This window comes from Pleurodeles waltl, chromosome 1_1, assembly GCF_031143425.1.
Source record: "Pleurodeles waltl isolate 20211129_DDA chromosome 1_1, aPleWal1.hap1.20221129, whole genome shotgun sequence".
In the NCBI taxonomy this organism is placed as follows: Eukaryota; Metazoa; Chordata; class Amphibia; order Caudata; family Salamandridae; genus Pleurodeles; species Pleurodeles waltl.
Genome location: NC_090436.1, coordinates 932,787,129 through 932,859,217, shown reverse-complemented (window position 1 = coordinate 932,859,217; position 72,089 = coordinate 932,787,129).

Below are 72,089 nucleotides of genomic sequence, written 5' to 3'. Positions count from 1 at the left end.
AGGCCAAAATCTACAGGTAGGCACTTTGCAAAAAACACCTCTGCTTTCTGTCAAAAAATGGGATGTGTCCACGTTGTGTTTTGGGGCATTTCCTGCTGCGGGCACTAGGCCTACCCACACAAGTGAGGTATCATTTTTATCGGGAGAATTAGGGGAACATCGAATAGCAAAACAAGTGTTATTGCCCCTTGTCTTTTTCTAAATTTTTTCCTTCCAAGTATAAGAGAGTGTGTAAAAAAGACATCTATTTGAGAAGATTCCCTGTAATTCACATGCTAGTATGGGCACCCCAGAATTCAGAGATGTGCAATAACCACTGCTCCTCAACACCTTATCTTGTGCCCATTTTGGAAAAACAAAGGTTTTCTGGATAGTTATTTTTCACTCTTTATATTTCAGCAAATTAATTGCTGTATACCCGGTATGGAAAGAAAACCCACTGCAGAGTGCAGCTCATTTATTGGCTCTGGGTACCTAGGGTTCTTGATGAACCTACAATCCCTATATATCCCCACAACCAGAAGAGTCCAGCTGACGTAATGGTATTTTGCTTTCAAATATCTGACATTGCAGGAAAAAGTTACAGAGTAAAACGTGGAGGGAAATTGCTGTTTTTTTCACCTCAATTTCAATTTTTTTCTTTTTTCCAGTTGTTATTTTCAGTAGGAATCCCTTAAAGGATCAACACAAATTACCCCTTGTTGAATGCAGAATTTTGTCTACATTCCAGAAATGTTTAGGTTTCTGGGATCCAGCATTGGTTTCACACCCATTTCTGTCACTGACTGGAAGGAGGCTGAAAGCACAAAAAATCATAAAAATGGGGTATGTCCCAGTAAAATGCTAAAATTGTGTTGAAAAATTGGGTTTTCTGATTTAAGTCTGCCTGTTGCTGAAAGCTGGGAAGCTGGTGATTTTAGCACCGCAAACCTTTTGTTGATGCCATTTTCAGGGAAAAAACCACAAGCCTTCTTCTGCAGTCCCTTTTTCCCACTTTTAATAAAAAACACTAAATTTTAACTGTATTTTTTGCTAATTTCTTGGCCTCCTTCAGGGGAACCCACAAAGTCTGGGTACCTCTAGAATCCCTTGGATGTTGGAAAAAAAGGACACAAATTTGGCATGGGTAGCTTATGTGGACATAAAGTTATGAGGGCCTGAGCGAGAACTATTCCAAATAGGCAAAAAAAGGCCTGGCACAGGAGGGGGAAAAGGCCTGGCAGCGAAGGGGTTAAAATTGATAAATGGGTCAAAACATCAACAAAGTCAAAGTGGATTGTCTGTTGCTCAATTAAATTGTAGACAGTAATCTATGGACTGTTGTTTGGTTACAAAACATTTTAAGCATCCCACTCTATATAAGGATCATTGTTAATACTGCATATTGCTGCACTTTTGAGTACTGCACTATCTGCACTTTAATTGATTTTGTTTGATATTCATTATATATATTTTTCATAGCATGGGAAAGGTTTGTACGGATTATATGTGAAAAAGAGTCCTACGGAACTTTTGTTGTTTATTTACATGTTGTACCCCGGTGCTGCTCTTTGCATAAGGGTGGTACCTGCGTATAATTATTTCCTTTATGTGAAGGCAGCGCACACCCTATTCCATTGCAAGTGGGGTTTGCCGAGCTCTCCACCCCCACACTTCCAGTTGATGACCAATCCAGGCACATCTACTCTGTCTATTGAGTGGCTGTCTGGGAGGAATAAACAAAGTCCAACTGCAAACTACACCCAATCATTTGACCTAGGACAGGCTGCAGGCAGCAAAAAGAAAAAGCACAAAAATGCCAACTTTTGAAAAGTGGCATTTTCACAACTGTAATTTAAAATCTGACTTTACCATTAAAGAGGATTTTTAATTACAATTTCATACATGCCAACATGCAATGCTTATCTGTTCCCAATCAAAAGTTAGCACTTTTTTAAATGTAACAACCCAATGTTATCCTATGGGACAGGTCGACCACACAGGAATGAAAAATTAATTTAGGAGCTTTTCACTACCAGGACATAGAAAACTTAAAGGTCTATGTCCAACCTTTTAATTACAATGCACCTTACCCCATGTGCTAACTTAGAGGTGATATATTTGCAATAAAAGGGGAGTTTAATTCTTGGCAACGGACTTACATAGACAAGTAAAATTGGCATTTTAAAACTGCCTTCAGGCTGCAAGGGCACATTGTAAGGGACTATTTGAGTGGGTGGCACAATAAGCCCTGCAGGCCAATTAGCGGCATTCAATTAACAGGCCCTGGGTATATGGTATACTACTCCACGGGAACTTATAAGTATATTAAACGTGCCAGTTAGGTCTAAGCCAATAAAACCATGCTTAGGGGAATGAACACATGCATTTTAGCAACGGTTAGCAATGGTAATGTGTGCAGAGTCTTGAGGTCAACAAGAATGAGTTCAGCAAAAATGAGAGTGAGTGAAAGCAAAATGTTTGGGGGGTGACCCTGCAGAGAGGACCAGATCCAACATCTTCCACCAATTCCTGCATCAAACTATCCATTAATCTTTCTGACAGTCCATCCATCACTTCACCCAGCAATCCAATTACTCTTCCACCGATCTATCATTTACTTACTGCATCTATGCATTGTTTCACTCTTACTTTCTTTCTTCTTTTCACATTTCATTCCTTACAATGGTCATTTCAATTTTTTTCCCTTCACTTTTTTTTCATCCTTCTTTCATGTTTCCTTTTTTGCTTTGATTCTTCCTTTCCTCATTCATTCATACCTTTCTGTCCCACTGCCCTTCTATCTTGCCTGTTTTTGTTTCAAAATCTTTTTATTAAAAGTTTAGCAAAAACATACAGAGAAGTACAGAAATACAGCAGCACATCACCTGTGCACACCTAAAAAGGCTGACAGTGACCTCTGGTCATACAAATAAACCAAAATTATTAGAAAACAAATGAAAACGTTGCACACCTTACATAACAAAGGTAAACCATCCCCAAAAACCCAGTACAACTCTTGTGTTAGGGTGACTGGACAGGCTAGGTGCCCTTTCCTCTTGTTATCTACTCATATCTATTTTCTCATATATTTACTTTTTTCAATATTTCTTTTCATTCATCAATTTGTTCTTTTTCACTCTGTTTTCATCCTTTTTCCCTACTGTCTGTTTTCGTTCTCCTTCACTGCATGTGTTCATTTTGCAGCTCCTGGTTCCAACCCTTAGCTCTGCCCTTATTTCCTGTACTCAGCCCCCACTGTAACTGTTAAAGTTGGGGGTTCAGAATGGCATGCCTAAACACACACATGTGCCTGCACACACACACACAGAGACCCACCACAACACATATGTATTGTGCACATGAAGGAAACCCAGTACCCTAGCCTCAGCACTGTAGGATGCCATTTATTAATCATGTGACATTCTGTGGTCAACACTGTGCATTCTTTATTGATTTAAGCATTAAAACAACGAACTGTTGATTTGCAACAGTACAGAGAACTTAATATTCTGATGGTCATGCTGACAGATGTCTGCAGTGCAATGGGCTGCAGCATTCTGGATCAGCTGAAGCAGATTCAGCAGCTTCATAGTTGTTCCCGCAGAGACTGAATTGTCATTATCCAGAGGTGATCAAACACATGAATCACGTCATAGTTTGTCATCCATATAGAGTCCCATTTTTTGAACAACCTTGTCTGGAGCGAGTGGCAGAGTCATAACCATGTTTTGAGGCTAGTGCTACAGTAAGTCAGGTCAGATCGCGCCAGGATTATCTGTGTCTTGTTAGATTTAGTAATAAGAAGTTACTCAACATCCAGAGGGGCATCGAAAAGAGACATGAAGATGTTAAAAAGGTTTGGGTTCTAGATATAAAATCGAGGTCATGTGAGTGCTCCAAAACCAGATGTGTGTAATTTACATACATGCAAAATTAGGGTGCTCCTGTAATGTGGATTTGCTCAGGGAGGGTCCCTGATGGGACTCCACAAATTATATCCTTGTAATAAAAAAGTGAAACATCTTCTTTGATATTGTTTAGGCAGGGGGTGTGGCCAAACCGGTGACCAAGATGGCTGCACGGCACTGAAGCTCCAGGGACCTCATCTGAACGTCACTGTCTACGGGCAACATCCTGCCTCCTCGATGTGTCCCATCTTCCAGATTTCATCTATTTGGGGGCGCGGTGCCTAGAACAATCCTCATTGTGCCGCAAATGAACCTGAATAGGCCACTATATGCTCTGCTGGTCTCCAGGGCCTGACAAGGCCCTTGGAAGCCCCATGGAGACAGGGTCCACGGGCGAGTCTGAGGGTAGGGTCGCAGCAAAACAAAGACCCTGCAGCTGGATTACTCCATGATGCGGAGTAGCCAGATGTGTGCACAGCTGTACCACATCTGCATCTTTGATTGGGGGTGAGCCACATCCCCACCTCTACTTCCCCTCAGCATAACAGACCTTCTAGCAAGGTGACTTGTGCGCAGACCCAGATTATGTGCCTTTGGCTCTCTGTGGTGCCTGCCTCCCTTGCAGGGCCACTCCGATTGCTGCACATGGCGGTTCCTCTGCTGCTTCTGTGGCCTTTGCCTCAGGGGTCAATTGGAGCCTGAGGAGGCACTGTGAATCACCATTTGTTGCACGGGACCCAACAGCATCTGCTAGTTGAATACCTGGGACGTTACCCCACTTCTCTGACTCTCTGCTTCAGGGCAGAACATATCCCACTGACATGCATTGCACAGCCCTTGAAGAGGATGGTTGCCACAACATGCAAATGCTGCAATGAGAATTTAAACTCTATGCTGTAGGATCAGCGTAAAGCTCACCCTGTATCTGATGCAATGGTGCCCACAGCACCCTGATGTGTTTTACTGGTCGGGCAGACATCTCACCTGCATGTGGAGCATTGAACGTTGGCCTGCCTGTATACCTACTGTCTCTGCAACGCCAACGCATTGCTCCTCCATCTACTACCACAGGTCATCTTCCTGCTTTCATGGTCTACTACGGAACTGCCACACAAGCGATCAAATCTGCTAAGACTGCGCAGTGAAATCTAGAAGAACCTGCTGATGGAGATCCCCATACTGATGCCTCTTCTGCCCCACTGCTTTATGGCCGAATGGAGAGCTGGCTTAAGGCCATAGACTCACGCTTTGACACATTGAACACAAGGCTTGACCACATGAACAAACGCATAGACAAACAAAGGCTACCAGATAGGGTGGCGAGGAACACCAGATATCAGAGATGAAGCATGACAATGCTGACACCGGAAAGCAGCTTTACAGTGTGGAGCATCAGCTGAAAATGAGGACTTGGAGGCGCGCGCCTGTTGTAAATATATTCACATTGCATGAGTGTCAGAGACCACCAACACAAGGCGCATGGGCATTTTTGTAGAAAAACACCTGGTGGAATAGTTCGGCAGGGAGCCATTTATTGACACATTAATTGTGGAGAGAGTCCACAGGACAGTTGGCCCACAGCCTGTTCCAGGTGCACCCAATACCCAATAATTGCCCAGCTGCTCAACTTTTGGGATCAGGATACTTCACTACACCTAGCCTGTGAGAAGGGGACATTACAATATCAAGGCATGGCTCTATCCCTCTTCCCACACTTCACACATATGGTCCAGGAGGTGCAACATAAGTAATCTGAATTTAAATCCCCCATTCAGAAATGCAGCCTCTAGTATAGTCTGCTGTACCCGGCACAGCTATGCATTAAGATGAATGGCAAACACCATGCGTTCAACACACCTGGGGATGCTCCCCTTTTCTGTAAGCAACACAACCTTGGACCATTGTCGCCTGGACACCGTTTCTCTGCTGGCTCCCCGTCCCCCTTGCCATGGGGACCACATAATGATCCCTCACACTGAATGTTTCTTTCAACATGTTCACTGTATACTTCACGACACTGACCCTGCAATAGACTTGATGACGTGATGCATGAGGAAACTCCACGTACATCGACAATTTTACTTATATTTCCCATTAGATAGACTTCACACTTCTACAGACCCACTATATAACTTGGTGATGCCCCCCCATGAGCATTATCACACCCACTCAGGTGTAGGCCATCAATGTTTGTTTCTTTGATTTGTTCGGAAGTTAATGAGATTCACCTGTGGTTGACTACCGGGGTGTCGGAGGGAGTGTCTTGTTGTTTTCATTATGTTCATCCTCAGATGCTACACTACTCTTTATCACATGACATTCCAAGTATTTCACACTGCCTACATGCAAAACCCAATACACTGCTTCTATGATGCCACAAGATGACTGGGATCTCTTTTATGCCTTATCGTGCATGACATGGATTATTAGAGGCCTAAATAATGTGAGGAAGAGAAAACAATTCTCTCCTACCTGAATAGACACAGGATTAAGTTAACATTTTTATAAGACACTCACTTTTCACCCAGCTCTGACTGCTCTTACGCTACACTTGTTGGCACCAATCACTTCTTTGCGTACTACAGTTTATACTCCTACTCATAAAGTGTCTGCACTTTAATCTATAAAAGCACCCCCTATGTGAGTAGCGACTCTGTCTCTGATCCAGAGGGGCGATATCTCCTAGTGTCCGTTGTCCTGGCAGGCAAGGCCATCTTACTGATACACATTTATGCACCCAACTTTAAATTACCAGAGCTCTTCTATGGACTTTCGGCCTACATTGGTCGCTTTCAGGTTGATCATATTCTAAGTGAGGATTTCAACACTATACGCTACCCTGACCTTGATTCCACTGGCTCCATCGGAATCACTAAACCACATGTATCACAAGCGCTTACTGACCTCTAGGATATCTTTCATCTCACTGATGCCTAGAGTGATGATCACCCCCACACAAAGAACTACACTTTTTATTCGGCCACACACAATGTGTGGACCCACAAAGGCAATTGGTACCTGTCTACAGTGATGCTTCTGTGGCTCTTTGACATTGTCACAATCCCTGCATTGTCAGACTACTCCCCAGGCATTTTCCTGTAAATGCGCTGCATGACGAAGTACTCCGCACCAAAGTCTGTAATGCAATTAATGAATACTTTGTGATAAACCAAAGGACTGTACAGAAATACCCAGTACTTGGGAAGCTTTCAAGGCATACATAATGGGGGGTATGTAAAGCTAAACATTCTGGAGTCCTTTCTAAATATTAGAAATGACCTAGCTAAAGTGTAAGAAAAACTTTGCAACCTGGACTGCCTGCCAGGGCATGTCACCCACACACCATCAATCACCACACATTCAATCCACACTACTACAAAAATTTAAAGAGCTGGTCACCCGTGAGGTTGCGTTTTTGAGTGAGTACACCAGGGCACACAGATATGGGTTGGGAGAGTGACCTGGATGCATTTTAACTCAGTTATTACACCCACCCTCCCAGGCCTCTTATGTATGAAGCTTACTCCAGGCTGATGACATGATAACTACTTATGATGCCACCATCATGACTGCATTCACAATATATTATAAGGAACTACTTACCTACCATGCTAGTATGTCTGAAGCAGCTTTGCAGAATCCCTAACTGAAATTGCCATGGTTTGGTTTGAGGGAGGCCAACAACAATTCTTACCCTCACCCACCACCTGCAAGGAGACATCCCAATCTATTGATGCCCTCAGTAGCTCTAAGGCCCCTGGAGTAGATGGATTCACTGGTGATTTTTGTAAGGCATTTAAAACCAACTCACCTACACGTACTGGCAATGTATGCAAAATCATAAGAGTTGGGTACCCCCCACCCTTTGAGAAACCATTATTACTTTGCTTCTAAAAAACCCCAAATACCCTCATCTCTGCATATCTTAGAGGCCTTTGTCATTACTTAACCACAACAATAAAATATTGGCGAAGGTTATTACCAACTTTGATGGATCACGTAATTTCCTCCATGCAGTCAGGGTTTGTCCTGCAGCGATCCACCTCAATTAATCTCTGCACGCTGTTTGCGGTTATCAACCAGGTTTCCCCAGATCTCTCTGTGGCAGTTGCTTCATTAGATGCTGAAAAAGCATTTGATTATCTTGAGGGGTCATTTTTACATGCTGCATTGATGGAACGGAAGATCCCAAGGGGATTCAGAGACCTGATAAAACTGCTAAATTAGACCTCGCTAGTGCGTCTGAGGGTCAACTGCACACTACCCGAGATTTCCCCTTAACACAAGGAACCTGACAAGGCTTCCCACTTTCTCCACTTTTATTCATTATTGCCATGGACCCCCTTGTCCGTCAATTTCAGGAAAGTCACTTAGATCATGGCTTCAGATTTTGTCAAAGTCCATTATTGGCCTCACTACATGCTGATGATATATTATTGTTCGTTTGGGATCCTGATCCTGCGTTCAATCTCCCGCCTCACAAGGGAGTTGATTTGCTTCGGGGCCCTTTCTGGCTACTCTGACAAACTTTGGATACAAATTGGAATAAAGTTACATCTGTGAATAGGTGGATGCATCGCCGCAATTAAAATGGTGGTTCTCCCTAGGTCTTTATACTTGTTCCTAAATATCCCTATTGCCCTGCCTAATAGTTTCTTCGACACTCTGCACAGCCTACTTACACAGTTCATATGGGCTGGCTGCCACCCCAGTAAACGTTGGGACACACTAACACTTCCTTATGTTTGAGGCAGCTTTGAGGTCTGTGACCTACACCTCTATTATTTGGTCGCTCAATCACATTTTGCTTACTACTGGTACCATCCAGATGCCAGGATCCGGTATCTCAGTCCAGAAAAACTGCAAGCTCTTACTCTAACCCTCTCTACTATCCTACCACGAGGGTTACCCAGGAACCCGGCGGAGATACAAACACTTCCTACTACCTGCTGGGCATGAGCCAAACTTCTCTGTTATTTATGTTATGATAATCTCTATTCCCTGCACATTCCTCTTCTCAACAATGCATGGCTTCCACTTACTGGAGAAAGATTGACTCAACAATTGCTTACCACACAAGAGCTCCACACTAAGGGCTACCTGTTTGCTAATAACACCATGAAATCTGTTTATGCAGTGACAGACGAACAAACTGCCACACATATGGATAGGTTCATCCTTTACGGCTTACACAGCACATTGCTCAATGTGTGCCTAAATATCCTGAAGAACCAAGGGAATTCCCTCCCCTCATATTAATTCTCTCTGCCCTTGACAAAACCCACTTGATATCCAGCTTATACCATACCTTTTTATAACTGAGACCTATTGCTGCAGAGAGGCTGAAGGCTGCTTTGGAATGAGATTTGGAGTACCTCATAACCGATAAAACCTGGTATTATTGCTGCATGCAAAGTAAACTTATTTCTAATAACCACCACCATAAACTGCTGCATTATTAGCATTTGCATTGTGCCTTTACAACTCCTACAGCACTAGCTTAACTAGACCCCACTAGATCACACCACCGTCCTAAATGCACAGCAGAACATGCTGATTTGGCTCACTTATCGTAGAGCTGCGTTCTGACCCTAACATATTGGGAGGACATTAATTCCACCTCATCTTGCATGACCGAACAAGTACTCACTCCAAACCCACTTATGACCCTACTCAGTTAAGTTAGGCCACTTCTAGTGGGTGTGCAATGTTTTGCTACCATCACACTGCTACTGGCTAGCATCAGGTGGTCCTCCACTGGGGTAGTGGCATGCTCCCCACCATGGCGGCTTGGCTACAAGACATTTTACTGCAATACCACCAGTGAACTTTATGCCTCAGTAGAACCTCCAACTTCTGGGCCGAAAGACATATGGCAACCACTCTGAGACTATCTATTGACCCTAATGTCTGATGCTGATGATGACAGGGAGGACGTTTCTTCGTCTTCATAATGGTGATGGCTTCTATTTTGTTCCAAGTGTTTTATTTTTTAATCCTGCTGCTTTGGCTTGGCAGTCCTATATACTCCCTGCTCCTATTTGTTCTTTCACATATGCTAAAACTCTATGCCACTTCCCCTCCATCCAAGTGATCCATCTCCTACCATTTCGTCCTATAGCTTGCTCACTGTTTTGCCTCTTCCTTTTTCATTCTGGAATGTTGTACATTGTACTTCTGCTTACAACTGTGCAGCCTCTGTGTTTTCCTTTTGTCTTATAAAATGTTCTAAATAAGGTTTTAAAAAGATGCATATTCTTGACTCCTGATGCAGTTGCACACTTTATGTCTCTGTTAAATAAGATATGTTCACCCCAGAGCGATCAACTTGTGTGTGGTGATATGTACCGTTAACTAAAGGGAGAAATGTGAAATATTTTTCATGAAAATATTTTCTTTTGTTTCTCTCTTTCTTTGTGTTTGTACATTTCTGATAACCATGCTTGACCATGCCTCCAAAATGTTATAAAAAAACAATGAAGAACTGAAATACAAAAAAATATATTGTTAAGGAAGGACCAGCCCAACACCTGGCCAGCTTCAGGTTATCTGGTTGGCAAGAACACATGGTCGATGATTTTCAAAGTAATGCCAGTGCTCTGACACCACCACCAACTACAGGCAACCTTAGGTCACCAAAGCTCTGACAAAACCAGAAGTTCAATAGTGCTGCTTGATCAGAAAGCCCACCTGGTATATATGAAGAATTCAGGTATCTTCTGCAAATGCGTGTAATCATTGAATTCTAGCATCGTTTCAAAATAAGGCCAGTGTGAAATTGATGACACATTATTCACGTATAGAGGGCTCATTCTTAAAATATGAAAGTGTTTTAACTTCGATGTAGCTAGCACGGTGCCAAATGTCAAGGAGCTATTAAACAGGAGAAGTAGTTCAGCTGATTTGTGTGGATCGAGCAGCTATATAACTGGATGTAAGTCACTAGGCAACAGAGAGGTGTCTGTAAGTGATAGCACCTAGCAGGCGATTTTCAGAGATACATCGAAACCTGTCTAAAGGGGCTGTTCCGCTGCATAGTTTCTGTGTTCGACCTAAACCATCTGAAGCAGAGACAGCATCGACTTAAGTACAAATATGGGTTGTAATAATCTTTTCTGAAAAATAAATTGAAAATGTGCGTGCATGAAGAAACATGGGAGAATGCAGAGTGAAATATAGCTGAAGTTTCGAGATCTGAGATAGTCTGAACAATTCTTTAGGCTCGTTTGATTAATCAGATTTGTGTGACCAAAAATATGATTTTAACTCTTTTAATTTGCCTTTTATATGTTGAAGTCAATGGAGCTTACGAGTAATTTATTTTGCATCAGTTTTCATGACGAAGATCTTTCAGCTTGAGTCTAGGAAGCTCAGGATAAACCATTTCGATTGTTTCTCGCACCAATCAACAGTTTCTTGCACACAGGAAGACGCTATATGGCAAATCGTTGATTGCCTTATTAAGTGGGTCCAAATTAGACTTAATAGACATTCCGGGTCTTTACAATTTGTTAGCAATCTTACCACTTCAAGATATCATGCAAGACAGTTAATTTTGACTTCCAGATTGAACTAGCTACAGCTTCTGTCCAGCTAGGAGACATTTAAAGTGAATATTTATGGCAGTCAGATTTGAAAATATGGAATATGACCCCAAAATGGTCCATCCATATACATTGAATTGTAATTTCACTGATATCCATTCACATGTGCTATATATAGATAGGGAAGAAGTAATGGCCTGCTAAGTGAGTAGGTTGAAAGGTAATCATTTAGAAAGCACTAAACATGAGGAGACAGAGAAAATTTACGGAGGGCGGAAACTTGACTGCAGCCTCAGGATGAAATCACCTAATGTAATGGGTTTTTCACTCAGTCTGACATGGCCAGTCTATTTTAGCATTCTAGATAGCTTAGACACATCTGTTATTAGTTCAAAGAAGATCCTTTATACACATGACACAGCCAAGATCTCTTCTTCTGCTTCACTTGGGAATATCTAAAATGCTAAAATGTTATAAATAAGAATGGAGAAGCTCTGGCTGTAATACCTCCCTGTTTATATTCACGGTCCACTATGAATATGTTGAAATTCTCGGGGACCAGAATTTTATGCTAGAGTCAGTCAAGGCGTTCTCTTCCCTAGGTATTAAGAAACAATGGACCCTCATCAGAACACATATATAATATAATGGGAAAACAATTATGCCCATATATTTAACCTAATACACACAATAAAATCTTCATTGTTCTACAATAGGGGGTAAAAACACAAACAACAAACAATTGGACACACAAAAAGACTCAGGCACCAGTATGTGACAAAAAAATCAGGAAACGAGTTTAGTCACAAGTGAAAGCAGCACTTGTGCCCTTATTACAATAAACATTGCAATAGGGTCAAGGAACTGCGTCAGGAACGTTTCAATCCTTACAGAATCTCAAGAGCATCACCAGGACTTAAGAAATTATTACCCAATAATTTTATACACAATGGTACACAAGAATAATCTGAAAAAGAAAAAGAAGAAACGATAGAGAAGAAAAAAGAAAGAAAGAAGACAAATTAGTCATTCACATTATGTCTTAGTTCAGAAAAATGTTCGACCATGCAGCCCTCACGTTGCTTCACTTTGCGGCCATTTTTTTCTAGAATAGCTTTGTGATATATAGGATTGGCATTCTGTGGGTAAGAGTAACTGACTGACCTGATTATTGGTTGGTTCCCAGGAATGTTTTTTTAATCACATTGCTTATTGTTTGTGCAGCAAATTACCATTAAACTTGGCCTGATAAACCCGCCTGGTTAACCTGAGCACCCTAGCTGGCCATGATTGTACATTAGCGCCATTCACCTCTCTAAATGCCTGCATCAGTCGCAGGTGTTGTGGCAACCATTTAATTTATTTTGCGATTAGCATGTTGGCTTTTTAATTTTACTGCTGGTTGTTGATTACTTGATGTTAGTCACAAATGGGTTACTCTAACCTCTCCTGAATGTTTTCAGCTGTAGTGAATCAGCTGAGATTTATCATTTGTTTTGCCTTGAAGCAGCGGCGGTTTTTCATTTACCCACCTTCTGAGGGTAGGTTGCTTTTGCAAGGTTTCTGTATTTATCGGATCTTCTATCATATGGTTAGGTTTTCTTATTTAAACCTTTATTCACACCTGCTTGGAACTCTTGCATGCTTGGCTGTGGACACCAGGGGGCATATTTAAGAAAAGTGGCGCTGCCCACAGTGTAGCCCCACTTTTCTTGAGCCCCTTAGCACCCCCCTAACGCCAGCATATGTGCGCCATATTCAAAATACAGTGCACCATGGCAGTAGTTAGGGGACTAGCTTAAAAATGTTGATGCTTGTCCGGACCTTTGCAGAATTTAGCGCCAAAATTGTTTACACTAATCCTGCAAAGCTCATTGAGGCCCATTGTAATCAATGGCGTGCCTCCTTTTATAGACTGTTCTGCGATGGCAGTAAAAGTGCTGAAAAAATCTAACAGATTTCTTTGCAGCATTTTTTCATCCCCCCAATGGGGCAACGCCCCCTCTGCATACATTATTTCTGGCGCAGGCATAATGTAGCGCAAAACGTTACAAAATGGCACAATGCATGCATTGCAGCACTTTGTAAATATGGCGCAGGGATTTTGGTCTCGTTGGGCCACATAAGCTTAAACAAAATGACGCTAATGTGGTGCAAAGAGGTGGTACAGGCTCTTAAAAATCACCCCAGGTATCAATGGCAGAGGGGTGTAACTAGCCACTAAGATAGCTGATTGGTGAGTAAGGTTGCCACACAGGGGCGTTGCGAGTAACATGGCCAGGTAGCTGCATTCTTCACGAGGTCCGGCAGAACAGAAAAGATCCAGCCATTATCCTTTCTCATTCAAGGGCCATCCAACTATGTCTTGACAACAAAGATGGTGCAGAAACTGACCTGACAGGCCAGCTAATGATTTCCAGCCCTGGGAGCACCACATTCGGCTATCCACTACCCTTGCTCCCTTGGGAGGCGGTGGGAGTGCAAAATTGTGGCAATTGTGAAATGCACATCTTACCTGCCAAGACCCTACATCCTTCGATGATTCCAGCACCAAGGCAATGAGTGCACACCAGGAGACCCAGGACTGAGGGAACTTCGACGGTGTTGCTTGACCATGACACAGAGTGCTCGACCCTTGAAAGAGAATACTGCCATCATAGAGCTACGCAGGCAACAGGGGCCACACTACAGATAATTAGAGTGGTCGCTAGGAGCGAGCTCCATGGGGTTAGGATATGGCGCGGCTGGGCCCTGAGACTGTTTACAGGGAGTCTGGGAGGGCTGTTTGCCTTCGAGGTCTATCAGAGATCCCACAGGCATGAGATGTTCTTGAGGCAGCATCTGGGGTCAACCGTGGGCTTGACTGAGCAATGCACCGTGCTTTCCTCCTGCACAGAAGACCACAGCCTACATCAATTTAATGGCAGTGGCAGCGGCGGGCCCCCTTTGGAGTAGTCACACTGATGGGAAGTGCGCAGGGGCTCTCGACCCTGTTTACAGAGGCCGAGGGCTGCAGAGACCCACGCAGATGCCTAGGGTTGGGCTTTGGGCAGGAGTCTCTTGGCTCGTCATCCCCAGCTGGGCACGGATTTAAACTAGAACGAGGACACCAGTGAACCCAACTCTGCCACCCAGGGCATTGGAGACCCATTCTTTGAAGGCAGATAATACAGAGAATACTTTGTTTGGGAGAGTCTGAGCAGTAGGCACCCTCTACTGGCCCAGCTTTGACCTGTAAGTATGGGAGAGCTATACCCTCCCTCCAGGCAGATTGGTGACTTCTATTCCCCCCAGCAAAGACTCACAAATTGACGATGTTAGAGTGGGGTGTGGTGGCGGGTCTGGTGACATGGAGGGGGTGTGGGCTCAAATCAAAGGCCCCTAATTAGGATCCCAGAAAATGGTTTGTTCTAGGACCCTCAGTTAGGCACTCAGAGACATGGGCAATTGGCATAGCATGTGAGAGTCTGTGTAGAACCTGCAGCTAAAATCACACAAATGGACACCCAAGACTCAGTCAAGCCAAGCCCCTATGCATTTAGTTGTCTCTAAGAGTGGCTCGAGAGCGCTTCTAGGGGCAAGCCAGAACGCCTTAGGAAATAAGTGAAACTTTCCTCCACCCCTAGGTGTAGGAGGCTGTCTTGGCTTATAGTGGGTACCTGATGGTACTTACACTTTGTGCCAGGTCCAGTTATACCTTATTAGTAGATCAGTGGTGTTCTAGCAGCTTAGGCTGATAGAGGTAGCTATAGCAGAGAAGCTTAGGCTGAACTAGGAGACATGCAAAGCTCCTACTATACCACTTATAACATATAGCACTATATCATAAGAATCACAATACTCAGAGTTACTAAAAATAAAGGTACTTTATATTAGTGACAATGTGCCAAAAATATCTCAGAGGATATACTCCCTTAGGAGGTAAGTAAAATACACAAAATATAAACACAAACCAAAATCAGGTAAGTAAACAGTTAGAAAAGTAGTGCAAACACTGTAGAATACAATAGGATGCAATAGGCCTGGGGGCAACACAAACCATATACTAAGAAAGTGGAATGCAAACCACTTAGGGACCCCTGGCCTACTGCAGTGTTTAGAGGGTCGCTGGGAGTGTAAGAAAACACTAATGTTGTCCAAGATACCCCACCCCAAGACCCTGAAAAGTAGGAGTAAAGTTCCCCTACCTCCCCAGAAACACACTAAAGTTGTGATAGGAGATTCTGCAAAGACCACAACTGACTGCCAAGCACTGAAGATGGATTCCTGGACCTGAGGACCTGTAAAGGAAGGGGACCAAGTCCAAGAGTCGCGAAAGTGTCCAGGGGGGCAGGAGCCCATTAAACCTCGGATGAAGGTGCAAAATGGCTGCCTCCAGTTAGAAGAAGCTGAAGATTCTGCAACAACGGAAGATGCCAGTAACTTCTCCTTTGCACAGAAGATGTCCCATAGCGTGCTGGAGGAAAAAGAGTTGTTTCCATGCAGAAATAATGGAAACAAGCCTTGCTAGCTGCAAGGGTCACAGATGAAGAAAATGGGTGCTGCCCGGGCCCAGGAAGGACCAGGAGGTCGCCCCTTGGAGGAGGAGACAGAGGGGGCGCTCAGCAACACAGAGAGCTCATGCAGAAGCAGGCAGCACCCACAGGAGTACTTGAACACAGGTTCAAGAAAACTGAGCCCAGCAGTCATCTCAACACTACAAAGGAGGGTCCCATGAAGCCAGTGGTCAACTCAGCGAATGGAGCAATGCAGGAGGGAGTGCTGGGGACCTGGGCTGTGCTGTGCAAAAAGGATTCCTTGCAAAAGTGAACAGAAGCCCTAGCAGCTGCAGTACACAGGATTACTGTCTGGCATGGGGAGACAGGGACTTACCTCCGCCAAATTTGGACAGATGGACCACTGGGCTGTCCGGGTCACTTGAATCCAGCTCCTGTGTTCCAGGGACCATGCTCGTCATGATGAGAGGGGACCCAGAGGACCGGTGAAGCAGAAGTTTGGTGCCTGCATTAGCAGGGGGAAGATTCCGTCGACCTACAGGAGATTTCTTCTTGGCTTCCAGTGCAGGGTGAAGGCAGACAGCCCCCAGAGCATGCACCACCAGGAAACAGTTGAGAAAGCTGGCAGGATTAGGCTCTACTTTGTCGCTGGTAGTCTTCTGGCTACTTTGTTGCAGTTTTGCAGGTGCCTTGGAGCAGTCAACGGTCGATCCTTAGCAAAAGTCGAACAGAGAGAAGCAGAGGAACTCTGGTGAATTCTTGCAAGTCGTTATCTGAAGAGAAGCCCACAAGCGAGACCCTAAATAGCCCTCAGAGGAGGTTTGGCCATCTAGTGAGGTAAGCACCTATCAGGAGGGGTCTCTGACGTCACCTGCTGGCACTGGCCACTCAGAGGCCTCCATTGTGCCCTCACACCTCTGCATTCAAGATGGCAGAGGTCTGGGATACACTGGAGAAGCTCTGGGCACCACCCCTGGGGCGGTGATGGACAGGGGAGTGGTCACTCCCCTTTCCTTTGTCCAGTTTCGTGCCAGAGCAGGGGCTGGGGGATCCCTGAACTGGTGTAGACTGGCTTACGCAAGGAGGGCACCATCTGTGCCCTTCAAAGCATCTCCAGAGGCTGGTGGAGGCTACTCCTCCCCAGCCCGTAACACCTATTTCCAAAGGCAGAGGGTGTAACACCCTCTCTCAGAGGAAATTCTTTGATCTGCCTTCCTGGGACTGAGCTGTACAGACCCCACGAGGGCAGAAGCCTGTCTGTGGGTTGGCAGCAGCGGTAGCTGCAGTGAAAACCCCAGAGAGCTAGTTTGGCAGTACCTGGGGTCCATGCTGGAGCCCTGGAGATGCATGGGATTGGCAGCCCAATACCAAATTTGGCATGGGGGACAATTCCATGATCTTAGACATGTTACATGGCCATATTCGGAGCTACGATTGTGAAGCTACATATAGGTATTAACATATATGTAGTGCACACGTGTAATGGTGTCCCGCACTCACAAAGTCTGGGGAAATTGCCCTGAACTATGTGGGGGTACCTTGGCTAGTGCCAGGGTGCTCTCACACTTAGTTACTTTGCACCTAACCTTCACTAAGTGAGGGTTAGACATATAGGTGACTTATAAGTTACTTAAGTGCAGTGTAAAATAGCTGTGAAATAATGTTGACGTTATTTCACTCAGGCTGCAGTGGCAGTCCTGTGTAAGAATTGTCTGAGCTCCCTATGGGTAGCAAAAGAAATGCTGCAGCCATAGGGATCCCCAATACACTGGGTACCTAAGTACCATATACTAGGGAATTATAAGGGTGTTCCAGTGTGCCAATCAGCATTGGTAAAAAATGGTCACTAGCCTGCAGTGACAATTTTAAAAACAGAGAGAGCATAAGTACTGAGGTTCTGATTAGCAGAGCCTCAATGACATAGTTAGGCACCACACAGGGAACACATTCAGGCCACAAACTATGAGCACTGGGGTCCTGGCTAGCAGGGTCCCAGTGAAACATATAAAACACACTGACAAATAGGCTCTTCACTGCGACCACTGGGGTCCTGGCTAGCAGGATCCCAGTGAGACAGTAAAAACACCCTGACATATACTCACAAACAGGCCAACACTAGGTATTTAGGATGCTGCAACCAGGCAGGGACACTAGGCTGAATTCACAACATGCCTTGTGCCTGGATACAACACAACAAGCAACACTGTGGGGCAAAGGCAAAGTAAGGCCGGGGAGCACCCAGGACCATGGCAAAAGAAAAGGACACCAAACACCCCGTGAGGGTAAGCTGGACCAGTACACCAAAGTCATGGCCCCCCTCGACTGACCCAAAGAAAGAAGCACAACTTATGCCAATGAATGCCACACTACTACAGCTGATCCAGTCTTTACATGATATGTTGTAAGGGTAAGATAGGGAAAGCACGCTCAGAGGTCCCCCTCCTGTGCCAGGATCTTAGGAATGTCTCTGAGAGGGTGATGGTGGCTGAAACCATTTTTTCAGAGGTGGAGAACATGGTGCACAATCTTAAAAAAGGGATGGAGGAACTTCAAAACACCACAGGGATGTCATATGGCATCCTGAAGATTCAGAAAACAGAGCTAAAGAAGCAACATCTGCTTTGTCGGCTTTCCAGAAGGGTTTAAGGCACAAACATGAATGAATTCCTGACTAACTGGCTGAAGGTCACTAAACCCTCCAATCAATTTTACCTGTGCTTTGTGATAGAGTAGGCACACAGAGCCTTGGGTGGCAGACCTCCCCAGGAGCCCCACCCTGGCCCATTATAGTGAAGTTCCTTCATTTCCTTGACTGAGACAAGATTCTCCAAGAGACAGGCTGCAGAGGGAAAATACAGTACAAAAACTCAAAGATTATTGCATTCCCTGACTACAGCAGAGAGGTACAGCACTAATGCTGCACATTCTATTCAGGAAAGACAAAACTAAGAGCCCTTCAGCTCCAATATATGCCGTTGTTCTCTGCAATCCCAAAAGCTCTCTACCAGGGATGGTCAGTTTTCTTTCAAATGCCATAAGAGGCCTCCACTGGCTGGAGGAGTGACCCCAAATCCCTCCATGGAAGAGCATGAGCTCAAGACAGCAGTCATCCAAGGAATTGTGTGCCAGACCAAAAAGCAGCTAGCAGCGATGATGGAGGCGGAATCACAAGTCAACACCAGGTGGCAGGGGGACTCCTTGCCAGACAAAAGGAATAGGCTGCACACTGGGACTGTCATCAGACATGGGGGTCACACACAGACAAACCCCAAGAAAAAACAGAGAATCCAAAGTACCAAAGACCTCCCCATCAGGATCAGGGAAGGAAGAACTATCTACAGATTCTGAAGGCCCACATCCACTCGTCACAGAGATAATGCCCTGGAGCAGGACACGAACAGTCCGAGACATTCGACACAGATACAGGCGCTGCTTCAGGGCAACAAGACCCTTGAGAGGCTTATGTAAGCCGGAGACCAGAGTGGTGGCATACACCGGCCCACCATGATACATATCGGAAGATGCTATTGTAATTTGCATTACTTCCACTCCCTTGCACTTTTCACTCTATCCCCTTTCTTCCTTACCTCTCCCTTCCCTTCCCTTCTTCCTTCCTCTCCCTGAATTTTCCTTCTCTGTCCTTTTTGTATTACAAGTGTTACAATGTTTGGGTCTTCAGTTTTCAATCAATCAATCAATCAGTGATTTGTTAACCGCGCTACTCACCCGGCAGGGTCTCAAGGCGCTGGGGGGGGGGTGCTACTGCTCGAAGAGCCAGGTCTTGAGGTGCTTCCTGAAGGTCAAGAGGTCCTGGGTCAGACGTAGGTGGACAGGGAGGGAGTTCCAGGTTTTGGCGGCAAGGTGGGAGAAGGATCTACTGCCGGATGTGGTGCGGTGAATGCGGGGGACGGTTGCAAGGGCAAGGTTGGCGGAGCGGAGCTGGCATGTAGGGATGTGGAAGTTGAGACGCTCATTGAGATAGGCCGGTCTGGCGTCGTGGAGAGCTTTGTGAGCATGGATCAGGAGCTTGAAGATGATCCTTTTGTTTACGGGTAGCCAGTGGAGGTCTCTGAGGTGGGCTGAGATGTGTTTGTGGTGAGGGAGGCTGAGAATGAGTCCTGCTAAAGCATTCTGGATGCGCTGGAGTTTCTTCTGGAGCTTGGCCGTTGTTCCTGCATAGAGGGCGTTGCCGTAGTCCAGTCTACTGCTGATGAGGGTGTGTGTGACCATTCTTCTGGTTTCCACGGGGATCCATCTGAAGGTTTTGTAGAGCATGAAAAGGGTGTTGTAGCATGAGTATGAGATGGCATTGACTTGCTGGGACATTGGAGAGAGAAGCGTCCAGTATGAAGCCGAGGTTGCGTGCGTGGGTGGTGGGCTTTGGAGCAGAGCTCAAGGTGGCAGGCCACCAGGAGTCGTCCCATACTGATCCATTGGGACCAAAGATGATGATCTCAGTTTTCTCGGAGTTTAGCTTGAGGAGGCTTTCTTTCTTCCAGTTGGCGATGGTGTGGAGTCCGGTTTGGAGGTTGTTCTTAGCGTTTGCGGGGTCCTTCGTGAGAGAGAGGATGAGCTGAGTGTCGTCTGCATAGGAAATGATGTTGAGGCCGTGGGATCGGCCGATGTCGGTGAGCGGAGCCATGTAGACATTCAAGAGGGTGGGGCTGAGTGAGGATCCCTGGGGAACTCCACAGATGGTCTTGGTGGCCTTGGACAGGAACGGGGGAAGGCGGACTCTCTGGGTTCTTCCAGAGAGGAAGGAGGTGAGCCACTCCAGGTCTCTGTGGCGAATTCCGGCATCGGAGAGGCGTGTGCGAAGGGTGTGGTGGCAGATGCTGTTGAAAGCTGCAGAAAGGCCAAGGAAGATGAGGGCAACGGTTTCTCCTTTGTTGAGTCTGCTCCTGATGTCCTTGGTTCTGGCGATAAGGGCGGTTCTGGTGGTTCTTGCGGAATCCTGACTGCGAGACGTCGAGTAGGCTGTTGTCCTCCAGGAAGCGGGATAGCTGGTTGTTGACTATCTTCTCAATGACCTTCGCGGGGAATGGGAGAAGGGAGATGGGTCGGTAGTTTTTGAGGTCTTCTGGGTCGGCTTTGGGCTTTTTGAGCAGGGCGTTGACTTTGGCGTGTTTCCAGCTCTCTGGGAAGACGGCGGTCTCGAAGGAGATGTTGATAATGATCTAGAGCTGGGGAGCGATGATTTGTCTGGCTTTATTGAAGATGTGGTGAGGGCAGGGGTCAGCAGGAGAGCCGGAGTGGATGGTGCTCATGGTCTTGGTGGTTTCCTCATCTTTGGTGGGGGTCCAGGCGTTCAGGACGTTGGTGTGGCAGGGTATGTTGGAGTCGACATTGGCCGTGGTGGTGGTGGGGGGTGGCGGTGCGAAGCTTCCATGGATGTCGGTGATCGTGCTGTGAAAGAAGGAGGCGAGGGAGTCGCAGAGGTCTTGTGAGTGGGGTTGGTCGGCGGAGCAGGACTTGGGGTTGGTGAGTTCCTGGATGATGCTGAAGAGCTCCATGCTATTGTGTGCATTGTTGTCAATTCGCTCTTTGTAGAAAGATCTTTTGGTGGCTTGGATGAGCTGGTGAGGTTTGCGCATGGCTGATTTGAGGGCGGTGTGGTTGTTTTCTGATTGTTCTTGGCACCAGATCTTCTCGGCTTTCCGGCATTCGCGTTTGGATGCCTGAAGGTCTGATGTGAACCAGGGAGCTTTCTTGTTGGCGTGGTTGTTGGTGGTTTTCTTGAATGGGGCGAGAGTGTTGGCACAGTCGTCGAGCCATTGTTTGAGGTTGAGGGCGGCGGTGTTGGGGTCATTGGTTTTGGGTGGTAGGGCGTGAGCGAGGTTGGAGATCAAATGGTCCTTGGAAATCTTGTTCCACTTGTGGTGAGGAATCTGATTTTGTTGGTGGTGGCTGCTGGGCTTCTGGAAGGAAAAATGAATACAATGGTGGTCGGTCCAATGGAGTTCGGTGGTGTGAGTGAAGTTGACGTGGCTGCTGGAGGAGAAGATGGTGTTGAGCGTGTGACCGGCTGAGTGGGTGGGTGAGGTGACCAGTTGCTTGAGGCAGAGGTTGTCCAGGTTGTCCAGTAGGGCTGAGGAGTTGCTGTCACCGTTGTTCTCCAGGTAGAAGTTCAGGTCGCCGAGGAGCATGTGGTCTGTGGAGGCGAGGGTGTGGGTGCTGATAGTGTCAGCGATGGCGTCGCAGAATTGCAGTCAGGGGCCCGGGGATCTGTAGATGAGGGTTCCTCTCAGGGTGGTGTTGGCATTAACGTATATCTGGAAATGCAGTTGTTCTGCTGCATCTAGGACGTCGTGGGTGTCGGTTGCGATCCTGATGGAGCTTCTGTGGGCAATGGCGTTTGCTCCTCCTGGTTTGTTGGTACGGTCTCTTCGGGTGATCTTGTAGCCCTCAGGGATAGGTATGGCGATGTCTGGTTCTGATGAGGGGTTCATCCAGGTTTTGGTGAGGAAGGTGATGTCTGGGGAGGTTGATGTGAGCAGGTCCCAGAGTTCAATGGTGTGCTTGTGGACGGAGTGGGTGTTGAGGAGGATGCAGCTGAGGTGGTTGAGGTGGGCGGCGTTGTTGTGGTGCTTGGTGGCTTGAGCGCAGGTGAAGTGACATGAGCGGCAAGAAAAAGGTCAGTAGGTGTGCCTAGGAGAGGGCTGGATGCAGGCAGTTGTGCGACCGGGGTTGAGCGCGAGGAGTTCCGAAGTGGTGTAGTGGCATCTGGCGGCGTGGGAGGTGCAAGGGGCAGGGGGACAGGCGCTTGGCACGGTCCAGGCGCAGACGGGCGCAGACGGGCTTGCTTCTGGCGTGCCTCTGGCACGCCAGCAGTGCGGCCGCCGTAAGAGGGAGGAACAGCTGGGAGGCGGTGGCGAATGGGGGCACGAGGGGGCAGAGACGCAGGGGACGCAGCGGCGGGAACGGGGATACCAGGACAGATCAGAGCAAAGCAGAAATGGGCGGAAACAGTCAGAGACAATAAAAGTAAACAGGCAAAAAGGCAATAAGCAGAAAGACGTTAAAAAAGCACAGATGCAGATAACAAGACAAACACACAAGATAACAAGACAATCACACAATACTTACGTCAACCACTAGAAACCAGGGATGAGGCGCAGGCGGGTGCCTGCAGGTGGTGGAGGGCCTCGAACTCACGACAGCAGCGAGGGTGGTGTCAGGAACACAAGGGCAGTCTGGTGGAGCTGCTCGGCGTGCAGAGTGGTTCCTGGCCTTAAGTCAGGTCAGGGGTCACTGTTCAGTCAGTGTCAGTGTTAGCATAGGGTCAGTGTTAGCATACGGGGGGGCAACATTCTTCTACTTTTTTTCTTGCACACAGTTGTTTTATGATGATGTGGCTGTGTGTTGCTGAAAGCAGTGGTGGTGGGGTGGTGGGTTGATTGGGTAGGGGAGAACTTTACTGATTTTCATTTTTTTGGATGTTAATGTTTGGTTTTGTAGAAAACACACAAATGCAGCAATATATATGCCCTATGCGATACTTGATCATTGACAAGTCATGTCTCCGGAACCTGTGGTGACAATGACCACTGCTTTAAAGGTTCAGGTTTATCAGTGATAACATGCAATGTTAATGGCCTGGGAACTAAGATTAAGCATGAGTTAGTGACACAGTATATTATGCACACACAACCGGATATTATTATGCTGCAAGAGGCACATCTACAAGGCACCCAAGGCCAATTCCTGGAGCAGGGGGTATATACAACTCTAGCCCATGCAGGTTACATTTCGGGCTCTTGGGGCATGGAACCTCCCCACCTTTCTTGGTGACTCAATGATGAAACAACTCACATGGCAGGAATGTTGGAGTGTGGGGTACATGGAGAACGTGTAAGGCCACCCTTTTATCTGTGTGCGACCTTCCCCAATTACAAGCCCCTCAACTAGACAAGGTGTTTTATATCTTCTTGGAGACACCCACATTCCTTCGTATTATAGGCAGGGACTTTGATGATGTCATGCACACACCACTTGATAGGTCCGAAACCTATGTGTCTGCACCACAACGCACCCCGCTACCCGCATTCCTTCAAATAATGGGGCTATCAGACCTATGACAGCTTAAACATCCACAAGACTGAAAATACTCCTTTTTTGAGTGGCCCACAAAACTTATTCCTGACTGGACTATATATTTATGCCCACAGGTGAGGTAGGACAAGTAGCCTTAAACAGGCCCGGGGATTATTGGACCACTCCCCTCTCCTTGTTAGATTAGGGCTGAAATCTCAACATCCACAGACAGAATGGAAACTTAACGCTTGTGATCTTTGGGATAAAGAGGTGGACATGAGCCTCAGGACAGATACAGAACTCTTCTTTGCTGAAAACAAAGAGACAGTTTCTTCCAATATTATGCTGTGGAAGCTTATAAGACCGTTCTGAGAGATAGGGCTCAGAATCGGATCACCTAGAAAAAGAAATGGGAGACTGCACAAATTGAGCACCTAGAATGATAGACCCTCCACTTAGAGGAACAGTTGATAGCCACAAAGGATTCCCTGATCCTTAGACAGCTCGAGGCACTATGTACGGAATACCATGACTCGGCAAAAAACAATGTGAAAAAACAAAGGTTGACAACACTACCCTGGCTTTTCGAGGTGAGTGACAAGGCCAGAAAACTTCTAGCCTGTATCAGTAAAAAGAAACTGAAGCTAGATTGGTGCAGACTATAAGAGACAGTGAGAGGGTTGCCAACACCATGGATGCACAGATTGTCCAGGCATTCGCTAGCTATTATAGGTCATTCTATGAGGTTTGCCCCCTTAGCAACCTTGCAAAAATGACCAGATATCTGATAGACATTTGCACTCCAGTGCTGGAGGTGGATGCAGTAGAGACTTTGGAAGGAGGCCTCACGCTTACGGAAGTACAGGCTACTGTCTCTCAACTAAGAACAGGTAAAACCCCAGGACCTAATGGTATTCTGACTGAGTTTTAGAAACGCTACTTAGATCTGCTGGGTCCCCACCTGTTGAGCCTATATCAGAAAATAGGAGAAACAGGCACCTTTCACCCGGACCTCCGGAAGGCCATAATTATGGTTCTACATAGGGAAAGCAAGATGCAAATCACACTGCCCAATCACACAAATAAATACTGAGGTTAAAATCCTTGCTACAAAACTGGCAACTCATTTAATACAGGTCATCACTCCTGTAACCACAATAATCAGTCTGGATTAATGCTGGGCTGTGCTACCTGGCTGAACCTACATCAGACGTACAAGTGAATGATGGAGGTTAAAGAACGGGCACCCCCAACATCTTTCTGTCATTGGATGTAGAAAAAGCATTTGATGCTGTACACTGTCCTCTCTTAAACTGTACACTCTTTAAATTTGGATTTGGGCTTACATTTAGAAACCTGATATAAGTTCTATACATTGATTCAATAGTAACTCTAAAGGCCAATGAGAAGTTGTCTTCAGAATTCCAGATTAGAAGGGGGACCCGACAGGGCTTGCGTCTGTCCCCCCTCCCGCTTGATCTGAAAGTGGAATCTCTGGCCTGTAACATCCGTGTACACCCCAACATTAAGGGTTTCCGGACCACACCTAGTGATGCCATAGAGGAGAAGATTTCCCTCTATGGAGACAACATCCTTTTATATATTACAGAAGCACAACAGCTATTACCATATTATTCCAACTGATAGAGGAATATGGGTTACATTTGGTATATAAAAGCAACTGGAATAAATCTACAATCTACATTCCAAGACCCGCTCAGCACTGGTCCCCACTGCTGGGAAGCCTGCAGATGGCACCAGAGGGTTTCCAATACCTTGGAATATTTATGACACAAAAAAAAGAAATTTGTTACCAGTGAAATCTAGAGAAGGTGATATGCAATTCCCAGAAAGAGGCAGAACGATTGAAAGATCTCCCTCTCACACTACTGGGACAGGTAGTCCTCTTTCAAATGATTTGCTTACCCCAGCTGTTATATGCCCTCCAGAATACTTACTACCCACTCCCAAGGGCCATATTCACAGACTTTGCTGAGGAAGTGAGATCTCTAATAAGGAAAGGTGGACATCCTAGAGTGGGGCTTCAGAATTTACAATACAACCCATACAATGGGGCTCTGCCCCCCGACATAGAGGCCTACTATTGGACAATGCACCTAATCCCTATTAATGATTGGGTGCATATGCAACAGGATCACCCCAATTTTAGGCCATGCTCCCATCTACACTACCCTTATGGTGGTAAGGGCATACAAAGACTACTCCCGCCAACCCAGGCTACTCTAGTGGTATTGGGGAGGACAACAAAAATCATTGGTTGGGCCAATAAAGTCACTAAGGAAACACTATTATGGAAAGTGAGATGGCTTGGAGATATAGGTGAACTGAAAGGATTTGGGGCATGGGGCCTGATCAGAGTCTTAACAGTTGAGGCCATCTCAGAAGGCGGGGAGCTTAAACCCTTGGCAACGTTTTGCAAAGAATATAACCTACATAGAAGCCAGTTTCTTAAATACACCCAACTAAGAGACACATGGCTAGCGGAAGGGATATCAGGCACTGACAAACCCGGTTATGCACCCTGGAGGGGGGACTTCTACAATAACAACTCTCTAGAGCAGTTGTGTCACTTACATACAGGATGTTGAACAATAACATGCCAGATGCCCTAGTCAACCTCAGGAAGCGATGGACATGTGACGTGGGATACATGGAAGGCACAGACTGAGAGGCAGCTCTTTTGCACTCCAGTGAGGTGGCCATTATGTTTAGGCTGCACCTGATTCAGTACTAAATTCTGCATAGGGTCTACTATGACAGATATAGACTCCATACATTGGGTAGAGCAACAACCCTGATGTGCCTCAGATGCCAAGATAAAAGAAGCAATTTTATATTTCTAATATGGGGGTTCCCTATCATAAAGAAATACTGGACCGAGATCATAGCTTAATGACAATTTAAAGGTCACACTCATGATGGACCCCAAATACATAGCACAGGGTATTTCAAATGATGTTGATGATACTTGCCCCCAACTCATATTTAGTGCCTTGGGACTAGTTGTAGATAAATATATATAGCCAGACGGTGAGGCACAGGTGAAACTCCAACAATACAATGGAAAAGTGGGAATAGATCTCTATATTGCAGCAGAGAAGGTCACATATGACAGAAAGGTTTGCCCCCCCCAAAAAATTCACAAAGTGTGGGATGGCTGCATAAACTACTATGGGTCAGGCCTGACAGATGAAGCTTGGGTCCCCCAGATTGGTACAGAGCCCAGCCTGCCTTCTGGGTAGAGTGGTCAACCAAACTTTTGTGTACTGTGCAACCCTATTGCATTTGTATTGCCTCTTTCATATTGATTTGCTGCTGCATGAATAATTGTACATTGTGTAATTGTCCTCTAAGTAATTGTTGTTGTTTACATGACATTGTGGTTATTATGGTAAAATATAAAATAAAAAGACACTTATATAAAATGAAAAGGTTGCCACATGCATGGGACCTTCATCCTCACTGGTGTGATATGTGGATATGTCTCTCTATCACTACCCCTGGCAGGGCACCCTTACAACTGCCATTAGTGCATGGTTTAAATACATGTATGCCTGGCCCTATACATCTAATGCACTTATTACCCCTTATTAATGTGGATGGTTGAAGGGTTTACCTACACTCCAATAGTCGACAACTAATTTGTTTCTTTTCTTTCTTTTTTTCTTCTCTGTCATTTCTTCTTTTTCTTTTTCAGCATATTCTTGTGTACCATCGTGTATAAAACTCTCAGCCAAAACGTTCTCAAGTCCTGATGATGACCTTATGATTCTGTAAGGATCAAAACTTTGTCGACTTCATGTCTTGACCCTATTGTAATGTTTGTTGTAATAAGGACATACGTGCTGGTTTCATTTATGACTAACCTTATTTCCTGATTTTTTTGTCACATACTGATGCCTGAGTCTCTTTGTGTGTGTAATTGTTTGCTGTTTGTGGTTTCACCCACTCATTTATTTGTTATTGCACAACAATAAACGCTTTATTGTGTCTGTCTGATGAAATGTATAAGTATAATTATTTTCCCATTTTAGTTTCAATAAGTGTTCTGATGAGGCACTAGTGTCCCTTTATAATAATTTGTATTGCTGGTCCCTCAATATCCATGGGTTTCCCTTGCCCTTTATACAGCTTTCCTAGGCCTGGGCAGACTTTTTGAAGGAGGATTGTTTGCAATTTTGGATAGTTAACATCTCTTCTGAAATTTCTCCTGCTCCATGAATCTGTCAGAATGGGATGTTTTCATGACTCATGAATCTCAAAGGACAGTATGTGAAAATTTGAACAAATGTGGGAAATTTATGGAGGTACTGGCTTGCCCACACATTCAAGTATAATATTAAATTGAACAAAAGATGCACTAAACACAGTGGCGGCTCATGGGGGGAAAAGTAGTGGGACGGGCGGTGCATGGCAGACGGGGGCGAAAAGAAATATAATAATGATTTTAAAAAACTTACCTTTAGTGCCGTGCTTCATCGCTCTGCATTGCTCCTCGACAGCAGGCACAGGCTCCCAGCCTGCCCTGCGTAAAATCCTAGCATTGCTTTCATGCTGCTGGCAGCACGAAAGCAGTGTTAGGATTGAACAGGGTGCCCAGACAGGGTGCTCTGAGGCACAGTGGAAGTCTCCGCCTGTTGTCTGCACACCAGAAAAGCAGTGCATGCATTGCTGGGTTGGAGAGACCCCAGTGCGCATGTGTGTTTGGCAGGCCTGAGATGGCCGGCCAAACATACTAGCGTACTGAGGGGGGAGTGCTGTGCACTCACCCTCGTCCCTGTCACCGCCCCATGGCCCTGCCCCTTTTACTATAAAATGATAGTAAACATAGTTTATTATCGTTTTATAGAACAACGTTTGCAGCTGCTGCTACTGGCGAGGGGATGATGCCCCTCCGCCATGGAGGGGGAGCCGCCCCTGAGTAAATAATAGAAGGGTCAGACATCCATGGTGAGCCTGTCGCTCAGAGCGCAATGGTTGCCAGAAAAGAAAAAAACTAAATACTTAAAGGGAGATTTCTGATAAAAATAATCATATTGTTGAGAGCCCGTCTTTTAAGTGTGGTATTGCTAGCTCTCACCCAATGAGCCCCACCCCACCACCAAAAAAAAACCAAACCATTAACTATGATAACACAAAATGCACATGCTCAAGACTCTCACAGTATTTATACATGTGGTTTGCCCAGATCTTACAGGCATTCGCTTTTAGAAAGTAGAGCCTTGTAGCTCAATCCCACAGCCTCACTGACTCAGACACTCACATCAAAGCTGTCTCTCAAGTAAAAAAGAATGTAAATGACAGAAGAGAAACCTTTCAAGTAACAAATGAATTACAGGTTAAGCCTCAGGCATCCAAGCCACTTCTTATGTGACATGGATTTTCCAAGCTCGGGGCTTAGTGTGTATAATTTTACAGGTTCAAGTCTCAAATGGCTGAGATAGCTTTGGGCTACAAAAATCTTGCAATGTGACGCATTAGACAGTTGAAACATCCCACAGTGTCCAAAGGTCCTATCACATCTGATTTAACATAAAATAGATCTTCCAATCAGTTGTTCAGAATAACAAGCATAAGAAAGCCTACTCGTTTGACCACTTATACCTTTTGGCTTTTATTACTATGCACCAAACCTTTAAGCACAATGTGTAACTCACTCTGGGCCAGATTTAAAAGGCCCTATGGAGCGTCACTTTTTGAGATGTTTCGGTGGCGCAATGCCCTGCTCCATATTTACAAGGTGGCCTTAAGCCACTTTTGGTGGCTCAACGCCACCTTGTAAATATGGACCCTCCACACGTAGCACTTTGCGTGGAAGGGGCGTGCAATGGATGTTGCTGTGGGCATGCCACAACAACACCCATTACATTTTGGTACTGCCTCAGATTTAGGAGTTTTCAGAAAACTGATGCAGCGCCAAAATCTAACGCCACCCCAGGATTGGCGTTAAAGTGGAACAATGAGGAGAAATGCTTTCATTTCTCCTTATTTTATGCTCTTTCTATGTATGCTGCATCTTTCAGCACACATAGCAAGATCAATCACTATTTAAGAATGTTTTTGTACAGGAAGGTGTTCCTTCCTGAACAAATACAATCTCCCCCTTAACGCAGCCATACTTGCTCCATGGCACAAGCGCGTCTGCATTGGTGCTCGGCAGCAAATTTAAAGCTGCCACAGGGGGAAACACAGGGGGGCGCCGTATTCTAGTAAATACGCTCATCCCTGCATTTTGAAAATGACGTTGCGCAACGCTGCCATTTTTCGCGCAGCACCACGCACCATCATTTTCTACTAAATCTGGCCCTCTGTCTCTTATACTTGCATGTTTGGAGTCCCCCACTCTTTTGATCTTTCTCTATCTCGTTTTTCTTTCCATTATTGTGTGATTTGCTCTTGGCCCTTTTCACTCTTTTCCACATGTCATCACTTTGCTATAAAGATGATTCTATTAAAATGCTAACCGCCCTATGGTGACCACTGCCGTTTCTTCTTTGTCATGCCTGATACTGTCAGTCCGAACTTTTTAGCCAATAGCGCCTTCATGCTATCATGGTCAAACCCACACATTTATTAGTAAATACGAAGCTATTGAACCTCTGATACAAAGTCCCCTTGGCTACAAAGTCAGAATTGAGAAGGTGTCACTAATGACAACAGGACGCTTAGCAGCTATAAAAAAATGATGTGCATACAGATTTCAGCAGCACTACTTTATATTAGACTTACTTCATAAGAAAATCCGCGCCTGGATGGGAAAAAATATTTAAAGTTTACTTAAAGTTTATTCACAAGGTATATATTCAAATATGGTTGTTTCCACACTGATATAATCTAATCAAGCACTGCATGTGCATCTTTTATTATAATTAAAATCAAAGCATTATTTAAGGTTACGCGCAATACAACTAAGATTTCAGTTTCAGTGATGAAAGTTTCAGAACAGGGTTTAAAGACTCCTCAATGGAATTTTTGAAAATGAGCTAAGTCCGGTTTTAGGGGACTTTTAAGCATTTTTTTACTTTTGCCACCCTTTCATTAGTCAGGAAGCCAAGGTGCTAAAATACAGCGAGTTTCTGTGAGTCTTCTCTCTCTCATGTAACGTGGGCGGATTCTCACTTCATAATTATACCCTAAGTGTGAAAAATACACAGAACAGACGGAGAAATTCTTACAAGATTTATTTTCGATACCTCCATCTGCCAGGTCATTTTAGCGATGATACTGCACATATTTAATCGCGAGGGAAGGACATAGAGCCAAAATGATTAACACGTACCAGCGCCATATTTACCTGTCGCTTAATATAGATGTCACTTTAATTAATATTGCACAAAATTGTTTGTGAACATACTCTCAATCACATATAACGTAGCTGTCAAAAGTCTTTGAAACAGTCTGAGACTAAATAGCCCTATGTTCTTGGGGTCGCTGGATGCGAAGTAATTAATTTCATCTGTAGAGTAAGCCTTAGTATCTTTTGTTCGGTATGAAGATTTAACCAGAACTTGATAATGGTTTCTGTCCTCCTTTAGAATGTCATTGTTTTCTTCCTGTTCCTCAACCTGTTTCCAAAGCCAGCAGTGATTTCTACCATGAAGTTTAGCTTATAGCCTAATTTCTAAATCAAAATTACCCCACTTCTCTTACATCAGGTCTGCTTTATCAAGTACAGACAGTGCCATTCTCCTTTTACTTCTGAACTAACTTTCTATCTTCTGAACAATCCTTGTCTCCTATTCAGGGCTGAGAAAAATGAGTATTTCCCAATAAACAAACTCAAAACATAGCATTCTGAAAGGTGGAGAAAAAAGGCCACAGGGGACTGAGGGCCCAATTTAGAGTTTGGTTGATAGTGTACTCCATCACAAACATGATGGAGTAGCCTGCCTACAAATGTCTCTGTCCACCTGCTTTATTTTAAATTAGGCAGACTGTCAGCTTTATGTCGGTGGTGATGCAGGCCAGCAGTAAGCTCATTCTGATGGAGTGCTGGCCATCATAGTAGTATTGTCATACTGCCTGCTCTGTTTAGGGCAGATGGTCTGATATACCATTTTTCTGTCAAGCACCACCATCCATCACCAGAAAAATTAAAACCTCGATCCCAGGCAGGAAATTCTATGGGTGTGAGGGTTATTAGTTATTTGCCCTACAAAAACAATCTCCCGCCTTGGGAGTCTGTATTTGAAGGCAAAAAAGGCCACCAAATGTTTGACATCTTCAGACGAATCACCATGACAGAAGATCATCTGAAGATGCAAAGACAACCACTGTGCCAAAGGTAATCTACAAACAAATTGGTCCTCTGTCCATCAGTATGGTGGACTTAATGTTCGCCGCCATCCTAACAAACAGAGTAAAGAGCACCATATTATAAATGAGGCCCTAAGATGGTTTGTCAGTAAAGCAACATGATGTTTGGTGCTGTTGACAAACCTTACTCGTTCCGACTGGCAGGGTGAAGGAACTTGCCAGAAGTAAAATATGGGGTCACTTTCCAAACACTGCTTAGACTTATTTAGTGTCTGATTACAGGACAAATTTGCACTTTCCACGGGTATTTGACCTCAAGATTTTGACTATGTCAAACTAGACCTAAACCAGAAAGATAGGTAGCACACAATGGGGGTCATTCTGACCCTGGTGGTCGGTGATAAAGCGGCGGCCAACCCGCCAACAGGCTGGCGGTTCCAAAAATGGAATTCTGACCCTGGCGGGAACCGCCAACACAGCCCGCCACATTACCACTCCGACCGCCACGGCGGGACAGACAAACAGTGCGGCGGTCACCGCCAACAGGCAGGCGGCAGACAAAGTACCGCCCACCCTATCACAACTCACCAATCTGCCACCTCATCCGGGGCGGGAGCCCCGCCGATAAAAACACGGCGGAAACAGACTACGAACGGGAAAACGCTCACCTCTATACACTCCACGAGGACGGAGGACAGCATGGAGCCCGAATTACACATCCTACCCGCTCTCGTCTACCTGCTCATCTACCACGAGTACGAACTCCGGCGCAGACGACAATGGTGAGTACCGCACCTACGACACAGGGGAGGGGGGGGGAGGAAGGGTTACGGGCACACACATACGCATCACACCCACCCCCCAACTATCTACACACCAATGCAGAGCACCAAGTCAAAGTGACACCACCCAAACCCCCCGGAATAACGAAAAGATTTGATTCAAGTGAGAAACATCATTTATGTACAAAATAGGTTCAATGAAGACATGGCAAAATAGGAAAATGATGGAAAAATTATCTAATGTAAACATTGCGTGACCGAGAAATAGAGGCAGAAAGTCCCGCACAGTCACAGAAATTGCAAATGTCCGTGGGCCGAAGTGTATCAACACATGGGCAAAGCCCACACAGGAGACCTGAGTCCATTGGAGAGAACACTGTAGGGGCATCACATGACAAAACTACAGGCACCTCAGGGGGAAGAGAAGGGGGGGCACCACAGCCACATGAGTCCACGACGCCAGATCCAAGAAGGGGCCACCATGCCCACCGTCCAATCCTGGGTAGTGCAAAGCCACAGTCTCTCAAGTCTCTATAGTGGGTGGCTTGCCCACTGTCATATACTGGGGAGTGCAAAGCCACAGTCTCTCAAGTCTCTACAGTGGGTGGGTTGCCCACTGTTCCATCCTGGGGAGTGCAAAGCCACAGTCTCTCAAGTCTCTACAGTGGGTGGCTTGCCCACTGTCATATCCTGGGGAGTGCAAAGTCACAGTCCATCAAGTGGATAACAGTCTCCACAGGCAATGGAGGAGGCAGGGTGGGCCGAGTGCAGCGTGAACATTAGCACAACACAGAACCGGCACAGTCATTGGCCCAGCGGTGCATGAGACGGCGGGGCCCAGCGGAGCGGTGCTTGACAGGAAGGGCCCAGCAGAGCGGTGCTTGAGACGGCGGGGCCCAGCGGAGCGGTGCTTGACAGGAAGGGCCCAGCGGAGCGGTGCTTGACAGGAAGGGCCCAGCGGAGCGGTGCTTGAGACGGCGGGGCCCAGCGGAGCGGTGCTTGAGACGGCGGGGCCCAGCGGAGCGGTGCCTGAGATGAAGGGCCCAGCGGAGCGGTGCTTGACAGGAAGGGCCCAGCGGAGCGGTGCTTGAGACGGCGGGGCCCAGCGGAGCGGTGCTTGACAGGAAGGGCCCAGCGGAGCAGTGCTTGACAGGAAGGGCCCAGCGGAGCGGTGCCTGAGATGAAGGGCCCAGCGGAGCGGTGCTCGACAGGAAGGGCCCAGCGGAGCGGTGCTCGACAGGAAGGGCCCAGCGGAGCGGTGCTTGACAGGAAGGGCCCAGCAGAGCGGTGCTCGACAGGAAGGGCCCAGCGGAGCAGTGCTCGACAGGAAGGGCCCAGCGGAGCGGTGCTTGACAGGAAGGGCCCAGCGGAGCGGTGCTTGAGACGGCGGGGCCCAGCGGAGCGGTGTTTGACAGGAAGGGCCCAGAGGAGCGGTGCTTGAGACGGCGGGGCCCAGCGGAGCGGTGCTTGAGACGGCGGGGCCCAGCGGAGCGGTGCTTGACAGGAAGGGCCCAGCGGAGCGGTGCTTGACAGGAAGGGCCCAGCGGAGCGGTGCCTGAGATGAAGGGCCCAGCGGAGCGGTGCTCGACAGGAAGGGCCGAGCGGAGCAGTGCTTGAGACGGCGGGGCCCAGCGGAGCGGGGCCTGTCTTGGCGGGGCCCTCTTCAGCGGTGCCTTCCTGCATGGCGGGGCCCTCTTCAGCAGTGCCTTTTAGGACGGCAGGGCCCTCTTCAGCGGTGCCTTCCTTGCACGGCGGGGCCCTCTTCAGCGGTGCCTTTCAGGACGGCGGGGCCCTCTTCAGCGGTGCCTTCCGGCACGGCGGGGCCCGCTTCAGCGGTGCCTTTCAGGACGGCGGGCCCTCTTCAGCGGTGCCTTCCTGCACGGCGGGGCCCTCTTCAGCGGTGCCTTTCAGGACGGCGGGGCCCTCTTCAGCGGTGCCTTTCAGGACGGCGGGGCCCTCTTCAGCGGTGCCTTCCTGCACGGCGGGGCCCTCTTCAGCGGTGTTTGTCCTGTAATTCCAGGGAGTCTGACCTGGGCAGGACTCCCTGCTCAGTCGCCCTCCGACCGTGCAGTTGCTGGACCCTTCGGTGACGGTGTCCTGAGCCCTTGGGTGTCCTCCCTCACACCCGGGATGGGGCTTGTGGGGCCCTCCTGGTCCGCGCTCCTGCTGCCTGACTTCTCCGCCCTGCTGCCCTTGCCCTCCTTCGCTGTGGCTCTCTGGGCCTTGCCTCCCCTGGATGTTGTGGCAGGTGAAGTGTCCGAACTTTGGTCCTTGGGGGCAGCCGTGGCACTCCTCCCGCGGCGGCCCCTCACTTTCCGGGTCCTCTTTCCAGGGGGGGGGGCTGGCTGTCCCCTTGCTGCTGACCGATGTCTCACTGCTGGCAAAGGGGGGACTCCAAAATCCATGGACTACGCTGACACGTGAACCCGGGCTGGTGGTGGCTGAGGTGCTCTTGGGACTCTTAGCAGATGGAGGGGGTGGGTCAGGTGAGGGAAAGAGGTCAAGATTGGAGAGGTAACACTTTTTAGGACCAAGGTAAAAGGTAGGTGCAGTGGTTATGGGAGTGGAGGAAGAGGAGGTGGTTGTAGGAGAGTCAGGTGTGCTGTCCTTGGGTGAAGGTGCATGGACTGGAGGCTGTCGTGAGGTGGTTGGCTGTTGGGTGGGTGGCTGCCTGCGTTTGTGTGTCTTGGAAGAGGGGGTGACAGACACAGTGGGAGAGGACACAGGGGACGTGTAAACGGCAGTGGGGGTGGTGACTGCACGTGTGCGGACTGTACTGGAGGGTGTGCTGGTGATGGGTGTACTGGCTGTTGGTGGTGTGCATGCAGGTGTGAGTGGCGACGTCACAGGGAGGGAGGAGGGAGACGAGGAGGTGGGGGACACAGAGGTGGTAGTGGCTGTTGGCATGTCTGCATCTGGGTGTTGCTTGGGTGAATGTTTGTGTGATCTGTGGTGCTTATGTCTGGAAGAGCTGCCCTTGGGTGTTGAGGTGTGTGCAGGCTGGTCTGATGGTGTGGATGGGATAGGCTGAGGAACAGGAGACAGAGACAGGGTGGAGGCAGTTAGAAGAGCGAGGCTGGAAACAGGGACAATGGCTGCCGTCAGTGCTGAGGCCAGATCATTGAACGATCGTTGATGGGCAGACTGACCCGAATGAATGCCCTCCAGGTATGCATTGCTACGATGCACCTCCCTCTCTACCCCCTGGATGGCATTCAAAAGGGTAGTCTGCCCAACAATGATGGTCCTCAGGAGGTCAATGACCTCCTCCCTGAGGGCAGCAGGGGTAACAGTGGCAGGGCCTGAGGTGCCTGGGGCGAAGGAGACGCCCGCCTTCTTGGGCGAGCGGGCACGGAGCGTAGGCTGAGGGGCTGCTGGGAGGGCGGAACTGGTGCGCTGGATGGCGGCTGTACCTGTAGAGGCGGGGGGCACGGATGTTGCCACCACCGCTAGGGAGCTCCCTTCCGAGGACGTGTCGGTGTCGCTGGTTTCACCACGGCTCCCCGTTGTGAAGCTCCCCTCGCCCTCCGTATCACTGGTGGCCTCGGTGTCTGTGCCATGGCCCACCGGGGCCTTGTGAGTCGCAGCTCCCTCGTGCTCCGGTGCCAAGTCTCCTCCGCCTGATGATGCTGAAGCACACATGCACAAGAAGATAAAGAAAAAGGGTGGGGGGAGACATAATAAAAGGTTGAGTACATGCATTGTCAACACAGTTGGCGGAGAGGACAGACACAGGAGCCTCATGCACTAAGCCGCGCAATCGGGGTACACTACTGAGTACTTGTGACTGGGCCAACAGGTCTAGGGACAACAAACGCGCACATGGGTGATGCAGGACCATGGCTAGCTGTACCTGGCACCGTACAGAGGTTGGGGGCGGGGGCACAGGGCCATGCCTAAAGGAGGGGACTACACTACAGAAAGCGCCCTGGCCTAATGTCACCCACAGCCCTCCTCCCCCACCCAGACGCCTCCACTGCGTGTAAAGATAGCTGAATGTGCTGGTACTCACCCCCTTGTGCCTGCTGTGATGTCGTCACACGCCCATCCAAATCGGGGTAGGCCACCGCCAGGATCCGGGACATCAGGGGGGTCAGGGTACGACTGGCACCCCTCCTAGGTTGGGAGGCCATCCCCAGCAGTGACTCGGCGGTCTTCCTGGTCCCGCGGTGGATGTCCTCCCACCTCTTGCGGCAGTGGGTGCCCCGTCTGTTGTGGACCCCCAGGTTCCGGACTTCCTTGGCGATGGCACGCCAAATGTCGATCTTCTGATGGGCGCTGACCTATTTGACATGGACAGGGTGGAAATTGAAATATCATCAATTTTCCGCATGATAGATGCGATTGGCCCCCCCTCCCCAACCTTGCCATGTGGCACATGCTCTCATCTGTCGTGCCTTGCACTCGTCATTGTCTCCCCACCCCACCATCTTACATCCACCATACACAACCCAGGCATAGCCCATTCAACGTGCACACAGTGTACTTACCGGTTGGTCTGGAGGACCGTAGAGTCGCGCATACTGGGGCAGGACCCCATCCACAAGTTTCTCCAACTCTTCTGTCGTGAAGGCAGGGGCCCTTTCCCCAGTCGCAGCAGCCATTGTATGTCCCAGACCGAGGTCACAGCAGCACTTGCAGTATAGGTCCTCTCCTGTGGATGATCAGGTCTCGAGTGATTAATCAGATAGAAAATGGCGGTCACGCCCGCGGCGGCGCGTACCGCCGCGGTGCGTTCCGCGACCACCGGTGCAGCTAGTCATTGGCCCGTGAAACCCATAGGGTTCGATGTTAACCAATGCGGCTTTGCGCCGCGGTCTTCGACCGCCTACAGCCACGGTGTGTCACGCCAGCGCATTGACCTCACATCCCATTGTCACACATCTCAGGTCAGGCAGCCGCCATAACAAGGGACCACAGGGCTTAATTACTACTGCTTCACACAGGCCTAGGCCTTGCATTGCCACTCATACAAGCCATTCAATGCATTGAGAATCATGTACTGTGCAAGCTGTAGTTACGTACCTGTGGGTTGTTTGACTCTGTGCTCCATGTTGTCCTTCCTAGCCACCGTCCGCTGGGACTTGCGAGGAGAAGGATGAATCCTCCCGTGTACCGACCGCTGGTGGACCTGTCGACAATGGAGGAACGTCATATAATACTTCGCTACCGACTTGACCGAGCCACTATACATGAACTGTGTGCCCAGCTGGAGCCAGCACTGATGTCCCCCATCCGCCAACCCACAGGAATTCCCCCTCTGGTGCAGGTTCTGTCAGTCCTCCATTTCTTGGCAAGTGGGTCTTTTCAGACAACAGTGGCCATGTCATCAGGGATGTCTCAGCCTATGTTTTCAAAGGTTTTGTCCAGAGTGTTGTCTGCCCTGACGAAATACATGCGAAGCTACATAATTTTCCCTGAGGAGGGTGATTTGGCCACTGTGAAGGCTGACTTCTATGCCCTTGGACATATCCCCAACATCATTGGTGCCATTGATGGGACCCATGTGGCCTTACTACCCCCAAAAGACGATGAGCAGGTGTACAGAAACAGGAAAAGTTACCATTCTATGAATGTCCAGGTGGTCTGTTTGGCTGACCAGTACATCTCCCATGTAAATGCCAAGTTCCCTGGGTCAGTGCAAGACGCGTATGTTATGCGAAATAGCAGCATCCCCTATGTGATGGAACAGCTACAGAGACACCGTGTGTGGCTAATTGGTGACTCTGGTTACCCCAACCTGCTGTGGCTACTGACCCCAGTGAGGAATCCCCGGACCAGGGCAGAGGAACGGTACAATGAGGCCCATGGGCGATCTAGGAGGATCATAGAAAGGACCTTCGGCCTCCTGAAGGCCAGGTTTAGGTGCCTGCATATGACAGGGGGATCCCTAATGTACTCACCCAAGAAGGTGTGCCAGATCATCGTGGCCTGCTGTATGCTTCACAATCTTGCATTGCGATGCCAGGTGCCTTTTCTGCAGGAGGATGGTCCAGATGGTGGTGTCGTAGCAGCTGTGGAGCCTGTGGAGAGTGAAGAGGAGGAAGACGACGGGGACGACACGGACAACAGGGACACGGTCATACAACAGTATTTTCAGTAGCACCCAGGTAAGAATCCCCCACGTCATTTTACATTTACTTCTGGCCTCCTGCATCTCTACTTTCTGTGTTTCCCCCCAATTCCTTTCAACTGAATTGTGACTTTCCCTTGGCTTTTCAGAGCTGTATGACCCACTGCGTGACTTCTGGTTTGTTCGGCAATGGAGTAAAGCAAATTGACATTGGTATGTTGTCATCACAAAGTAACTGCACATTTTTGACCCGTTATGCATAATACATTTGTTAAGAATACAAGCAGACTCCTGAGTGTTTTATGTGCAATAAGTGATTTATTTAAAGTGCTACATATAGGTCCATGATAGTAAAACGGTGATGGGTGGGGGTGGAGTGATGTCCATGGCAGAGTCCAGTTCTCGGTCGCACAGGTGCATTGTCCATATGCCTGTGGAAGGATGGAGCAGGGGCAGTTCAAGGTTGGACAGGGTGACGATGTGGGACAGTGGTATGACATCCGGGGGGATCTTAGGCTGGCGGGGGTCTTGGCATCCTACTCTGTCTTCCTTTGTGATCTCAGGCTCCTCTTGCGGGTGGTTGATCTTCAGCAGGAGGTGGGGTTCTGGTGGCCCGTCGTTGTGTGGGGGCCTCCTGTCCACTAGCGCCGGCGGAGGTGGTAGGCTGTTCCTGGTCTGGGCTGGTGACAGGGGCCCTTTGGGGTGCCACATGGTCCTGCAATGTGGTGACTATTAGGTTCAGGGCCTGGACGATGTTCCTGAGCTCCTCTCTGTACCCCATGTACCGTACCTCCTGCTGTGCCTGGATCTCCTGGAACCTGGCCATTACCGTCGCCATCGTCTCCTGGGAGCGGTGGTATGCTCCCATGATGGTGGTGAGGGCCTCTTGGAGAGTCGGTTCCCTGGGCCTGTCCTCCCCCCCCTGTCGCACTGCAGCCCTCCCAGTTGCCCTGTTTCCCCGGGCCTCTGTCCCCTGGACGGTGTGCCCACTACCACTGCCCCCAGGTCCCTGTTGTTGTTGGGGTGTTGGGTCAGCCTGGGTGCCCTGTAGTGGCGGACACACCGCTGATTGACCTGTCCTGGAGACAGAGGCATGGGCCCGCTGGGTGGGAGCAGTGCTGATATTCCCAGAGGGGGTTAGGTCTGCTGTGGCCTGTGTCTGTGTGTGGGGAACCGACTGTCCAGAGGTCCCCGATGGTCCGGGCTGGTCATCAGGTTCCAGGTCGACAGAGCTGCTGTCCTCACTGCGGGCCTGTTCTGGGGGTGGGATGGACATATCTGGACCCTCCTGGCCGGTGTGTTGGCGTTCGGGCCCTGCAGGGGTGAAAGAGTATGGTTATTGCTTCTGTGTGTTCCATGGTGTGCGATTTGTGGGTGCCCTTGTCCCCCAGTGCTGGCATCCCCTTGTGGCAGGAGTTGTGAGGGTGGTTTGTGGGGGGGATGGGTATGTGGAGTGGTCATGCATAGGGGATGGGTGTCCATGGTTTGTGTTGGCATTCAGGGTTTGGTTTTGGGTTGGGTGGGTTGTGCTGGTGAGACATTGGCAGGGAGGCTGTGTGCTGGGGGGTTGGGGGTGAGGGTGGGGGTGTGGGTTGGCATGCTGGTGGTTGGGGGGGGGAGTAGTTGAGACTAGACTTACCAGAGTCCATTCCTCCGCCTACTCCAGCGAGGCCCGCAGGATGCAGGATGTTAAGGACCTCTTGCTCCCATGCTGTGAATTCGGGAGGGGTGGGTGGGGGTCCGCCGCCAGTCCTCTGCACAGCGATGTTGTGTCTGGAGACCATCGACCGTACCTTCCCCCGTAGGTCGTTCCAGCGCTTTCTGATGTCTTCCCGGTTTCTGGGATGCTGTCCCACAGCGTTGACCCTGTCGACAATCCTCTGCCATAGCTCCGCCTTCCTGGCTATGGTGGTGTGTTGCACCTGTGTGCCGAAGAGCTGGGGCTCTACCCTTATGATTTCCTCCACCATGACCCGGAGTTCCTGGTCAGAAAACCTGGGGTGTCTTTGGGGTGCCATGGGGTGGTGTGGATGAGGTGTGGGGTGGTGTTTGCGGTGATGTGAGTGGTGGTGTGTGGTGATATGTGCGTAGATGTGGTGTGGTTGATGATGTTGGGTTCCTGTGTGTGTTGGGGTTTTCGATTGCTGTTCTCTCTCTCTCTCTCTCTCTCGCTCTCTCTCGCCTTCTCTCTGATTTCCAACTAGTGGGGGTTTGTGGGTGATGTGGGTGTGTGTTTTATAGTTGCTTGGATGTGTGGGGGTGGTGTTTGTATGTGTATCAGGTGTGTGTATTTCAAATTGTCCAATGTGGCTGGGTTTTGGAGCCTGGGTGTGTATTTTGACCGCGGCGGTGTGTACCGCCAATGGAATACCGCGGCTGAAAGACCGCCGCGTGGATTGGTAGGTCGTAATGGCATGGGCGTGTTTGTGTTGGCGTGGCGGTGGAGGTTTGGTCATCTCCAGTTTATCGCTGCCCGCTGATGAGGCGGCCTTCCGTGGATGTCGGGTTTTTGGCGGCTTGGCAGTTGTTGGTCAGAATTACCATGGCGGGTTTCCGCGGCCGCGGCGGTAGAATGGCGGTCTTCTGACCGGCGGTAAGGGCCTTTTACCGCTGAGGTCAGAATGACGCCCAATGTCTGTTTGTACACATTGTTATGAAGGAAAACATGCACAACTATCCCCATTTCTAATGGCTGCAATTCAGAATCAGGTATCATAAGCTCCTTCTCATTGTGTTGTGTAGCCATTTTAGTTATAGCTCAATGGACATTATTTTAGCATACTAGGCCTGCCGCTGTGCACTTTAACCTAGATATATTTTATTCAGCTTCATTCTATTATTCTTATAGTAGCCACTTTTGCAGTCTTGTTTTATTTCTCTCTATCTAGCTGTTTTTGCCTAGGCCAGCACTATGTTCTCAAGCAAGACTTTCTTGCTCACTCTGTGCATCGTTCAAGGCTGTAGTAAGATAGGTTGCGGGTGAACGAGGTAAAAGTTTTGTCTCTGGTATTCATAGAAAAACACACATCCTTACGTAGGGACATTTTCTCAGAATATCATCTGTTTTATTATAAAAACAGTGCTCTGTCCATTACACGTTAGAGGGAGATTCCAGCCAGACGACTGTATGCTGATTGCTGAACGCTTCGCCACAGCTGCTTATGCAGACTTCAGGCCTTTGCTCAGGTATGGGGGATGATGTCTTCCCAGGGGAACCTGAAGGGCAGAATTAGAGCTGAACACGCTGTGCTCAATCAATTATAGCCTAGGTAGGAAATAGTCTATTGACTCTAGTGACAATATGGTAGCGTTATCTCTATGCTTTACTCTCCTTGTCACAATTTTAATCTTGTCATGCTGTATCATCCTGGTTATTGCGGCCCATGCTTTGCTATCTAAGATGCAGTTGCGTCATCAAAATCTTATTGAAACATGTACTGCCTCTGTTTGTCATGGTATGTGTGAGACTAACTTAACTGAGAGAAATGGATGAGACCTGAGTGACCACGGTGTCCCTGAGAAATCAATTATGTCATGGGCTCGGCTGCCCAATCATCCCTGCCCTTGGGTAGAGATGAGACACTGCTAGTTAGCTGGAGTAAAACCCGGATTGGGGCGACAGGTGTCACCTGTAGTGGGTCAGACTCAGTCTCCCACACCGCAGGCAATTCTGCTGCTCAAAATCCAGTAGTCTCATTAGAATAATGAAAGCCTATGCGACAATTGGAATGCATTCAAAACAAGCATTGGCAAAGAGAATAGGTATGGGATTGTCTGGCAAACTTTTGGCAATTCTTGTTTTGTCTTGTCATTGTTTTTGCAAAGCTTTGTTTAGGAAGCTACAGGCATATGTCAATGAAAAAATAAAAGAAATCATAAAAGGCAAAAATGTGTTTTGGTCTAAAAAAAAAGCACACATTATGATAGTGCTCCCTGACAAAGAAGGGAACGATTTTGTGTGCATATGTTCTGCTCGTGAAAGGGAAGCATGCTGTAACTCATAGAGAAGTCAGCTGGCTGTACTGGAGTCATGCATTGTCCCTTGATGCATGATTAAGTGGGTTGGAGAAAAGTGTGAATGACACAACCCCAAACAAAAGGATGATTGGTAGCCATAAATCCCTATTTATCTACGCCATACACATAATTTTAACACAATCAAAAGGCCTTGGCTAACACAGACCAAAAAAAGTAAATTGTTCTGCCATTGGCTACCAGCCTTAAGAAAGAAAGAGAAAAAGAAAGAAAGAAAGAAAGAAAAAGGTAAGAAAGATGGAAAGACATAAGGGAAGCAAAAGGAAGGAAAGATGGAAAGAGAGAAATGATGAATGAAAGAAAGGAAAATGGGAAGAAAGAAGGAAAGAAAGAAAGCAAGAGAGAAATAAAGAAATAAAAAATAGAAAAAATAAAGAAAGAAGAAAGGAGAAAGGAAGTCAACATTCCAAAATGGTACAAGTGCTTCAAAGTCAACACAAAAAAGGCATTTTTTCCAGCGCAAAGTGTATTAAAGAACCAAGAACCACTGGTGAAAATGAGTCCAGAATAAACGTGTTCTGAAGAAATATCTGCCTATGAGTTCACATGTATAATATTGACGCTACAGAACAGTTTCAAATGGATGAAATCTGTTATGCTGGGGAGTCAGATAAACATAGGACACTCCAAAAAAAAGTATGCATTGGCAGGAGACAAGAACTGACAAAGCATGGAATGTTGCCTGAGCTCGCATCTGGTGTAAAGAACCCTGCTTTCACCTCAGGCTTTTAACACAAAGGTAACAATAAAGTCATTAAAAACTAAAATCGAAAACACTGGCACTGAAGGGAACTGCTTTGTGTGCGGACGTGCCCATTGTGAGAGAGCAAAATGCAGTCAATTCAAATATTCTTTATTCGGTTACTTAAAACCGTAAAAGAAACAAACAATGAAAAAGAATACAGTAATCCATATAAAATCACACAATTCTAAAATCTTGAGTAACACTTATCTCTTAAAAATACACAGGAAAAAACAATGATAAAATATCCATTTAAAAATCATTACAAGGAACATTATATATTGCACTAGAACCTCTAAGCCTGTTGGCTATAAGTCTCACTTTTGTCTGAGTCTCGCTGCCCCAGTTAAAAAAACTGCCCACATTAAAACATATAAATTAATTAGACCTATATGTAAAAAGGTTATAGCAGGTTTAATTTGCATAAATTGTTTGCCTCTCAGTAAAGATAAAATATACTGTTGTCGCAAAGAACTTTTGTGTTTACAAAACATTACAAAATGCATAGGGCCTTATTTAAGAAAAGAGGTGCTGCACCCAGTGCAGCGCCACGTTTCTTGTGTCCCTAAGCACCCCCTGATGCCACCACGTGTGTGCCATATCTAAGTTATGGCGCACCATTGTGGCAATTTGGGAACTAGCATCAAAATTGCTGACGCTAGTTCGGAGCTTTGCAGGATTAGCGTAAAAAATGTTGACGCTAATCCTGCAAAGCCTATTGAGGTCCATTGTAAACAATGGTGTGCCTCCTTTTAATGCCTGCTCCGAGCAGGCATTAAAAGTGTAAAAACAAATGATGCAAGGAAATCTCTTAGATTTCTTTGCACCATTTTTTCAGGCTCCCTAACGGGAGGAATGCCCCCTTTGCATACATTATGCTTGGCGCAGGCATAACGTAGCGCAAAGGGTTACAAAGTGATGCACTTGTAAATTTGGTGTGGCGATTGTGGCCTCATTGGTTCACTTTAACATTAAAAAAAATTATGCTAATGTGGCGCAAAAAGGATCTAAGGTCTCTTAAATCTGCCTCATAGTATCTTGTTCTGAGAAAAAATCACAAATTGAAGGACCTAAGGGAAAGATTTAAGAGGCCAAGAGCCTCCTTGCACTACATTAACATTATTTGTTTTACGCGAATGTGGCCTGAGGCCATAATTGTCACGCCAAATTCACAAAGTGGCGCAATGCATGCATTGCACCACTTTGTAACCCTTTGACCCTTTGCACTACTTTATGCCTCCACCAGGCATAATGTATGCAAAGGGTGCTTTCCCACATGGGGGGGGGGCAAATAAATGGCACAAAGAAATCTATGAAATTTCTTTACATCATTTTTCCAGCACTTTTAACGCCTGCTCAGAGCAGGTGTTAAAAGGAGGAACACCATTGTTTATAATGGGCCTCAATAGGCTTTGCAGGATTTGCATCAACATTTTAGACGCTAATCCTGAATATCTCCGAACTAGTGTCAAACATTTTTACACTAGTTGCCTAACTACCACTTTGGTGCATCATATCTTAGATACGGCGCACACATGGTGGCATTAGGGGGTGCTATGGGGTGCAAGAAAAGTGGCGCTGCACTAGGTGCATCACCACTTTTCTAAATCTGGCACTACATTTACAACTTTGTTCCATCACTGTGGTTTGGCCAAAAGAGAAAGCAATGAATTTAGCCCAAATCTCTTTGATGAATATCAATGATGAGGATACATGACCACTGTAAAATAGGGTTCTGTAAACAGGCGTGATTTCAGCGTAATACAGTGTTGCTCTGAGGGTTTAAACCTTTCCTTCCCTTCTATCTCTGTATGGGTTGCAGATATCTACTGCCCCTTCACCCATGCCAAATCGTCATGTTCAATCCTTTCTGGGGTCATGTATACGTCGGGTCATCCCAGTTTCGCAAATGAGGCTTTGATATAACTACACTAAGGAACAGTACCCATCATCTCAATGACATGCAATCCTTCAGAACGGTCTGGTTCACATCCATGTCTGATTTTAGCCATATCATGATCTTCTGAGCAGAGGTCAGAGAGCTAAAGGATCTGAAATGTTATCCAGTTCTAATTCTCGAAGAACAGTCTAAGAGGCCATAGATTGGGGGACTGACAATAAGCTCCTAATACATTTATATCAAAAGCTTGTAATTAATTGGCCTCCTTATAACCCCAAATATCACTTCTATACCTAGCCTTGGAAATACGTTTGGATTGGTAAATTTTAACCAGAGTCTTAACTGGCTTTGTTCCCATGCGGCAAGCAAAACCAAATACAGAACCAATCATTTTAGCCAGTGCATTTCTTTTAACTATCACCAAAGGGGCCAAAGAATTATCAGACAGGACCCCAAGATATGAGAAGGCCTTCACTCTGGTAATATCACTTCCCACCAAGATACATTTTCTGTGGCTTTTTTTTATGTGACCCATAACCATTATGTGAGATTTACTATAGTTTGTACTCAGATCGGGACTGTTTACAAAGCTAACAAAGGCTTTAAGAAGTTGCTGGAGTCCCATACCTGTTCTTGCTGACAACCTGCATCATCAGCAAATAAAAGTGCCAGGATTAACTGAGATCCTGCCAGAAGGATATCTTTACAAGCAGTGCATAAAGTTGAGCCCAAGTATTATATTTATAATGTCAAAAACTGTGGGGCTGAAATGCAACCCTGACTTACTCCCAGATGAACTTTAAAAGATGGATATAAACACCTGACTGATCATATGTGACTACCACAGACAAGTACCTATGTAGATCATGCAAAATGTTCACTATGTTTCTGTCAATCCCCATGTTAAGGAGTTTCATAAAGGCTAGATGTAACAAGCCCCCTTTGGCTATTGTGTATTGCCAAATAATCATCTGGAGATTCAGACATTGGTCTACTGTGCTCCTCCTGGACCTGAAGCCATACTGTAAGATGGACAATACAGTATTTCAGTCAGCTGTGTAGTTAACCTAGTGAGAATATCTAGTACAATACCCTTGACCACTGAATCTAGGAGTGGTCTGGGCCTACAACACCTTGGATCATTTCTCCCCCTTTTCTTAAACACAGGTATAATTATTACTCTCACCTATGATGAAGGAATACCCACATTGCATGTGGCATTTAAAGTATTAGCTGAGATTTTCATCCATTTCCTAGAGCTCATTTTATATAAATTGCCAGAAACTCTATCAAGGCCTGGCGCTTTGTTTTTGGACATATTAGTAATGGCCCATAGCAATTCTTCAAGAAAAGCCATCACAGATTTCCAACCAGGATTCTCACTATTGCTGGTTAAGATTTCAGCAGATGCAGACCCATATATCCACTGTAAATGCTGATCCCAGGAAACCAAAGCTAAATTACACTCCACTATACTGTTGGACTCACCTGTAAAATACAGGCAATTTTCTATTTCCCAAAATCTGACACTACTTTTCAAAATGTTAACCTGGAGAAGTTGTTTCCAGGCTTCACTTCTGATTTCCTTCTTGTAATAAGCTAAGGCTGTTTCATATCTCTTTGTACACACAGTTACTTCAGTATTACTCCTCAGACTTTTTTTCATGGTTGTAGGCAAACTTTGATGCACCAGGGAACAGTTATGGTCAAACCATCAATTACTGGAGGTCTTAGTTATACCGCAGACACAAGTTACTTTGAAACTTGCATACAAACCTTGCCAAATGTGCTCAGTAATGCTTCAGGCTGTGAGGAAGCCTCTAAAGAGATACTAGTATCCTGATCACATTCACAGTGTAGATTATTTAAAAAGGAATCTGGGGAGACCTTGTTCCATTTCAATTTTCACCCTTGATCACAGGGCTTAATATTTGGGGTCTTAGGCCCTTCTCTAGGCACTACTCCCTCCACTAGCTCCAATCTATACTGAGAGAAAATGGATTATGGTCACTAAAATCATTCCAAATAACTTCAAACTGCATTACAGATTGCACTAAATTGATATATACTCAATGATAGAATTAGACCTGCTTCCGATAAATGTGGGGATAACTTCTGCTGTACCCTCACTTTTATTATTTTGATCTACAAACACCAGATTATGCTAGAGCAAAATAATATGAAGCAGATTCACTTGGTGTGTATGCTCAAAATGGCAATAGCAATGGTCACCCATGGAGATCTCTTCGCCAACTTGATACAGGGATTGACAAAGAAAGATATCAAAGGCTCCTAGTAGGACCACCGAATATGCGATACGTTGCCTTTCTGCATAAACTTCTAAATAAGTCTTCAGAGCCAATAAGTGTTCTGAGGGTTTATTCTGTGAGAATGTATTCTAAAAATTGAGCTCTAATATACTGAGGTATTTTTAAAATCCAACCTAACCATACGCAAGTAACACAAACTGGTCTCCACTTGGGATGTTTTACAGGTGATGTTAAAAGAAACAAACATAAGTAAGACGCCCCTGGCTCGATCCCTAGGGATAGTAAGGAAGGAAAAAAGAATAAGGTGTACTCATCCAGGTGAGAAGAACTATGGCCCTCATTACAACCCTGGTGGTAAATGCCGCTTACCGCCGTGCAGGAGACGACCAATATACCACTGCGGCCGCGGAATTCCGCTACAGCTATTATGACCCACAGCTCAGAATCCGCCATAATACAGGCAACCACACAAGTCCGCCACACCAAAGGTCAGTGATAAACCGGCGATAACAAAACAAGACACCATCACGCCAACAGGAATATGCCCACACTATCACGACCCACAAATCAACGCGGCGGTCTTTCAACTGCGGTATTCCATTGGCGGTACACACCGCCGCGCTCAAAATACACACACATTTACAAAACACAGCCACATTGGACAAATCAAAATACACACACCTGACACACATACACACACCACACACCACACCCACACACCCAATCCAATATAAAGCACACACCCACATCACCAACAAACCCTTACTACCAGAATTCTGAAACCATGCCAGAGAGAGACACCACCATAAACAACACCAGCATCCACAGACACACAACACCATCACTTACACAACATCCACGCACCTCAAACAACACACACCAACACCTTATACATCACTCAAACCACATCATGGCACCTCAACGACACCCCAGGTTCTCTGAGGAGGAGCTCAGGGTCATGGTGGAGGAAATCGTCCGGGTAGAGCCACAGCTATTCGGATCACAGGTGCAGCACACCTCCATTGCAAGGAATATGGAGATATGGCGCAGTATTGTCGACAGGGTCAACGCAGTGGGACAGCATCGAAGAACTAGGGATGACATCAGGAAGAGGTGGAATGACGTGCGGGTAAAGGTGCGTTCCGTGGTTTCCAGACATCAGATTGCTGTACAGAGGACTGGCGGTGGACCCCCACCTCCTCCCCCACAACTAACAACATGGGAGGAGGAGGTCTTGGCAATACTGCATTCTGAGGGACTCGCAGGAGTAGAAGGAGGACTGGACTCTGGTAAGTCAACTCTTTACTACCTTATCCCCCCACCCTACCTGCATGCCATCACATACTCCCACCCTCACCCTCACACCCATCACTCCAACACCTCACTTATGCCCCACTATCACAACCCACCCATCCCAATACCAAGCCCTGCATGCAACACCAAAGCATGGACACCCATCACCAAAGCATGTCCACTACAGATACCCACACAGACCCCAAACCAAATATCACACAAGGACCAAGCCAATAATGCAAGCACTGGAGTACAGGGTCACTCACCCATTGCACACGATGGCACACACAGATGCAATAATCATGCCTTTACACCCCTGCAGGACCCCTATCCAGCGTCACCAGACAGGAGGTACCAGACATATCCAGTCCCCCCCAGAAGAGACCCACAGTGATGACAGCAGCTCTGCACAACTGGCTCAAGTTGACCAGCCCGGCCCATCAGGGACCTCGGGACAGTCAGTTCCCCTGACACTGGCACAAGCCACCACAGAGCCTCCCCCTCAGGAAACACCACCACAGCACCTACCCAGCGGGCCCATACTTCTGTCCCCAGGACATATCAATCTGCAGTGTGTCCACCACTACAGGGAACCCAGGCAAACCCACCAACCCAAGAAAATCAGGGACCTGGGGGCAGTGGGCATACGGTTCAGGGGACAGAGGCTCAGGAAAACAGGGAAGCTGGGAGGACTGCTGTGCGACAGGGGGAGGACAGGCCCAGGGAACCCACTTTCCACGAGGCCCTCTCCAACATCATGGGAGTGTACCATCATTCCCAGGAGACAATGGCAACGGTACTGGCCAAGTTTCAGGAGACCCAGCGGCTGCAGGAGGAACACTATCTGGGGATCAGGGAGGACCTGACGTCCATAAACAACACCCTGGTCACCATTGCAGGGGTGCTGCAAGACCTTGTCAACACCAGGAGGGACACTGTGGCACAACAAGGGGCACCTGACACTAGCCTGGACAATGAACAGCCCTCCACCGGTGCTAGTGGACAGGACGCACCGCCACAGGAACACGACACCAGCACCCCACCCCGTGCAGATGGAGAACCACCCCGCAAATGGTCCCTGAGGTCGAGGAACAAGACAGAGAACATTGCCAAGACCCCCGCCAGGAAATGAGACCCCCCTGAATGTCACCCTTCTGTCCCACTTTGTCACCCTGCCCAACCTTCAACTGCCATTGCTCCACTTCCTATGCCCCTTTGGACAATGCACCTGTGAAACAAATAGACTGGACTCTGCCATGGACATTCCTCCACCGTCCCCCCTGCCCATTTTACAACCCCCTCCACTTATTTGCACAGAAATAAACACACTTCAATCACAAAACAATCTGGAGTCAGTCTGTGCTTTCACAAACGTGTAATTGCAATGACCATGGAATATAGCAATGTCAATTTACTTGTGCACATACCGATGTAACAGAGCTGTAGGCCTGGAGGAAATATAGCAGAGGGCACAAAGTGGGACCCACATCTGTGAAATGGAAAGCCAAAGTGACAAGTCAGGGTCTATAGACTGAGTGAAAAAGACAGACTTATGCTAGCTCCAAAAATAGTATGAGATATGGGAGGCAGTGGCATCTTCTTCCATGTGTCCGACTGGAAGTATTGCATGATTATGTTGTTTCTGTTATCGATATCCTCTTCTTCTGCCTCCTCTTCTTCACTGTCCACAGGCTCCACAGCTGCCACAAGACCACCATCTGGCCCATCCTCCTGCATAAAATGCACCTGGCGTCACAAAGCCAGGTTGTGCAGCATACAACAGGCCATGATGATCTGGCACACCTTCATCGGTGAGTAGTAGAGAGAACCACCTGTCATATGGAGGCACTGGAATCTGGCCTTCAGGAGTCCGAAGGTTCGTTCAATCACCCTCCTAGTTCGCCCATGTGCCTCATTGTAGCTTTCCTCTGCCCTTTTCCTGAGATTCCTCACTGGGGTCAGTAGCCATGACAGGTTGGGGTAACCAGAGTCACCTTGCAAATATCGAGGGACAACTGTTAGACACACACTAACCCTTAGGGACAACCCCATACCAAGACACCTATTCACACTGTATAGGGTCCTTGTCCTCACCTATAAGCCACACACAGTGCCTCTGGAGTTGCCCCATCACATAAGGGATGATGCTATTTCTCAAATTGTAAGCGTCATGCACTGAGCCAGGAAACTTGGCATTCACATGGGAGATGTACTGGTCTGCCAAACACACCATATGCACATTCATAGAATGGTAGCTCCTCCGGTTTTTGTACACCTGTTCACTCCTGCGTGGGGGTACCAATGCCACACGTGTCCCATCAATGGCACCAATGATGTTGGGTATTTGTCCCAGGGCATAGAAGTCACCTTTCACTGTGGGCAAATCCTCCACCTGAGGGAACACGATGTAGCTGCACATGTGTTTCAGCAGGGCAGACAACACTCTGGACAACACGTTAGAGAACATTGGCTGGGACATCTCTGATGCAATGGACACTGTTGTTTGAAAGGAACCACTTGCCATGAAATGGAGTACTGGCAGGACCTGCACTAGAGGTGGTATACTGGGCACACAGTTCCTGGATTGTTGCACGATCAAGTCTGTAGGTGACTATGATGTGTCTCTCTTCCATTGTCGACAGGTCCACCAGCGGTCTGTACACCGGAGGATGCCGCCATCTCATCACCTGCCCCAGCAGATGTACCCTATGGAGGAGAACAGCGAGCAGAGAGTCAGCTAACACTGAGGAATCACAAAATGTCATTTGCACACATTTATTAATCAGCAATGTGTCTGTAACTGTGTGTATTCAAGGCCTATATTGGTGTGATGCAGTTATTATTAATGCCATGTGGCCCCCTGAAGTGGCGCTGCCTGACCTGTAAGGTGGGACAAGGGGATATGAGGTAACTGCGCTGGCGTTCTACACCGTCACAGTGGGCGGTCGAAGACCGCAGCGCAATTCTGCATTGTTTAACATTGGACCCTGTGGGTTGGAGGAGCCAATGACGATGTATGCCGGCAGTGACGGTACGCACCGCCGCGGACGTGACTGCATTTTCTGTCTGTTCACTTACTTGATACCTGACCTTCAACAGGAGAGGACCTACACTGCAAGTGCTGCTGTGACCTGTGTCTGGAAGCGACGATGGCTCATGTGTCTGGGGAAAGGGCCCCTGCCTTCACTTCGGAGGAGTTGGAGAAACTAGTGGATGGGGTCCTCCTCCAGTACACACAACTGTACGGTCCTCCAGACAAAGAGGTGAGTACACTGTGAGCATGCTGCATGGGCAAGGCCTGTTTGGAGTGGTGTGGATGGAAGATACATGGGGGGGGCTGAGGCCTGCATGTGCGGACGGTGAGTGCATGTGCATCAGGGCAAGGGTGGGAACGGGGGCCAATGAGTATGACGGTCCGGACAGGTAAAGAATTTCCTTTCCCCCTGTACTATTCCTCTAGGTCAGCGCCCACCAGAAGAAGGCTATTTGACGTGCCATCTCCAAGGACGTCCGGACCCTGGGGGTCCACCACAGAGGGAGCACCCACTGCCGTAAAAGATGGGAGGACCTGCGCTGCTGGAGCAAGAAGACGGCGGAGGCCCAGCTGGGGATGGCCTCCCAACATAGGAGGGGTTCCCGTCGCACCATGACCCCCCGATGTTCCGGATCTTGGCGGTGGCGTATCCAGAGTTGGATGGGCACTTGAGGGCATCACAGTACAATCTCATTCAGCTGACTCTGCGCGCATTATGAGGTGTCTGGGTGGGGGAGGTGGGGGAGGTGGGCAGTGGGTTACCCTAGGTCAGGGTGAGCTTGTTAGGCAAGGTCCCTTGTGATGCAGGCTATGTGGCACCCCAACCCCACTAGTAGTTAGTGGCATCTACACCTAGTCAGGCTCCTGTGACTTCCAGCTGTGCAGCAATCGGACTTAAGCTTTGCACCCCATGGGCATGTGATTAATCTAGGAACTATAAGTGCATGGTGTAGTGCAGAGGGCTGCTGTGTCTGTTGTGTTCGCCAACAGTAGTGGTGTTGCATGCACTGAACATGTCTTTCTCCTGTCTCCCCCCGCCCCTTTTTGTGGTCTCCCTGTTCTTGTGTGCAATAGCATCATCAGGCGGAGGAGCATTGGCATCGGAGCAGGAGGGAGCTGCATCCCACTTGGCCCTGGAGGGCGAAACAACGGAGTCTGAAGCCACCAGTGGGACGGAGGGCGAGGGGAGCTTCATGGCGGGGACAGGAGCAGAGACCAGCGACAGCGGCTCCTCCTCTGATGGGAGCTCCCTTGCGGTGGCGGACCTCTCAGTGCCCACTGCATCAACAGGCACAGCTGCCACCCCCCCCTACCAGCACCGCCCTCCCAGCAGCCCCTCAGCGTGTGTCCCGTGCCTGCTCACCCAGGAGGGTGGGCATCTCCTTTGCCCCAGGCACCTAAGGCCCTGCCCCCGTCAGCCCTGCTGCCAGCAGTGAGGAGGCTATTGACCTCCTGAGATCCCTCACTGTTGGGCAGTCTACCATTCTGAATGCCATCCAGGGTGTTGAGAGGCATTTGCAACAAACAAATGCATACCTGGAGGGCACTTATTCTGGCCAAGCAGCCCAACAGAGAGGCTCTGGCCTCAGCACTGATGGCAGCCATTGTCCCTGCGTCCAGCCTCCCCCCCCAACCTCCTCCACTCAGACCCAATCCCCGGTACCTCAGCCTATCCCAAGCACACCTTCAGACCAGCATGTACACACATCAACACACAAGAGTGGCTCAGTCAAACATAAGCACCACACATCCCACAGGTACTCACACAAGCATCATACCCATGCACACATACCAACATCCACTTCCCCCACTGTGTCCCCCTCCTCCATGTCTCCCTCCTCCCTCCCAGTCTCGTCTCCACTCACACCTACATGCACTATATCCTCAGCCACTACCTCCATCACCAGCACGCCCATCACCACACACCGCTCACGTGCACTCACCACCCCCACTACCATTCACATATCCCCAGTGTCCTCTCCCAGTGTGTCAGTGAGCCCTCCTCCCAAAGTACACAAACGCAGGCACACACCCACCCAACAGCCATCCACCTCACAACAGACTCCAGCCCATGCACCTTCACCCACATTCAGCAGACGTACGCCTCCTACAACCAATACCTCTTCCTCCACTCCCAAACCCCCTCCATCTACCCGTCCCAGTGTGTGCGGCCCCGCGACGTCCTCAGACAGTGGCACCACAGCAGACATGCCTACCATCCCCAGTGGTCAGTCAACTGAGGCTGGTGGTGAGTTCAAGGACCCTGGGCAGCTTCCATGAAGCATCACTGTCATCACGGTTGTCACCTGCATATGGAATGCTAAGCCACAGCAGTGTGGGGTATGTCTCTGCCTCCATGCCATTTCATGCTACCTGTACCTCGGCAATCTCGTGGCACACACACCCAGGAGAGTGTATTGTTCCGGCCACACTGCACATGGAGCACTCTGGGCACCATGCCCCCTCCAGAACCAGTGGGGAAGGACATCCACTACCTCAGTCCTGGGCAGGATGAAGCACTCTGGGCACCAAGCCCCCCCCAGAACCAGTGGAGAGATACATCCACTACCTCAGTCCTTGGCAGGATGAAGCACTCTGGGCGCGAAGCCCCCTCCAGAACCAGTGGACACTGTTATCCACTTGAGAGACTGTGGCTTTGCACTCCCCAGGATAAAGCAGTGAGCAAACCACCCACTGGAAAGACTTGAGAGACTGTGGCTTTGCACTCCCCAGGATAAAGCAGTGGGCAAACCACCCACTGATAAGACTTGAGAGACTGTGGCTTTGCACTCCCCAGGATAGAGCAGTGGGCAAACCACCCACTGGAAAGACTTGAGAGACTGTGGCTTTGCACTCCCCAGGACCAAACTGTGGACATGGAGCCCCCTCGTGGAGCAGTGGCGTCGTGCATTCATCAGGCTGAGGTGCCCCCCTCCCCTTGAGGTGCCTGTATATTTTCTATCTGATGCCCCTCCAGTGTTCTCTCCGTTTGGAGTCAGGTATCATGTGTGGGCCTCGCCCATGCATTTTGGGCCCAGTGGTCCACAGACAATGATTGGTGCACTATCTAGACTTGTGTATTTGGTTTACATAACTGTATATAATGGATTTTGAACTTTGATAATTATATGTCACATGATTACATTCATTCAAATCATTTCCTTTTGTCCTTGCGTTCTTCCAGGGGGTGGGGAGGCTGTATATGTAATGTTGCAGCATGTATTTGTGTGTATGGTGTTGTGGGTGGGGTGGGGGTGGGGGTGTTGCGTGTTTCGTGTGTGTGTCATTCTCTTTTCCCTCCCCCCTCCCCTGTGTTGTAGGTGCAGTACTCACCATGTTCGTCACCGCCGTCGTTGGAGCTCCTGATAGAGGAGCAGGAAGACAATCATCTGCAGTATTTGCAATTCGGGCTCCATGGCGTCCTGGTTCCTCATGGGGTGTGGAGAGGTGAGTGTTTTCCCTTCTGTGTACTGTTTCCGCCGTGTTTTTATTCGCGTTGGTTCCACCCCGGAAAAAGGTGGCAGATAGGCCTGTTGTGATAGGGTGGGTGGTACATTGTCTTTCACCTGTCTGTTGGCGGTGTCCGCTGCGATGTTTGTTTGTACCGCTGTGGCGGTCGGAATGTTAAAGTGGCTGGCTATGTTGGCGGTTTCCGCTACGGTCGTAATCCCATTTTTTTCTCCGCTGGACTGTTTGCAGTATTACTGCTGCTTTAACACCGACTGACAGGGTTGTAATGAGGGCCTATGTGTCCTACGTTTCTTGCAACCCCACTATATGATGACCCTTTATAAAGTTACACCACTTAATATCCAATCTCTTTCGCATTGCCCAGCAATATTCCAGCTCTGACTCTTCAAAGAAGAACCTGTCTTAAGTGCTGAAGTATGAAATTGATTAGTCATCTCACTTTCTGCCCCCCAAGTAGAAGGGGAAAATGTATGTCCGATGTGGCCAGTCAGTTGTGACAACTCAAGATGCTTAGAGGATCAAATGTATTTGTCAACTATATGGGTGTAGCCCTCTCCAGTTAACCTCCCTGGAACCCTGACAGTTTTCTAAATTTCCTAACATTATGATGGATGCTTGGCAGGTAGAAAAAGAAAACTAGCAGAAGCACCTTTATACCTTTTGGGGGGAATTGATATGAGATGCCTGCAGTATTAGATGTCCTGCTATATCAGGCTTGTCAAAATTAATAATAATACAATCCCCCTCCCAGGGTTTCTCCCTATTGCCCACCCACTCTTATCTTCTAACCGTATTGATGTGGGCCTTTAAGCAATTTCCTCCCCTAAAATGCTTATTGCACCCCAGTGCATAACTTCATGTTTTACTTGAAGATTTGATTCAATTACTCCTGATCTCAATGGTGGAACTGTAGCTAAGATAGCAACCAGAGCTGTAGGTTCTGGATGGAGATGTAACTGGAATTTGGTAGTTCTCACTCTATCTCTGACATGGGTAGTGAGGCTGCCAACCACAAGTCCTTCTGTAGTTGTGGATCTTAATTAGAGCTTAAAGCCATACACTGCTGACATTTTAAAAGTGCAATCATTTTTGAAAGTCCACACTTACATTTTTTTAATTGGAATAAATCATCATTGTTTATTCAACTAATCATTTTTTTGATTTTATGTAATTTTCTATATTATATTTTTCATGTTTTAGCTAATGTGGCTGGGAAATTTTACATTCTTTGTTTCCTAACTATAGTAATGGCTTTTTGTGGTTGGACATTTCCTACATGCATTGCTTTGTAAAAATCCAGTGCTGGACCAGACATCCTTGGCGTGGCTTTCCCAAACGTTTGACTCTGCACACTTTACCATTGCTAAAGTGTTTGTGCTCTCTCCTTTAAACATGGTAACACAGGCTTACACCAAAATGATATACTTGTTTATGTGTCAGTCCTTAGTAAAGTGGCACTTCATGTACCCAGGGTCTGTAAATTAAATGTCACTAGTGAGTTTGCAGCTTTCATTGTACCATCCACTTAAGTATCTATTTAAACATGTCCCAGGCCTGCCATTGCAGTTTTTGTGTGCAGTTTTATACTGTCAATTCGACCTAGTAAAGTAAACCTTTTGCCAGCCTACACCTTCCTTTTTAATATATGTAAATCACCCCTAGGGTAGGCTCTAAACAGCCCATAGGGCAGGGTGCAGAATATTTAAAAAGTTGAACATGAGCTTTTAACTTTCGTTTGTCCTGGTAGTGAAAAACTCTTTAATCCATTTGTCACTACTGCAAGGCCTACCTCTCCCGTAGGATAACATTAAGTTTTATTATTACTTTTAATAAGTGATAGATTCAATTGAGAACAGGCAGACAGACAAATTATGGGGGTCATTACAACCCTGACGGTCTTTGACAGCCAGGGCTGTTTTGGAGGAAGCACCGCCAACAGGCTGGCGGTGCTTCCATGGGGGATTACGACTGCGGCAGAAGCGCCGTGCTCACACCGGCCGTGACCGGCGGTTTTCTGCCACTTTTATCCCGGCGGAAGTAATCCTCCAGGGCAGCAGTGCTTGCAGCACTGCCCAGGGGATTACGAGTCCCCCTCCCGCCAGCCTTTTCATGGTGGTAAGAACCGCCATGAAAAGGCTGGCGGTAAGGGGAGTCGCTGGGCCCCTGCACTGCCCATGCCACTGGCATGGGCAGTGCAGGGGCCCCTGCTACGGCCCCGTGCAGCTGTTCACTGTCTGCACAGTGAAAAGTGCAACGGGTGCAACTGCATCCGTCGCACAGCCGCAACACCGCCGGCTCCATTTGTTGCGGCCGAGATCCCCGCTGGGCCGGCGGGCCGAAACCAGGTTTCCGCCCGCCGGCCCAGCGGGGATCTCATAATGGCTGCGGCAGGAGTGCGGCCGCAGTGGCGGGCGCCCGGTGGTCCAACCTTGGCAGGCGGCTTCAGCCGCCCGCCAAGGTTGTAATGAGGGCCTATGTGTCTAACTTATTGTAATTAATTGCCCTCTTGAACAGTAAAGGCAGATTTTAATCACAATTCTGAAAATGTCACTTCTAGAAATTTGTTGTTCTTTGCTCTAACCATTTGGTGCCTGCAGCCTGACCCTGGGTCACATGACTGGGTGTAGCTGGCAGTTGGCTCTTGTGTATTGCTCACAGAGGGTGAGACAAAATAAATATAGTTGTTGGCAGGATGGGCCACACTGAATTAAAGAGGGGCTGCCATCTACCACACTAGCACATCAAAAACGCTCTGCTTGAAACAGTAGTCTTATGAGCCCCAAGAAAAGCTGGGGTCAGGGCAGGGAGGAAGGCAATACTTGACACCTCTAGTGAGTGGATACCTTCAGACACTTCTATTAGTTCAAAGTAGCCACCAGGACATTCAGACCCACCTCTTTAGTGCTGTGCTGCTTTGCTGCAAGAACGACTGCAATTATGCTGCACTGCTGTGCTGCCCTGCAGCCCTGCTGCCCTATTGACTTACTGCCTGAGTGAGAAGGATTGGATCTGCATCTTAAATGCAAGGCCACCAGAATGGCTGCAAGGGCTAGTTGGCTGGCCTCCTGATCACATCCTCAGGGACAGAAAAGGCTTCAACATCCTTGCACCCAGCACATGGACTTTGCTAGCTGTGAGTCCTGCCCTCTCAAGTGGTGCTACCACAGTCCTGGACCCTTGGAAGTGGGCCTGCAGGTGCTCTGACAGCCCAGCTGTGGCCCCAGCAGAACCAATGCAGTGCAATGCATCGCTGCTACAAAGCTCTACATTGGAACCACAGCGGTATGCATCTTCTCTCCACAACTCTGCATCAAAGCTGCTTCATCAAGCATCCCTGATGCAGGACTTCCCTTCACAGCCCTGCAGCTCATTGGCACCACTGCTGCACAACACATCTCCATGCAAGGACCTTGCATCGTCCTGCTGCATGAGGCATCCTCAACGCAGACTCCATGTAGCTTCTCAAAACCGGATTTAAGGTACTTTGTTCAGTGGGCCATACTTGGTCACTTTAGCTGGCCTGCGCTCCATCACTGTTGGCCTGAACGTTTTCTCAGTCTAGTGTGAACAGATAACTACAGTTGACGCCTTGTGCTTTGTGGCACTATTTTCACCTAAATCTTTAAAATTGCATATCTCTGGTTCTACTTATTTTGGTCTCAAATTGTTTTTTGGATTTAATTCCAATTGTCTCAATGTTTGTGTTGTGTTCCACTTAATTACTGTTTGAATTGCCACACAAATAGTTCATACATTGCCCCTAGGTTAAGCCTGACTGCTTTGTGTCAAGCTACTAGGGGGTTAGGCACAGGTTAATTTGGGGTATACTTGTGACTTCACCCTGACAAGAATTGAGGTTGCTACTTCAGTAGGGTTTCACCCTCTCAACCAGTAACTCAATTTCCAACATTGGTGTTCAGAGGTGACATTAGGATTTGTGGTTTATTTGTGCAGTGCCAAACAGTGATTTTGTGTTACACTAAAAATCCCATTATGGTATCTATTTGAGTTCTGAAGAATTCTCCTTGATTGACTGTTTTGTTTTTACCAAATTCACTCTCATTATGACTGTGGCTACATCTGCAAGGATGCAATATGAGTTCACCAGCCAGGAGAGCAACACTTTGGTTGAGCTCAAGCAGTTCTGTTAGGAAAGGGGAATACCAACCAGGAAAGACACCAAAATGTTGGAGCTTCAGAAAGCTCTAGGGGCCTGGGTGGAGGCTCACCAGTGGCTGACACCAACAGGTGACCAGGATAGGATGGATGATGTAGAGGAGCAGGTCCTGGATACCTGTCCTGAAATGTGCATTCAGAGGAAGAGAATTATTTGCCTCCTGAATTGGAACTCACTGCTAGAGCAGAGGGGAGTATATCTTCAAAAGGCCTGTTCCCAGAGGAGCTGGTAGACAGGAAGGCTGAGAACGAGTTTAGATTATAAAGGGCCAGGCTCAAGATGGAGGAAAATAAAGTGGCCATGGAGGCAGAGGAGAGAAAATTGTCTCATGAAAGGAGACTCAGGGAGCTGGACACGAGAGCTAGGCAAGTGGAGTTTGGCAATATAGGTGGCAACATACCTGCAGTGAACTGTGAAGACAAGACAGTTCACATTTGAAAGAGTCTTGTGCCTAACTTTGCTGTGGGAGAAAAGGGGACACGATGAGGTATCCTCCCCGATATAGGACACCCTTGTCAGGAAATATGGCCTCATCTGAAAAAAGTATAGGCAGACTTTTAGGGATGGTCAGAACCTGCCCGATGAGCCCTGGGTGGCTTGCGTAGACTCATTTTGCAAGGCACTGGAAGTTTTGATGAAGTACAGTGATGTAAATGATCACATGGGGCTGTACAATTTGGTGGCAAGAGGGCATATGCTCAGCCTTTGTTTTGCAGATCTGCACCAACACCAATAGTAAGCCCATTGACCTGGTTGACTGATGGCACAGCACCAGGCTACACAAGAAGGTACCTTGCGGGGATAATCACAAGGGTGGGCAGAGTCCCCACCAGAGGAAAGAAGGGAGTGATCAAAATAAAAATGAGGAGTTCTCTCAAGGTCCCCAAAATAGTTCCCAAGGGCAGGATTCCCAATCCAGGCCGGAAAAGAAGAAGAGTAAGTTCCCTGACCATAGATTCTCAGAAACCCCCTAAGTATTAAGAGTGCCAACAGGCCATTTCAAGAGTGATGTCAAGTGTCCCAACTAGGCACATCCCTCCACCGGTGGGCAAACCTTCGGCCTGGCTGATGTAGCTTTTGGGAAGCAGATTGCCCCATTTAGTATGGAGGGTAGTTCAGATGTTACCCTAGTGTCTTTGGGTGGCAGAGAGATGTTGTTAAAGAGCCATATGCCCCGCAGCACTAAAAAGTACAGGCATTAGCTCACCATAAAGGGGCAGCGGGTAGAGGCTCTGAGAGACACAGGAGCTAGAATAGCAACCATTAGTTGCCCTCAGAGCAGGCAGTTGCTGATGTAGTATGGGGGTCGCCACACTAGATCAGCTGGGTGTATAACGATAACCTGTACCTTGCTACCATAGAATTTAGCATATAGATTATTGGCTATGGCTATCTTAATTTGTGATTATAGTTCGAGTAACAAATAAGTTCTTTCATATAAAGATGGCACGCAGTATTGCAATGTTTCCACTAATAGAGGGCAACCTATAATGTTCCATATATTAGCGTGTGACTCCAGGAATGCTCACAACTACCAAACCATAAAGTGAAGAGAAGCCCTAAATAGGGTAACTAAAGACATACTATAAAAACATACTAGCATGCATGTTGACAATCACAAAGGTACTTGTGTGATAAGCATGTTGTGTTTGTATATATGTGATTTACAGTACCATCCTTTCACATGTGATGTGTCATTGAATGCTTTTTCCATGAAATCATCACCATCCCAGCACAGTGGATGGTATTGTATTGTCTAATCTTATGTGCATTTGAAACTTAGGTATTCAAATTCAAATAAGGAGCAATAGCAAATTCCACTCTTTCCAATATATGCGTATACATACTAGCAGACACTCATAGAATTAAAGTGTGACATCCTTTTTGTCCTGAGGAATGCCCCTGACCAGGTATCCAGCTCATAGTGGGGACAGAAACATGTCAGCACTTTCAAAGGCTGATGGTGCCATGGTACCCTTATACATCTAGTAATGTATTTACTCACATTTTAATCATACCTGAGGAAACCACATAATGAAGGGCAAACCTGTGGCATAGCTTAAGGTAATTGTAATATAAACTGGATCCTTGTACTATCCAGGAAAATATTATAGCTTAAGAACTCCACCATTAATTAGGATTGAGTCTGCCCTGGTAGTACCATCTTACCAAGGAGGTATGAGGTAGCCAATGATGAAGTATGTCACATTATGTGAGTCAGACCACCTCATCCAAATATTATTTTTTTCACCTAAAAGGGGTCCAATAACCTGGGAACAAGAAGTTGAAAAAAGGAAATTATCCATTCTGTCTATATATTCACTGTAAATCCTTCCTTTCTGTCTATGTGATATAATGAACAGTTTTTCAGACTTACTACATGGAGTGCTATGTGACATATTCTCCGGGCTCCCAGTAGAAGAGTACTTCATAGCGTAGACTTAAGCCTAAGGGAAATTATGCCAATTTGCGAATGCCCTTTTTTCCTTTTCCTTGTTTTCATGTTAAAACCATTTTGTCACATGAAGAAACCACTTTCCTTATATCTTCCCCAGGTTATGGGTGATATTGTCCGTTTTCCATCTTGCAAAGGGGTTTACTCCAGGCCTTTGCTGAGCTTTAAGGGTTGATCACAGTTTGTGATTGCCTGAAATGCACACAATTGTGTGTGATAACTAACCTATAAGGCTTTCACTTATAATTCTGGCCACATACCCCCTTACAAGAGACTTGCTACTGCGCATTTTTCCACACTGAAGCCCTTATGATGAGGCTGACGGTCATGAGACTGCCAGCCTCGCTGTGGCGGTCTTACTTGCATGGACCCGGTGGTAAAGACCGCCTCATTACAAGTTGTGGGGTTTGGCAGAAGCCAAACTGCCACAACACCGCCTGGCCCGCCGGTGCAGTCACCCCGGTGCAGCCGGCAGTGAGCTCCTCCAGTCTGGCGGCAGGCCTCTGCCTGACAGCTGGATTACAAGGCCGTAGACCACCAGGATCTCCGTGGCGGTCACCCAGCCATGAAAACCCTGGTGGGGATGCACTCAGAAACAGGAATCCCCATTTCTGTTGCCAGCACATGCACCCCCACACATCCACACATATGCACACATGCACCCATAACATGTCCACACTCACCCATGCACTTGCTTCATACACCCCCATTCACTCGGAAAAACACACACTGAAACACACACACTGAAACACACATTCATGTACTTACATGCACTCAGGCACACCCATGCAAACGCACGCACACAAATGAACACCCCCATTCACGTGCACACATTCACACAAATATTCACATTCAGTACACACGCATGCATTCACAACCCCCTCCACATACACGCACTCATACTACCCCCTCCACATACTCGCACTCATACTACACCCCCTCCGCATACTCACACTTACGCACTCACACATGCAGACCCCCCACCAACTCCCCAGCATTCAAACTACCACACATGCACTCACACACGTTGACATGCACACACAGACCCCCAGCCCCCTGTTGGATAATCGCTTACCTTCTCCGTCGAGCAGGTGGTCCGGTAGGGGATTGTTCCTGGAGGTTTTGCACCACCACCACACCAGCAAGACTCCGCCAAGCCATATTACAGCTGGGAATACGGGGGATGGAGTCTTGCTGACGTGGTGGTGCTGGTGATGCAACTGCCTCTTCAACGCCGTTGGACTTTCGCCCATAAGTCCACACACAACTTCAAATATGGCGGTCAGCATACCGCCAGCACTGGAGGTATGCTGGCTGCAGCAGCTTCCGCGGTCTCTGAAAAGACCGTCACAGGGCCTGAATCCCTAGCAGGTGAAAATGAAGGTCTTTTGTCAATAAATTCACAATTACTAATAAAAATTCCTTTGTGAATTGTTCTCTTGGGGTCAGATTTATTAAGGTTTTGTGACACCCTTGCACAATGCAAGGGGATGCAAGGGTGATGCAAAACCTAAGTGAGATTTATCAAGCCACACAAGGCCACCTTGGGTGGCCCTGCATTGCTTGAAAAATGTAGAGCAACACAAGCCAGCACAAATCACTATCTTGCATTACTGTGTCTCAGGTAGGTGTTACATGGATGGAGCTTGGGTGTTCCCACACATCTACCCATGTGTTTTGGCGCATTTCCAGATTTACTGTTAGTGGTAGACCTGAAAATGCATCAAAATCCTAAGCCTCCCCAAGGGAGACGTAATGAGGAGGAATATGTTTAGTTGTGTTTGCTTTTTTCCTCTTTCTCTATGTGATGCATTCTAAAGCACACTTGGAAAGAGGAAAATACCTCTCACGATTGCTGTTGTGCAAGAAGGTGCCATTTCCTGCACATAAACAATTCAACCTATAATGCAGGCACCCTTGCTTTATTGCGCAAAGTGCCTGCATTGGTGCTAGGCTGCTAATTGTGCACTAGCACAGGCAGAGAACAGGAATGCGCCATATCTTGATAGATATTGTGCATTTCTGCCCTCCCTCTTTCAGGTAGCACAGAAAGATGTCTTACTGTACTGCACTGAGTTAAAGTTTGATAAATTTAGCCCCTGGCCTCTGCCAGCTTTCTCTTCTGACAATGTAAGATAGCACCCACTTTATAGTTGGTTAGAGCGCTCAGAAATCCAGAAGCCACTACAACACCACTAAAGTACCATTGCAAAACAGGTTTCCAACAAACCCTTCCGTAACAACAGAACACGAGATTCTACTCGAACAGTTCACATGAATGTCATTTTTTTTTCTTGGAAACAGCAGTAAAATATAACCAGTGCTTTGTTTTACAAAAACCCCTGATCTTTAGAACAGCCAGTACTTTTATGTTTCCTTCTCTCTAATTCCAATTTGTTCAGTGAACGTCAAGGTTTCTTGATACTACAGCACCTCAATGTACTACAGTCATCACTGTTGGTACTCGAGTGTCCATCTCTACTTGATCGCTACCTTTTACGCCTAGCCACTGTTGTTTATTTTTAAAAATAAAAACATCTTTGCCAATGAAATGGCAGCTTAATGTATATCAGTTTCCAAAAGTGAATTGTCGCCTGTTTACGTGTCACCCTTTCCCAATATACAACGCGCACTAGTCTTTTCTGTCAGGACAAATAAGATATGTGAAGCCACTCGGTCTTTTTATATGAGGTTCAGTATATTTACAAAATCATAAAAAAATGCTAGGTAACTATTTATCACTACCGCATTCATGTCCGATATTGTTAGAGCGAATGGAACATTTTAGATATTGATACACACTTAGATAATAAACAACGAACTTAAATTGGAATCTTTTTATATTTGCCTAGACTCCAAATACAGAGAGCTTTCTCAAATAAACGCAAATTTGGATTATACTGTAAATCATTTTTACATGGCTAAAACAGCTACCATAACATTTCTACAGTAGGTAGGTATTTTATTACATTTTGAGGTTTGAGATAACAATGGCTTATGCACAATCATGGTGCTTCAAATGAGCTGGTATTTTTTTTTTATTAAGAGGATAATAGAACGTACACTTTTGGGAATCCGTTTGAAGGGATTCGGTTGAAAATAATAGTCTTAAGATGCTGAAAAACACATTTAGAATAAATTTGAGACAATGAGTAATGCGGATGTAAATACTATATCTTGGCTAGATTAAACCACAGTTTTCTCCTGCACTTAATTAACCCAAGGTGCCGGGTGAAAGCCTTACACAATAGCATCATTAAAATATTTTTGGCTCAGTGAACCAGCTGACTACGCACTGTTAAAAGAACCAGAGAAAAATTGCAGCTCTAATGAACATCCTGCCACATGCTCACTGAAATACTTGACGGCAGAATATCTGATGTGCTACTTTTAATAAATCAAAGTGCCTATTTCAAATGAAGATGTGCATATAAATTAAGGTGAAGCTATTAGGTTTATTATGATGTATCTTTCCCAAAGCGTCGTCTTTATTATATCCAAGCTATTGATAAACGCGACATAAAAACTGGTTGCTATTTTTATTCAGAAGACAAAGTGCAAATGTTGTGTACTGCAAAGTTGTTAGGGAATGCTACGGCCCCACGATGTGAAAAATGCATGTTTTACAGGGAGGTTTAGGTAGGCTTTTATTTTGGGGTGCCTGGTTGTAGGAAAGTACCATCTTGCCTGGCATGTTACCCCCATTTTTTAAGGTATGTGTGTTTGTTTTTGTCTGTGTCACTGGGATCCTGCTAGCAGGACCCTAGTGCTCATAAAGTATGCCCTGTATGTGTTCCCTGTGTGGTGCCTAACTGTATTACTGAGGCTCTGTTAACCAGACCCTCAGTGTTTATGCTCTCTCTGCTTTTAAAATTGACAATGCAGGCTAGTGACTAATTTTACTAATTCTGATTGGCACACTGGAACAGCCTTATAAGTCCCTTGTATATGGTACCTAGGTACCCAAGGTATTAGGGTTCCAGGAGATCCCTATGGGCTGCAGCATTTCTTTTGCCACCCATAGGGAGCTCAGACAATTCTTACACAGGACTGCCACTGCAGCCTGAGTGAAATAATGTCCACGTTATATCACAGCCATTTGTCACTGCACTTAAGTAACTTATAAGTCACCTATATGTCTAACCCTCACTTAGTGAAGGTTAGGTGCAAAGTTACTTAGTGTGAGGGCAATTTCCCAGGACTTTGTGAGTGCAGGGACACCATTACACACGTGCACTACATATAGGTCAATACCTATATGTAGCGTCACCATGGTAACTCCGAACATGGCCATGTAACATGTCTAGGATCATGGAATTGTCACCCCAATACCATTCTGGTATTGGGGGGACAATTCCATGCATCCCTGGGTCTCCAGCAGAGAGCCCAGGTACTGCCAAACTAACTTTCCGGGGTTTTCTCTGCAGCTACCACTGCTGCCAACCCTCAGACAGGTTTCTGCCCCCCTGGGGCCTGGCCAGCCCAGTCCCAGGAAGGCAGAACAAAGGATTTCCTCAGAGAGAGGGTGTTACACCATCTCCCTTTGGAAATAGGTGTGAAGGGCCTGAGAGGAGTAGCCTCTCCTGGCCTCTGGAAATGCTTTGAAGGGCACAGATGGTGCCCTCCTTCCATGAGCCAGTCTACACCGGTTCAGGGATCCCCCCAGCCCTGCTCTAGCGCGAAACTGGACAAAGGAAAGGTGAGTGAGCTCCTCCAGTGTGTCCCAGACCTCTGCCATCTTGGATGCAGAGGTGTGAGGATACAATGGACAGCTCTGAGTGGCCAGTGACAGCAGGTGACGTCAGAGACCCCTCCTGATAGGTGCTTACCTTTCTCTGTAGCCAATCATCCTCGGAGGGCTATTTAGGGTCTCTCCTGTGGGTATCTCACCAGATAACGAATGCAAGAGCTCACCAGAGTTCCTCTGCACTTCCCTCTTCGACTTCCGTCAAGGATCGACCGCTGACTGCTCCAGGACGCCTGCAAAACTGCAACAAAGTAGCAAGAAGACTACCAGCAACATTGTAGCGCCTCATCCTGCTGGCTTTCTCAACTGTTTCCTGGTGGTGCATGCTCTTAGGGCTGTCTGCCTTCACCCTGCAAAGGAAGCCAAGAAGAAATCTCCCGTGGGTCGATGGAATCTTCCCCCTGCCAACGCAGGAGGTACCAAACTTCTGCATCACCGGTCCTCTGGGTCCCCTCTCATCTTGACGAGCGTGGTCCCTGGAACACAGGAGCTGGATTCAAGTGTCCCCAACAGTCCAGTAGCACTTCTGTCCAAATTTGGTGGAGGTAAGTCCTTGCCTTCCCACGCCAGACAGTAATCCTGTGTACTGCATGAACTGCAGCTGCTCGGGCTTCTGTGCACTTTTGTAAGACTCCCTTCAAGCACAGCCTAGCCCAGGTCCCCAGCACTCTGTCGTGCATTGCCCAACTCGCTGAGTTGGACTCCGACTTCGTGGGCTCCTCTTTTTTTGTGCTGAGTCGACCATCATGCTCAGATCTTCTGAATGCCTGTTCAGGTGCTTCTGTGGGTGCTGCCTGCTTTTGCGTGAGCTCCCCGTGTTGCTGAGCACCCCCTCTGTCTCCTCCTTCAAGGGGCGACCTCCTGGTCCTTCCTGGGCCCTGGCAGCATCCATAATCCTCAACCATGACTCCTGCAGCTAACAAGGCTTGTTTGCGGTCTTTCTGCGTGGAAACAACTCTGCATCCTCCAGCACACCGTGGGACATCTTCTGACTAAAGGAGAAGTTCCTGGCACCTTCCGTTGTTGCAGAATCTTTGGCTTCTTCCACCCGGTGGCAGCCCTTTTGCACCTTCATCCGGGGTTTAGTGGGCTCCTGCCCCCCCCCTGGACACTTGCGTGAATCTTGGACTTGGTCCCCTTCCTTTGCAGGTCCTCAGGTCCAGGAATCTGTCTTCAGTGCTTTGCAGTCAGTTGTTGTCCTTGCAGAATCCCCTATCTTGACTTTACTGTCTTTCTCGGGTAGTAGGGTATCTTTACTCCTACTTTTCAGGGTCTTGGTGTGGGGTATTTTGGACACCCTTAGTGTTTTCTTACACTCCCAGCGACCCTCTACACACTACATTAGGCCTGGGGTCGATTCGTGGTTAGCATTCTACTTTTAGAGTATATGGTTTGTGCTGCCCCTATGCCTATTGTCTCCTATTGCATTCTATTGTGTTCTACAGAGTTTGCACTACTTTTCTGTTTACTCACCTGATTTTGGTGTGTGTGTGTATATTTTGTGTATATTACTTACCTCCTAAGGGAGTATAACCTCTGAGATACTTTTGGCATATTGTCACTAAAATAAAGTACCTTTATTTTTAGTAACTCTGAGTATTGTGTTTTCTTATGATATAGTGCTAAGTGATATAAGTGGTATAGTAGGAGCTTTGCATGTCTCCTAGTTGAGCCTAAGCTGCTCTGCTATACCTACCTCTATCAGCCTAAGCTGCTAGAACACTTCTAATTTACTAATAAGGGATAACTGGACCTGGCACAAGGTGTAAGTACCACAAGGTACCTACTATAAGCCAGGCCAGCCTCCTACACTGGTAAATGGGTGATTTACTTGCATGTACAGCATAGTTTGGGTTTCTACTGCCTTTTAGTGTTGTATAACATTTTATTAATGTGGGTTATTTATTGTGTTGTAGAGCAACAAATTATTGTGGTTTAATCCACTTTGACACATTGTCTTAAAGATGGTCTCATGTATGGTTTCATCCCCGGGAGACCGAAACTTCGACCTTATACTCTCCATGACGCAATTAATTGCATGAGCTGCTGGAGTCCATTTGGGGTGATTTCTGATTGTTTGAAAGACTGCATTTAGGACTCAAACTTTTTGTGGTTGGAGAGTCAGGAGGACTAGTGGTCTCCTTCTGTCCCTTGGATGTAAAGGTATTGTGGACTAGAGTGATCACCAGTGTGTTTGTATAAAAACAGTAAAAAGTCTATTTGTTGCTTTGCTATTTGGTGAATATATTATTAGTTGAATAAATACAAATTCTTCATTTTGCCAGTAACTAAATACACACTGTTAGTAGATTTATTCATTCATTGAATTTGATTTCTGGTTAATTACAACATTAATAGTATTTATATCGCTGAAATATTTGTATGCAAATGATTCCTCAATGAACATTGTGTGCTTTACAGTTTAGATTGCCCAGTTCGGTAGGAAATATTGGGTTATCCTGTTTATTTGTAACATCCTACAGAGATGGCATCCAACAAACAAAGGCATGCATTGTACATTTTCTGCTATGTGACCAAGCTACTGAGTCACATATCATGACCTCCCAGGAATATACACATTGTCTGCACTGTGGGACTGTCATTTTTGCTATAAGCCTCAACAGGACAACTATGACCTCTGGGAAGGTGACAACAGGGCTGTGGGAGTAAGGGACCCGTTATGAGTCAAAGACACACATTGATAATGATGCTAAGTGCACATATGGCTTAAATTAATAACTTACCTATGTACCCATCCTGATCTAATCAAAGTAATGAGGCATTCTGGGCAGGATTTTCTATTGGGGCCTGATATTGGCCATGTTACAGGATCTACTGGGGTACAGGGAGGGGGTACAGTGCCACAGTTGCATAGCCACAGTGACTCTATCCCAGCCTAGACTAGGGCCTATACTGGGAGATACATGTGACAGGCCCTGGTTCTGCAGGCTGACCTGACAGAATCTACATGATGCCCCATTTCCATCACTTCCATGCATGACAGTGCATCAGGTAGCAAACAGCTATTTAGCATGTGGTGTGTGTGGCTACCTGATCGGCAGAGTGACTCATGACATGCCTTCCCAATAACAGTTTTGCAAGGGCAGATGTGTTAAAACATATCTGTGACACCATACACACACATTGCTCAAATCACTCTCAACTGACTTATACACCATGCATACTCAGCTTATGCTGTCATGCACATACATGTTGTCCGACATTTACAACAATCGTGAGGGAAGAGATGGCAGTGGATGGCAGTAATGTCTCCTCACCTAGGTATGTGACTTAAACAGAAGGAGGATCTGGGCTCCAAAAACCTCACCCAACACAATGTGACTGAAATTTACAAATGGCACTGGCCACAAATACCTGCACATTGTACATCCTACACATGAGTAGTCAACCAGACACACAGACTGCCACATTCTAGCCTGTGGGGGGTATGGTGACGTACAGAGAAAATTGTGCACATGTGGTACATACCTGCTCCTCTAGTGCACCATAGAGCTTATCCACTAGCCTCTCCAGCCCCTCTAGAGAGAAGGCAGGGGCTTTATCACCTGCTTGTTGTGGCATGATTGCTCCCAGAGGTGGTACACAGGAGCTCAGGTAGTGGAGGTGTTGCTTGCTGCAGTGTCAGGAGTCAAGTGAATGCATCTGCAGAACATGGCGGTCACGTCTGACATGTACTTAGTCGTCACCTCTGGGAGACAAGGCATTGGCCTATAATCGCCACTGACAATAACGTTAGGCTATGGCTGTGTCCGCCGTGGTTGCGACCGCCTACTGCCATGATGACTTCCGCCTGTGGTTTCGGGTAGTGCCTAATGTCCAGTGGAGTAGGTCCGGCAGCCGTCATTTTGACAGCCTGAAATGCTGTATTGTGCTTCATAAACTATGTCACACCTCCAAAAATGTTTTTGGAGCTCACAAGCATGATTATCCTGTCTTGTCATGTAGCTTCCACTGCTCAAACACCATTATAGCATGTTGCAGGGCACAGGTGTCATTTAACATCGAGGCATAGCCCAACCCCACCAAGCAACATTTTGGTGCTAGGTCACATTTTGAGGGACAATTTTGTTGCACATCTTTGAGTTTGGTTCATAAACATATTGTGGACACGTGTGGAAAACCATGGGGGTCACATATGACCCTGGTGTTCTTTGCAGCTGGGATGTGTCCTGGTTGGCGTGTCTATCCCAAGATGCTTTGTCACAAGATATCAATGATATGAATCATGCATGTTGCTGTGGACACAATGACTGATGTTAGAAATCATGTCTTGTCATACATAGCTATCCCCGGTGAGGGAGGATGCCACAGCCTCCCGTCTGCTGTCCACTGCCAGACCTTCAGACCATGGAATGAAGCCACATTATCCTTCTTTACCGTCTGAATAAACAAAAAATAGTAGACTTATGTAGTCATTTGGAGCCAGATCTGATGCAAAATATTAGTTATCCAATCAGCATATCACCCATTGTGCAATTCTTGTCAGTATTGCACTTCCTAGCCACGGGGTCCTTCCAACATCTATCAGCTGGCATGTCCCAACCTATGTTAAGTCTGGTGTTGAAGGATGTCCTCTCTGCAATGTTGAAACATCTGGACAGCTACATCCAGTTTCCCTGACATCAGGATTTAGCTGATGTGAAGGCTGACTTTTATGGTTTTGCACGCCTCCTCTATGTGGTGGGGGCCATTGATGACACACATGCTGGCTTGGTCCCACTACAGGCCAATGAATAAGTATGCCGCAACAGAAAGAACTTCCTTACCATTAACGTGCAAGTTGTCTGTTTGATCTCTACATTTCCCAGGCCAGTATCCATTATACATGATTCCTTCATAATGCAGAAC